Source organism: Aspergillus brunneoviolaceus (genome assembly GCF_003184695.1).
Source record: "Aspergillus brunneoviolaceus CBS 621.78 unplaced genomic scaffold BO95scaffold_15, whole genome shotgun sequence".
Taxonomy (NCBI): domain Eukaryota; kingdom Fungi; phylum Ascomycota; class Eurotiomycetes; order Eurotiales; family Aspergillaceae; genus Aspergillus; species Aspergillus brunneoviolaceus.
Window position 1 is genome coordinate 304,459 of NW_020290745.1, and position 72,089 is coordinate 376,547.

The following is a 72,089-nucleotide window of genomic DNA, read 5'->3' on the forward strand; positions in this document are numbered from 1 at the left end:
GACTTCCGAGAATATTAGCCTTAAAGAGTAGTATCTATAGTAAATATTAAGTATACTAAAATTTTGTTGTTTTGTTCGAATACTGTTTTTATTACCGCCTCCAGCGGCAGAACTTTGGTTAGCCGAATCTCTGGTTCTTTGTTCTTAGTAACAATCTACTTATTAATAAAATTGTCTATTCTACTACACAGATAATATCTATACTACTAAATAATAAATAGTTAGATAAATATATAAATAAACTACCAAACAAATATATTTAACTATTCTGAATTAATAGAATTTTCGATTATAATATAGAATTGAAGATATATAATAAAATGACGTATATAAATAGTAAAAATATAAAAAAAATAATCAGAATATTAATTAATACAGAGATTGAAATCATAAAAAAATTAAATATTAATTTGATAAAAACAATGTATATATAGATTAGAATAAATAAATTAGAATATAAAACTATAATAAAATAGAGTAGATAATTTATACAGACGAATATAGAAATAAATAGTAGAATATAGAAATATAACTAAAAAGGCTTTATGATATAAGATTTAAAAACTGTAGAAATTAACGCGGAGAAACCTATAATTAATAAAATAAAAATATAAGAAAATAAAGAATAATATATTTTTAGAGATAATACTATAGACTGTTTATAGCTATAGATATACTACCAGATAATATAGTGCTAATGAATATATTAAAGATTAATATAATTAATATTACTAAGAAAAAAGAAAGTTTAGAAGATTAAAACTACCAAAGAATATTTATTAGACAGTAATATACAGCAGAATATTAACAACCACAAAGTCCACCACAAAGACGGTTTCAATCTTACATAAAAATAAACTATTATAAAAGAATTAACTGATATTAATAATAGCAATATACTTATATTTCTTGATTATATATAAAATATCTTTTATATCAATATAAAATAAAAATCAGACTAAACTTTATAATTAGTAGTATATAAATTAATAATAAAATAATTTTTTATTTAATTATTTATTTCCTTCTTATCATAAATACAGAATATATAAATAATATATATATAATAGTATATACTATCTTATTAAAAAAATAAAAATAAAATTGTTTAATTTTTATAATCTTATTTAAAAAGTTAATAGATATAAGATTTTTAAACAGTAGTATATTCTTACTAACTATTTTTAAAGAAAAGTTTATATTCATTAGTATTTAGAAATATTAACTATATTAATATTAGAGCTATTAGAATTAGCCTATATATTATGAAATATAACTAATAATACTAGAAAGATTATATAACTATTTTAGTAAATAATTATACTATTATAAAAAATAAAGATTATATTTTTATTAGTATATTTTATTCTTGGTGGAAACATATGTTCGGTTGATAGTTTAAAGCCAGACTTAAACAGATATTTAGCTTTAGACTTATATATAGAAGTAGATAAGAATAAAATATCTTGATATTTAGAGATATTAATTAGAGTAGTTCTATAGACAGTATATTTAGTATATTTAGAACAGGCTATAGTAAGAATTTCTGCAGTATATAAACTATTAGTAATATACTAATAATAGCTGTAAAAAAGATTATAAAATATAAAAATTTAAATAACTAAGTTTAGTGATATACTATTCTATTTTATTTATAATAATTTACTTATTACTACTTCATATTCTAATTCTTAAATAATAATTAATTGTTATTAAAAACAAAAACTTATTAACAGTCTGAACAAAAAAATCAGTATTAATAACATAATTATATATTAATAATCCTATACCTTTCTTAGGATTAAAGATATAGTCGGTATTATATAAACTAATAATTTTTTAATCAGTAAATTAATATAAAAATAAAAAGATATAAATATATATCTAGTACTAGAAATAAAAATATTTATAAAATGATTTAGAATAATAAGAAATTAAATAAAATATAAAATTACTATAAAAATATAAAAACATAACCTATCTCTTATAATCTAGAGGTTTATAGAGTGCCTGGTCTTCTATTAGCTGGGCAGCTTACTGTCTTAGCCGGTAGTTTAGATAGATACTTAAATAGCTAAAATCTATTTTTTTATACTTTTCTTAGCTTATAAGTTCTTTTTTATTTATTATATTTTCTTTTTTAGAAGTATTAACTTTATTAATATTTTATTAAAAGACTTTATATCTATTAAATTTATACTATTTATAATATCTTTTTTAGTTCTTCTAATTCTTAGATTCTTATATATATTAAAAGAGTACTACAGCCAGCTGATTAATAACTAAAATTTTTTTATATATACTAAATACAAAAAACTAGAAAACTAAAAATAAAAATACTAGATAATATTATACTTGTTATTGAAAAAGATATGAAGTCTTTTTTAATAAGTTTTTAAACTTTTTATTAGTTTTATTAATACTTTTTATAAATACATAAAAATAAAATATTTAAATATATACTATTAAAATAAGTCTTTATTTTATTATATAAATATTTTATTAATATAATTTTCCTATAGTTAGCTTTAGGTAAGAAATACTTTAGTATATAAAAATAAGAATTAATTTTAATTAATAGATAGTTTATGAACCTATTATCAAAAAATATACTTAAAAATTATTTAAATTAAGTTTTGAAACTTTTAAATATATAAACAAGATTTTTATTATTATTTATAAAATTATTTATAAAAAAAATACTTAAAAAATAAGCTATAATTATAAGTTTTTTAATTATAAAGTTTTTATAGTATATAAAGCTGTTATAATTTATTAATATATTTTAATATAAATATTTAGATGCCCGGGTTTTTAGTTATAAAATTAATATTTATATTACTACTTTTTTTATACTATTTAAAAAATAATTTCTTATTCTAAATAATTATATATAAGAATAATATTAATAGAGATAATAAGAGTTTTTATAATAATATTAAGTTTTTTAATTTAATAATATATTTTAAAAATATTATTAAAAATTAAAAAATAAATCTTATATACCATACGAAAATACAGTTTTTTCAGATTTAAACTTTAAAAACTAATAACTCAGCCAAATCTTAATATTTTCAAAACTGTGTTTCAGAAGTATGAATCTAAGTATTTACCAGATTTTCTGACCTATCTTTAGAATATACTAGGCCTTATTAAGAAAGTTATTTCGAAAAAACGGTTTTGCTTACAAAATTAAATAGCAGGCTAATCTCGCGGCCGTTTTTTTTTAAAATTAAATAGATTATAAAAGAATTCTTATACTATAAAAAGTTATTCCCGGTCTTTTACAGTTGTTTTCAAAATTTTTCTGATTTTTTTAATTATTTTATATTGTTTTTTTATGAAATAAACAGGCCCATATCTCTCCCACAGTTAGCATAGTATACCATATATGCAGATTAAGCAGTCATGTGATTATATAGTCCTATTATAATAGCCCTAGCCCACAAACCTTCCTGCAAACCACCCTGCCAACCACCCTGCGAACGGCCCTGCCATCGGCCCTGCGAACGGCCCTGCGAGGAAGCCTGCGAGGCAGCCCACCCTTTAGCAATCCGAGCGAAGCGAGGATCACCAAGGCTTGTATTAATATATTAACTTTTCTAGTAGCTATAATAAAACTAAAAAAAATAAAAAAAATAAAAAAAATAAAAAAAATAAATTATATTTTAATATTAGAAACAGTAACATTATTAAATTAATTATATAATTAAAATATAATTTTAATATTTTATATAGCCTACTATCAGCCGAAAAAATATTTAATAATTATAATATTATTTAATATATTAAAAGCTAAAAGATTAACAGTCTTAACATTAATTATATTATTAAATATATATAAAACAGTAAAATATTTATTATTAAAATATATAATAATAATAAACTTGTTATATATTTTAACTTTATTATTATTAATTTATATTTTTTATATTATTATTCAAACTATATAAACAAGCTAAAATTGATTATTAGAATAATAAATGTTAATAATAAAATAGTCGGCACGCCGGAATTTAAGTATAAGACTTGAAAAAAAATATATGAAAACCTATTATGAAAGGTAATAATTAAAAAGCATAATCTATAAAATATTTAAAATTATATTATATAATATTTAAAACTAGTAGATATCAATGATAAAAAATATTATTGAATTTCTATTAATTTATTTACTAGCTATATAAAGATCTGCCTATTAAATAGTTTTAAAAATAAAACTAATAATATATTAATTATATTTGATAAATAATATAAAAATACTACAAGCTGGTATATTACTAAATAATATTTAATAATAGTTAAAAGTTTATAAAATTTAAAAAATAATTTAAAATTAAAAATATTATATACTTTATATTATTTACAAAATAAATAATAACTTTTTACTGAAAAAATTAAATAATTAGAATGATACTAATTAATATTAGATTATCGGAATATTTTTAGCTAGAGATAGTTAAAATGATAGTATATATTATTGATTATTTATTTTTTTAAACAAAAAATATTATTTATTTTAAAATAATATAATTATTTTGATATTAAGTCTAATATTATATTAATTAAATATCTTTATATATATAGTTATAAAATCTATATTTTAATTCATCTAGGTAATTTTTAATATATTGAAAAATATAAACTTAAACTATAAATATAAATCGGTTATTTTATTAATTATAAAAATAATTATAATTAAATATTCTATATTTATAAGTAAAAAACCGGAAAAATTATATATTTCAATAATATTAAATTTCTTAAATAATATATATAATAATAAGTATAATATTAAGTATAATAATAATATTAAAAATATTTTTATATATTTTTTAATGAGTTTTTTCTTACTGCTAGAAAATTAAGAACCCGTTTAAAATAAACTGTTAAAAAATAATAATAATCTAATATTAATATAGCTAATTATATATAAACAGTAAATAGATTTATTAAATATAACTAAGTTATTAGTTGATAAATAAGTTTAAGCTTAGATTCTGTTTTCTTTTTATTTTTTAAAATGTTTAATATACATAATCATTAGATAAACTATTATAAATGCTTTTTAAGATCTGTAAAAAAATAACAAAAAAATTATTTTAAATTATAAATAAGATAAATACTCTTTAAGTTTTAATATAAAAAGTTTATTCGAAAATATTATTAATAATATTAAATATTAAAATAATATGCTTTAAATAAAAAAATCTGGTTGGTCTTTTAAATAAGAATTGTGTCTGCTTTTATTATATACAGGAGAAAATAAATATAAGAATTAATACTAGTTTCTAGATAATAAGTGATTTTATTATACTTATAAATAAATGATAATAATCTTAATATTATAAATTATTATTATCTAATATTATTATAAATAAATATCGCAGTATATACTTCGATAATAATAGATAATGCTAATTTATAGATTTAACTATATAATCTAATATGAATATATTCTAATATTAAAACTAATATATTAACTGTTTATATATAATACCCTTATATATTTAAGTTAAATAATAACTCTTAGAAAATATTTAAAAGATATTATAAGACTAAAAACTAATACAATTAATAATATATTTATAATAAATATAATTATAAATATAAAAAAATATTCTAAAACTATATGGGAAAAAAAGTTTTATAATTTTGTAAAATATATTATCATTATATTATTAGAAAATCTACAGACGGAGTTATTATATATATTTATAATAAATATAAAATTATATAATATTAATATCTTATTAATATTATATTAAATAATAATATTAAAAATATTTTAAAAATTATAATAAACAGCAGCTGATATAGCTACTAAAATCCTATAATATATAATATTTATAGATTTGAGTTTATGAATTAATTAGAATCTTTAGCTAATAGTATTTATTATTTTAAAAATATATAAATAATTAATGTTAAATCTAAAATTAGATACTATTTTTATAAGAACTATAAAGTTAAATTATTTTAGATGTTAGATTATTTAAATAAGAATATATTATATAAATAGTCTGGTTTCAAGAATATATTTTAATTATATAATATACCTTTGATATATATTAATAAAATTTTAATTTTAAAAATATATAATATTACTAAAGTCTCTTTTTAATCATAAATTAGCGAAAAATAATAAAAACTAAGTAAAATAATTAATAAAAAAAATATATGTAATAATTTATAAAAACTGCTAATAATTTAATTTTAGTTTGAAAAATAATTATACTTTAATTTAGAATAATATTATTTTAAAGCTTATGATTACTATTATTATACTTTTATAATTATAATATATTTAGTATAATATTATTATAATATATTTTAATATTAAATTAAAGAACTAGTTTATATATATATATATATTAATTAATAGATTTCTATAAATTATTTAGTAAGATTTAATCTTTAAGAAATATTATATAATTTCCGGCAAGTAGTATTTTTTAAAAATAAAATAATTAATCAAATATTATATATACTTAGATTTAAGCTGTTAAAACATAATTTTATTTTTATATATAAATAATCTTTCTTTATTATATTTAGTATAACAGAAATTAAAGCTGTATTATATAAGTTTAAAAAAACTATATAATTAAAATATTTTAGTAAATTAGTATAGTTTTTACATAGTTTTATATATTAAGATTATAAAATTAAAATAATAATTATTAATTAATAGGTCTATATCAACAAACCTCTTCTAAACTATGATATAATTAATTATTATATAAAAGGAATTTATGAATTATAGTATAAAGATCTTAATTTTATTAACTTAAACTAATATAAAAAATACTAAAAAATCAACTTAATTAATAATAAAGATATATATCAATATTAAGTATATTATATAAATAATTTTAATATTAAATAACCTCTTTGTAGTTAATTAATAAGAATATTATTAAATATATTTTGTATAATTTTAAAAGTTTTATATCTAATAATATATATATCTAAGACTTTAGTAAATAATTTAAAATTTATATTAATATTTTATATATAAATAATAATAATATAAAGTTTATAGAAGCTTAGATTATTATATATATAAGATTTTTAATATTATAGTTTATATATAAATAGATAGTTTTAATAATTTTATTCATATTATCTAAATATATAATATTTTATAAAATATTTTATAAGACTATCTTTTATATAAATCTATTATAAAACTAGATTTATTTATAAATAAAAAGATAATTATATATATAAATTTAATAATATAATTAATCTTATTTATACGCCTATAGTTCCCAAGTTAATATAATAAATTAATATTAGATTATTTTGTATAAAAAATATATATTAGACTAATAAAATAGTTTTTAATATATTAATAAAGAATTTATAAATAGTTTTATTGAGCTGCTTTCTACAGCAAACTTTATATTATTTAAATATTTATTTTAAATGAATAATTTAAATATTATTTATATTATTTTTTAATTTTAATAATATTATTATATTAAAAATTATTTATATTTTCTATAATTATTTTATTAGTAGTATTTATTAATTCTATTTTATATAACTACTCTAGTATTTGAATACTAAGAAAATAATCTGTTTTTTTATTATAATATTTTATATAGTTTAAATAGCTTTAAAATACTTAGATCTTATAGTAAGCTGAGAAGGTATATAGAATATCTGGTCTTTTATTAGCTCGACAGTTTACGGCCTTAGCCGGTAGTTTAAATAGATACTTAAATAGCTAAAATCCATCTTTCTTTATGCTTTCCTCCGAGAGGAAGCATATGTAGATTAATTAAAATAACTATAGCTATATAACTGGTTTTCTAAAAAATAATAAGATCTAAGATTATATAATTCTAGATATCTATTATACTTTTCATAAAGAAGAAGATCGCTACTAAATTATGTATAAAAAATATAAGGCTGTTTATATTTCTAAAATAAGAAATGGATAAAATATAGATATAAGCATATTAGATAAAATCTACTATACTAAGCTATTTAATAAAATAAAAATAAATAAAATATTTAAAAGATTTAATAAAACTGTCGGTTGCTTAATTTATTATATTAATCTAAATAAATTTAATACTCTTGGATTATATTTTATACTATATAGAATATTATTTAATAGAATATATTTAGTTCTTATATAAAATTTAGACTTTTTAGCTAGAATAATAATATATTGGTCATTAATAAATTATAATAAACTTAATTATTAATATAAATATAGTTTTAAAATATTAAATATTTAATTTAGTAAATAAAAATTAAAACTAAAAATCTTTTAGATTAGAACAGCTTAAATAATATATTTATTTCTAATAAAAAACAGTATAATAACAGTTTATTTTTTTATATTTTGGAAAACAGGTCTGTTAGTAAGCTAAAAATATAACTAAAAATAAATATAATATTAAAAATATGAGAACCGGTTTAATTAATATTATAATAGCGAATAAAATTAAAAGTTTTATATTTATAAAAAAAATAATAGTTTAATAAATCTATAAAATAATATTAAATAAAATCTACTATTTAAATATAAAATTTATTAAAATTAATTACAAAAAATAATAACTTACTAATTATATATATAATATTAGAATATATATTAAATATAATTTATATTAAAATATTATTATATTTTTGATATAATTTAATATTTTCCGGCTAAACAGTTTTTATATATTTAAACAAAGAATTTATATAATTAAATAATATAAAAAAAGTTTTAAATATATTTATATACTAAAATATTTTAAATATTTTTTAATATATAATTTCTATAAGAGATATATACTATTATTAGTTTTTATAATATTAATATTAAAAAAATATATAAAGATTTTTTTAATAAACTTAATAAAAGTATTCAGCAGATTTTTAAAGATATTAATTATAAAAATATTTAATACTAAAAATAAAATATTATTAATATAAATAAATATATAAAAAGTTTTGTAAATAAATATAAAATATTTAATATAAAGATACTTAAAAATATTTATAATAAAAAAATTATAAAATATGATATATTATTTTTATAATATTTACTTTAATTTATATAATAATTTAATAAATATATTATATATACTATTCTTTTAAAAGTTCTCCGGCAGTTCAATATATATTCATTTATATAATTTCATATTAAAAAAACTATAATAATATTAAGACTATATAATATCTGATTAAATATAATAATAAAAATAATAAAAATCTTAAAATTAATATTTTTATAATAGTAATAAAAATCTTATTTATTTAATAATTCTTACCGGTATATTAGCAGAATCTTTTAAAAATAAAATAGATTTTATATATACTATTATATTTAATTTTTTATACTTATTTAAAAAGCAGAAGTTAGAATTTAGACAAATATAAAATAATATAAAAAATATTTTATTTAATCTATTAGTATATTTTATAGTAAATAGTATTATATTATTTAAAGATTTTAATATAAATTATAATATTAGTATACCTGATAGAAATATAACTAATATTTTGTAATATTAATTTTTCTATAATAAAAAACTTTTTATAATTTAAAAACAAATCTATAGTCAGCCGCGTAGCTGTGATATTAAAAAACAAAATATAAATAAAATAATTAATAATTAAAAAATTAAATAAAATATTAATATAAAGATCCAGATTATTATTAATATTATTATTCTTAATAATAAAAAACAGTATATTAAAAGTATCGGATAGTATATTATCTATAATATTATTTATAATGTTTAATAAAAATAATATTCTAGTTTATTTATATTTAACGAGCCAGTTAGAATCCAAGTTGCTAATAAATATTTTGGTTTAAAATTAAAATATTAAAAACTTTTATCTATACCAGCCTCTAGTATTAAAAAAATATATTAAATAAAACCTAATAATACATATTTTTTTAAATAGTTTTTTAAGTTGAAAGTACCGCTGTATATAAAATTAAAATTATATAAAAAGGTTATTATAAATATCTAATAAATTAGTTTTTTATTAAAATAATATTATATATATATATAATTTAACAGATCGTAATATTATATATTTTAGAAGTTAATTTAAAGTAGCTTATAAAATAGTTTTTTATATATAATTCTTTAATTTATTATAAGCTTTTTTAAAAATAAGATATAAGCAGCAGCAGCTAAAAGTTTTTCAATAAATAATCTTAGATTATATATTATATAAAGTTTTATATAATATTTTCTTAATAAAATTATATATAAACTGGTTCTGAATATAATTTATAGTAAGAATAATATAGTTCTAAAAATAATAAAATAGTTAATTATTAGCTATAATAAAAAAATAAAATCTAATAAAATATCTATTTTCCATTTTAATCATTAAATTAAGATTAAAATAATAATACAAAGCTCGATTTTAAATAATATTCTATTTTCAGTAGTAAGTTATAAATAGTTAATATCCTAATATATTATTATTATAAATATATTTAATATTAATGTTTAATTAATATTTAAAATAGTTTTATATAATAATAAATTTGTTATAAATCTTACTACAGTTTTTAAAAAAAAGTCTTAATAATAATAAAAAGTATAATACATAAAAATAATAAAATAATAAATACTAGTCTAATTATATATAAACAGTACACTATAAATATTAATATATATAAGATTTTTAATTTAAAATCTAAAATTATATAGTTCAGTATATAATATTAAAAATATTTAATTTTTTTATATAAATATATTTTATAAAATACCGGTAAAACACTTTTTTTAATATTTAAACTAAGAATATATTTTAAGAAATTATATATTCGAAGGTATAAACTGTACAATAATATACTAAATATATTAAAATTAATAAAATAACTAACTTCTTGATGATATTATTAGTAAATTAATAAGAAATAAATAAATTAAAATATTATAATTATTTTCACTATATAGAATCTTAGAGCTTATAATATTAATAATATTTATAAAATATTATTTTTTATTTATAATAATATAAAAGTAATTTATTTATTATTTTCAATAAAAAATATATTCTTTTATTATTATATATAATCAAATATTTAAGCAAGCGAGTTATTTATATAATAGAATATTATTCAAAAAAGTTAAAATAAACTAGTAATAAACAATATTAAATATATTAATTAGATTATTATTTTTATTTATAAACTTAATAAAAATAGTATTATAGCTAATAATATAAAAAGTTTTATTCATAATAGTTTTAGTTTAGTATATACAGAATATAAAGATTTAAAAATAATATTTAAAATCATTTATACTTTTTATAGTTTTAGAATTAAATATTTATTTATTTATATAATTTAAATAAATAATTATAAAAATTGTTATACAATACCTACTGATACAGCAGTCTATATCTACTACTATAGCAGCCTACCTTAGGGTCGATACAGATTTGTTGGACTTTTAATCCGAATACTTATATTATTATATTATTTATTTCTTTTTTTTATATAATATATTATTCTAGGATTTTTTAGAGAAGAAGATTTCTTAAAAATTAGTTTTAAAATTAATATAAGACTATTTTTAACTATTTTACTTATTTTATCTAATCAGTATATTTACTACATTAAGTAGTTTCTAATAATTTCTAATTCTTCTTACTTTTAGTTATCCAAAAAAGTAATATATTATCTAATAAACTTTTGTTAGAATTACTATAAGATACTTTATTTATTTCTAAGTTATATTATCTAATTTAGATAGATATTTAAGAAGTATAAACTACTATTTACTAATTAAAATAATTAAAATAATTAAAATAATTAAAAAAATAAGTTTCTATATTACAAATAAAATATAAAATTATTAAATTCTTAATGAAATTATAATAATACTGTACCAGTTTAACCTTATCTTTTAAATATAAAAAAAATTTAAATTTAAAAAAGTCTTTATTTTTTTTGGTTCAGTTTACAATAGAAAACAAAATAAATTTATAATTTATAATATATTTTTAAAAAAGCTTTTTAAGAATATTAAATGAAAAATTAAAAAATTCTAACTATATTTAGTTATTTAGACTCTATTTATTAGCAAAAATAGTATTAATATATTAATAAAAAATTTCTGGAAAACCGCCGAAATACAAAAAAATTATAAAATTATTTTATCTAATAAATCTTTTTTTTTAAAATATAGTTATTTTATAATCTAATATTATAAAACAGCTTAAATAGATCTATTAGTAAATTAATTAGAATCTAAAAAAGTTTTATTCTTATTTAAATATCTTAAAATATTATTTTAAATATAAATAAAATAATAAATATATATTAATCTTTTTTTTAAAGCTGATATTAGAATTTAATTAATATATTTATAAATATATACTAAAACTACCGGACTTCCGAAAAAAAATAGTATTTATTATTATTTATTATTAAAATATATTAAACCGAAAGAAAAAACAAGATCTAAAAAAGTAAAAAATATTATTTAAATAAGATTTATAGAAAATCCGGACTCTTATAGTCTAATAATAAGTTTTTTTATTAAAATTTCTTCGAAATAAAAGAACTTAGAAAAAAAAAGTTTTTTATTATTATAAATATAATAGTAGATATTATTTAGCTAACTAATATTTTTATAAAAATAAAACTAGAATTAAACTAAAATTAATAAAAAAAATAATAGTTAAAGAAGTTTTTATATTTTTAATAAACTAGTCTAAAATAGAAACTATTATTTATTTTAATATATTTATTTACTTTAAAAATATACTCGAAATCTATACAGACTTAAACTTATATATTAAAATTAATTTTATTAACTATTAATTTATTTAATAATTTTGTTTAAATATAGTCTATCTTACAGTTCTACTAGTTACTATATTTAATTATTTTATTATAATTATTTATAATATATAAAAAATTCTTATTACTATTACAAATTTAAGAAAAATTATATAATTATTTATAAAATATTATATAACTATTAATTATAATCCAGATCTTTCCAAAAGTTTTATTTTATTTTTAATAATTATTTTAAAAAATCTATATATTTATTTATTTATATAAAATCGACAGTAGTAGTATAAAATCTAAATATTAAAAATTTTATTTTTTTATAAATTTATAAAAGCTTACTGAAATCTTGTTTATATTTATATTATAATAAAACTTTTAGAAAATATCTAATTATTAGAAAATAAAATCTTCTTAAATTACTTATAAATTAAATCTAATAAAATTATATTATTTTTTAAGCTTTAAGATTTTATAAATATATTCTTTTTAGTTATTTTTAATAACTTTTTTTATAGACCTTCGGACTATATTATTAATTTAAAAAATAATAAAATTCTACTATATAAATCTATTTATTTTTTATTTTAAATTAAGCTTTAATCCTTCTGTTATTATATTAATAAAAATATTTTTAGTTAAAATAAATTTAATTTTTTAAAAGTTCTATAAAAGCTTTTATTTTTTTTATATTAAAAAAAAATAAAAATCTCCGATTATCTATAGATTATAAAAAACTTAATAAAAACTTTAGTTAAATATTACTATTTTTTATTTTTAATTTTAAAAATTTTAAATGAAATTACAGAAGCTAAATATTTCTTAAAACTAAATATTTGAAATATATATTACTAAATTTATATTAAACAGAAAAATAAATAAAAAATAGTTTTTTAAATTTATTATAAATATTTTAAATATCTAATTATATTTTTTAATTAAACAACGCTCCGGCTATATTTTAAAACTATATTTATTTAAATTTTTTTAATATATTAGACGTTTCCTATATTATTTATTTAAATAATATTTTTATTTTCTTAAAAAACCGCCCTTCTTATACTTTTTATTTATATTAAATATTAGAATACTTATAAAAAGCAGATTTCTATATTAAACTATTAAAATATACTTTTTACTAAAATTATATTAAACTTTTAGAATATATTATATTTTTATATAGTATATTAATAGATTTTTAATAAATATCTAATATTTTTATATAGCTGATACTAATTATATACTATAAGATCTAAATATTCTTAAAATTCTATAATTTTTATTAGTATTTTATTAAGAATTATTTTTTAATTATATTGCTACTAATCCTTCTTTTAAAAAATAGTAAGAATGGAAAAAAGTCTAGAAGAATAATATTAACTAGTAAAAAAATAATAGTATTCTAATAATTTTTTTATAATTTTAAGACTATATTTTTATTAAAATATTTTAATTTTTAAATAAAAAATCCTGGTAGAAACAGATACTTCTTAATAAAATTTAATAGAAATATTATTCTAGCCAGATAATTATAAAATATACTATTCTATTATATTTTAATAAAAAAAGTTTAATAATATTAAAACTTATTCTTTAATTCTAGATTAAAAGCTTTTTAATATTATTTATTTATTTAAATATTAATATTAATATCTTAAAAAACTATTATATACTATTAAAGTTTTTTTAAATTATTAAAATCTTTAGATTTTTATAAAGCAGCCGAAGCTGAACAGCTGTTAGATTTAGTAATATATATTTTTTAATAGTTATAATTTTATTATTTAATATTAGTTTAGTAGATATAATTCTATTAATTCTTATTAAAAATAAAAAAAACTTGAAAATTATGTTTAATTCGAAGATTCTAAAGTTAATATAATATTAAATAACTAGTAAATATTTTATAAAATTACAGCTAGTCTCTAAAAAGGTTTAGTTGAAATATAATAAAATATTTTTATAAAAAAGCCCTAAATTCTATATCTACTAATATGTATTAAATTTATTAAATTTTAAATATAATTAAACCGGTATAAAAATAGTTGACTAGACTATTAAAATAATAATATTTTATAATTTATATATTAATATATTAGCAGTATTATAAATATATAAATATAAAAACTTATTATATTTTAAAGCTGTTAAAATAAGCTTGTTCTATAATAAATATATTAATATATTAATAATATTCTAAGTATATAAAAATAAAGATTTATTTTATTTTAAAATTGATAAGAAATTATATTCGTTAATCGAAAAAATTTAAAATAAAGATATAAAAATATATTATGAAAAACTTACTATTTTAAAAAATAATTCTAAATCTAAATATTAGAAATTTAATAAGAATAATCTTATTATATATAAATACTACTTATATATTTCTATAGAAGAAAATTTTTAGTAATATTTATTAAGTCTTTATTATAATAATTAGCTAGTAGATTATTTTAGATAATTAAAAATAAAAACTTTTTTTAAAAAAAAGTTCTATTAGATAGGTTTTTATAAAAATATAATTATTTATATCAGAAAGTATTTTATATATTAAAAAACTATATTTATTAAATATAAATTATATAATAAGCTTGAATTATTGCCGATTGCTAACTAATTTTTTATTAAATTATTTATAAATTTTATTATAAATCTGCCTTATATTATAATAAACAATAATATTTTAGATTTAATTTTTATTATTATTAATAGATTTATAAAGTAGTATTAATTTTTATTTATTTTATATATTATAACTGCTTCAGAACTTGTTGAACTTTTTTATAAAAAGATTAAACTTTAGTTTAAATTATCTCAGAATATAGTTTGTATAAAGATTTTTTTTATTAGTAAATTTTAGTTTTAAATTATTTATTATATTTAGATTAAATTTCTTTTGACAGTGTTTCGACTCTAGATTAATAATTAAACTAAAAAAATAAATTAGACTTTTAAATAATATCTTTAATATTTTATTAATAAAGATTAACTAAATTAATCTATTTTATTATTTTCTATTTGATTTATTTATAATAATACTCTAAATTTAACTACTCATTAATTTTTTTTAAGATTTTTTTAGATTATTTATCGGACTTTTACTTTTATACCGAGATCGGTACTTTTTAAAAAAAGATTTTTATAACTAAAAATTAAATTAGTAAACTAGCTGTATTATAAAAAAATCTATAAAACTACTAATAAAAAAATAATAAAATAAAAAGAAAATATTATAATAAAAAGTACTAGCTAATAACTTTTAAAAAAAAGATCTTATAAAACTATCTATTAAGAATTTAAAAATTAAGATTTTATTTTAGAAGCTAGCTTTTTAATATATTAAATTTCTAAAGATTCTAACAGTTATAAAAAAATAGATATATTAAATTTTTTTATTTGATTACTACAGTCGAATCTATAATATTTCATATATATTATTATTAGAATAATAAAAATCTAATATAGATATATAAGACCAACTCTATTTTTTAGATTTAGAAAAAAAAAAGTTTAAAATCATTTTTAATAATAAGCAGTATTTTCTAATTAAATAAATAAACTAGCTAAATAAATATAATAAACAAATCCCGAAAGAATTTATAGATAATATTCAGTAAGCTATTTAAAACTATAAAAAATTAAAATAGAAATTAGAATAATAAAAAATATCTTATTTCTAAATATAAAAAAAATAATCGAATCTATATTAAATTATTATATTAGATATATCTAAAAATTAATATTAAAATATATAATTAAAATAAAAAATCTCTATAAACAAGCTGGATTTTTCTTAAAAAACTATTAGACTAATCTGGCTAATTAGTACTATTCTTATAAAAAATAAATAATATAATATTAGAACTGCTTTATCTTCTAAATATAGAAATTCTAGAAAAAAATCTTATTATTATATATAATATATATTTTATAGTAAATCTTCTTGAAAAATATCCACTCAACCTTAGTTAATAAAAGAAACTTATTATTTCTGGATATTAAGCAAAGTATAGTCGGATTATTTATAATAAAATAATAGCCTATAATAAAAAAATAATAAAAAATTAAATTAAACTAATAAATTAGTTTATAAATTAATAAAAAATTAATAAAGAAATATATAGTAATTTTAAATTTATTAATACTAGTTAATTTATATTTATAATAGTAGACTAACTTAGCTGTTTTAAAACTAATAATAAAAGCTAAAATTAAATAATTGATCTAAATATAAAATATTAGATTTTAATTCAGATTCTTATTAAAGATAGTATAGTTAATAAAAAACTTTTAACTTTAGTTTAAAATTTATAAAAATTTTAAAATATTTTTTAATATATTAATCAAAGTCTAGTTTTTATTAATTTAATAAATCTACTAAAAAGCTGTTAAAATATATTTAATAATAAATCTAATTTCTATTAGAATATTACTTGTATATTATAAATATTATAATATTAAAAATACAGCCAGATACAAAATTTTTTATATTAATAATATTAAATTTTTTGATACTAGTTCTTAAATAATATGAATAAAAAAAGATTTTAGATATAATATGTATGTCGGCTAAATAACAGTAAATAATTATTAATATTATATTAAAAAATAATAAAAATAAAAGTTTTAAAAAAATAAATCAACAACTAAATACTAAATAAATAATAAAAATAAGAGCGAAAACAATAAGAAAAAAAATAAAAAAAAATTTAATAAAAAGTTAAAATATAAAAATAAATCAAAATATATTAATCTTTTTTATTTATATATATATTTTACGTCGGATTTTAATTAGATTATTAATAAAATATATATTTTATTTATTATTCTAGAATTATTTATTTATATAATATATAGTTTATTAAATAATTCTTCTACTATTATAGTACCGAACTTTACTATTTAAAAAATACTACTAGCAGAAATATCTAATTAGAATAAATAATAAAGTTATTTATAATTATATTATTATACTAAATAATCTAGCTTGGCGGAGAAGTATAATTATTATATAATATTTATTATTATAATAGTTTATATCTACTATTATAGCAGCCCGCTTCGGGCTTAATATAGATTTATTAGATTTTTAATTTAAATATTTATATTATTATATTATTTACTTTTTTTTATATAATATATTGTTCTGAGATTTTTGAAAGAAAAAGATTTCTTAAGAATTAGTTTTAAAATTAATAGAAGACTGTTTTTAACTATTTTACTTGTCTTGTCTAACCAGCGTGTCTACTGCATCAAGTAGTTCCGAACATTAGAATAAAATATTTTTTGCTAAAAACCATACTTTAATAGTATATTATATTTTTATAATCTAAAAAAACAGTAATTAATCCGATTATAAATATAAAAATAGTAAAAAAATATATAATAATAGATCTATAAAAAATAAATAAAAAAATTATTTTAAACTTTTATTTAATTTCATTATAAAATAGTATTATCCAGCTAGTAGCCAGCTATATTTATATTATAATAATTAATATTCATAAATACTTTTATTAAATGCTCATTAAATATATATATTATAATTATCTTATAGTTATAATATATCGGAGCCAGAAAGTCTTTTATATTATAATTATAATTATAAGATTTATTAATTTAGTTCTATATATCCAGAAATAGATAAATCTTAATTTTAAGAAATTTTAAATATTTTATAAAGTATATATTAATAATCTAGTAATTATATCAGTCGGTCTTAATATATATATTATATATTTATATTAAATATTTAAATATTTTAAAATAATAAATATCAAGCTTACGTCTACTAAAGTTTTTATAGTTTTTTTATTTATACAGCTACTAAGCTAATAAATTAATAATTTTAGTTTATCTACTTTTTAAAAAAAACCAATAGTAATATAATTTCTTCTATTTTTTAATATACTGTCAGCTTTAAAGTACTATTTTAATATTATAATATACTATCTGTATATAGCTACTTTAAAATAAAAAAATAATATTTTTAAAAACTTGCTAAGCTAAAAAAATTAAAGCTAAAAAATATACTTTAATAATACTATATAAATCCTAATATTTAATAAGCTTACTATATTTAATAATCTATAAATATAGTTTAATAGAAATATAAATAAAATACTAGTATATTTTTAATCTAAATATTAATTGTATATTAATCTAAATATCTTATATAAGAAATATAATATTATTTTATATTATATTAATCAAAATAAGTTATATAATCTGTTAAAATTATTTTTATATATTTAAATAAAACTAGTTCTATCTCTTAATAGATTCTTTATAGTTTATAAATATATTTGTAAGCTAACAGAGCTCGAAGTATTCTATTTTTGTTAAATAATTTAAAAAATAAAATATTACTTTAAAACTATATATATATTAATAATAGTTTATATAAATTATATGAATACTATTAGACTCGCCTAAAAATAATATTGAATATAATAATTTTAGAGTATTTAAATCTTTATTATAATTATATATTTTAGTTGATATAAAAATATTACTTATAAATATACTATAGATTAAAAGAAAATAAATAGTTTTATAAATATACTATTTTATCTTTTAGTTAAAAATATATTATACATACTTTTTGACCTCGATGATCTTTTCGAAGCAGAATTAGTAATTATATAAAAAAATATTATGTTATTTTGTTTTAATATTAACCAACCGATATATTATTATAAAACAGTAGAATATAATATTTTATTGATTTTATTATTAAAAATTTTTAAAATATATATTTATATAGTTTATTTAAAAGATGTTACAATATCCCGTATTATTTAAATACTATAAAATAATCCTAAGATATTTTTTTATATATATTTAAAAACAGCCTGCTTTATATATTTAAAAATATAATAAGTCCTGCGGGTAAAATATACTAAAAATTCTAATTATATATATTTTATTATCTTATAAAACAGCTTTTCTGTATAATATATAATAATTATAGATATTAAAAAACTAATAAATATTTTACTATATTAGAAGATTTTATACTAGATTAAAACCGTGCTATACTTGTTAAATATATATATTATTATTCTAAATAACTATATAATTATATAAAAATATAAATTTTTTAATATTTTTTAACTAATTATTTTATTAGCTATTTTATTTTATATAATAATAATTAACTTTATTATTAGCCTACCGGCTGTTAAATATCTGCTAATATATAAATTTAAAAATACTATAAATATAAATATTCTAAATAAATATAATCAGCTTATAATTTTTGTCGATAAGTTTATAAAACAAATAAATCTAATATCTAAATATATATAATAGTCTCTATTTCTTGAAAAATATTAACTAGTATTATATTTTTAAAAATATAATTAAAACTTATTTTATATCTTTATATCTAACTATAACACCCGATTTTTTAGCAACTTTTAATTCGGAATATTTAAAAAACTAAATATAAAATAATATTCTTTTATTATATATTATCTACAGACAGACAAACAGATAGAAAAAATAAGTTAAATAGTTAAAATTTTATTTTAATATATATATATATATAAGATTACTAAATTTATTTAATATAATTTCTATCTTAAACTATTAATTAGATTAATAGTTTTATTAGTTTAGCTATAAAAGCAAGCCCGTATAATCTTATATATAAAATATTTTTAGGTAATTTATAAATATAGACTAAATATTTGTTTACAGAATAATATTTTAAACTATACTTAAATACTAAAAAAATATATAAGTTTGTAGCTATATAAATAAAATATATTTTAAATTTTATAAAGACTATAACCTTCTAATTAGCAAAATAAAAATTATTAAGAATAAATTTAGTTATTAATATACTAATTTATTTTATGTTCTAAAAAAGATTAAAAGACTTGCTTATTATCTTAATATTCTATTAAATTAATAAATATATTTAGTAATCTTAATAATACAGCTAGAATTGGTGTTTAAAATCAAAAATCTATATAACTAATAATATATTTAACTACTTATAATATAAAAAAATAAAAAAACAGAATATAAATATAAAATTAAATATATTTTTATAAACAAACTAATACGTAGTCGACTAAAAAAAATATTTTTAAAATAATTAAATATTTTATTTAATTTATAAAATATAGTTGTAAAGAAAATAAATAAATAAATAAGAAAAATATTAATATAGTAGATCTAATTAGAAAATTTAAGATAAGTTATATTTAACACCCCCAGCTACTTCTTATTTATTAAATTATACTATATTTAATATTCTAACTATTTTTTTCTATTCACCGAATTATACTAACTATTTAATATTCTTTTATTTATACTTTTTTTCTTTCTATTCTCTTTTTCTTTATTTTCTTTTTTTTTATTCTTTTTCTTTTTATTTTCTTTCTTTCTACTAAGTCCTATACTCTTCTATTTATATTTTTTTCTTTTTTATTATATTCTTATCTTCCAAGCTTTACTATATATACTTTTGCTATTTTTTATTAAGATATTTTATACTCCGAATATATCCTAATTCTTTCTATTCTAATATATTCTATTATTCAATATATCAGACTTTTTATTTATTTTTAAAACTATTATATTTTTAAATGATACGCTCCCGGCGCTATAAAAATAATATACTATAGTAAATAAAAAAATATCTACTCCAGAACTTAAAAGCTCGGTAATAAAAATCTAGTTATATCTATTTTTAAAAAAATAAAAAATAATAAAATAAAGTAAATAGAATATATTTAAGCTACTTAGACCCAAAACCCTTTAATAATAAGATACTAAAATCTAATTCTTAAAAAATAGCTATTCTATAATATATATCTGTCTGATTAGTTTATTTATATAATATACAAACCTTTACCAGCAGCTGAATAAATTAAATATAATATAGATTTTATTTGTAAAAACCTACTCCAAGTAGAAAAAATATTAATAAATAAAATTATAATAAATTATACTTATAGGCTCTAATAGTATCTAATTATATATAAAGAATATATTTTTTATAATAAAACCGGCTGTTTATAATAATTATTATTTTTTATAAAATAATAAAATATAAAAACTAATAGTCTTTCTAAAAATAGTATATAAATCGGATATTATATTATAAGATCTAAGAATATTCGAAATATCCAAAATAAATATAAATATAAATAATTATGATAGATTATAATACTATAAATTATAATAACTAAAAAAGTCTAATTAGATAACTTAAAATAAAATAAATATCTAATATTCTTATAATAATAATCCTATTATAATTTATAATTATAATAAGAATAAAAAAACAGTTCTTCTATTTTTTTTTAAATTAAATCCTATTTAAGCTGTTAGTTAGTATACTAAATAATAATATATATAAAAATAGAAATAATTAGTTATATAGTATTTAATTAAGCACAGATCCTAACAGTAAAAAAAATTTATTTAATCTATTTCTAAACTATTTATTAATTATATATTATATTCCTTCAGTATAAACAAGCCTACAGATACTACTAATATAAATAAATTTGAAATATTAGTAAAAACCGCAGATATTAGTATAACTAAAATACTATTATCTAATCAAATAAAAAAAATAATTAAAGCCGGAGTCCAGTAGTTTTTTAAAATAATTATATAAAAATTTTATATATCTAGCTGCGACAGCTTAGATAATATCTAGCTGCGACAGCTTAGATAATATATTTTATAAAATAAATATTAAACTCGGACTATTTAAGCCAGAAAACAAATTTTAAATAAATATATTTAAAATAGATATATCTAAGACTACTAAATCAAAACTTATTATATTTTGTACTATATCTAAAAAAATACTAATATTTTTAGCTATAAATAAATATATAAGATTACTCCAGCAGAAAGCTAATAAAATTATATTTTAAAAACATATTAAATACTAGAAGCTAGATAATAAAATATAGAACAAAATTAATAAATTTTAAAATTTAAATAAATTTATAATAAAAGAATATATTATATTAGTACTCAGACTATAAAATAGTTAAAATTAAAACTATTTCTACTGCTATATTAATTAGAAATAGTTTAATATAAAAATCATTAATTAAATTTTTAATATAAACTAAAAAAATAAAAAATAGTAAAATATTATTTTTATAAATAACTAATATTTTTTTATTCTAAATCTAACTGCGGTGGTTATAGTACTGGGTTAAATAAATAAAATAGCTATAAGCTGCTAAATAGTACTCTAAAAGTTTATTTTATTTATTAATTTTTTAAAAATATTATTAAAAACATCGCAGACAAGAAATAAAAGAAAGCTGATATAAAAAAAATATATTATATTACTTCTTAAAAAATATAAAATATTAATTATACTAGGCAAAGATAAAAATTCAGATAATAAAAAAAACAGTAATAATAATATCTTATACTATTTTGATAAAAATATAAGAAAGTAATAAAAATATTACTAGTATAAAAAAAATTACTTATTAATTTCATTTTAATATCTTATTTCTTCCGGCTTCTTTTTTATTTATTTCTTTTGTCTTTTAACTATATCTGTATTTAATACTTTATACTTTGTATATAAAAGAAAAGACAATTTTATATTGTTATATTATTTTAACATCTTCTTATCTTAGGGCTTCCAGCCCAGCATACCAATAAATATATTATTATAATTATTATAATTATAATTATATTTATTAGTTATATAGATAAGATCTTCTATTCTTACTATTAATTATTAAGATTTTTTAAAAATTAACTAATAAATACTATTTCTGTCGGCTTAATTAAAATAATAAAAAAATGAATATCGATATAATTTTATAAATAAAATATTTAATTACAGAAATCTTTTATATATATAATACAGATGGGGTATATAATATCTTAAATAAATTAGTTAATTAGTTTAATATTTATATTAGTATAATTATAATACATACAGTCAACTTCTAATAAAATAGTAGATGAACTAAAATAAAATTAATTTCAAAAATCTTTAATCTAACCATTTTTGTAAAGGGAAAAGGTTAGTTAGATATAGAATAGTAGCAGTCTATTGATTTCAAGACTAATCCTTGCTATTCTAAAGGTTTAGCAAGATCCAGAAGTTAAATACTAAAGGAGGTCTGAGTTATTAATATTATAACTATTATACAGAGAATATATAGATAGATTATTAATAATTTATTATAGCTATAGGAATTATTTATAATAATTAGGCTTCCCCTTATATACAGCTGTTTTTAGTAGTATAATAATAATATAATACTACTACTTCGGCGCGGGAGCTAACTGTTTTTAGAAATATAGTAGTAAATAGTAGAAAATTATAGGCTAGTCCCGTTCGGAATATATATTATAAACAATACTATTCTGCTTTAGAAATACTATGGTTTTTTAATAATAATATTAATAATACAAACATGCTTTTATATATTTTTCTTAATATTCTCGACATTATCAGTATTGTTTGTTTTATATTAAAAAGTTTGTGTTTTTCTGCCGTTTCTATATTTATTCGTTTATTTTAATATATATATATAATATTTATATTTTATATTTTTTTTAATATTGCTAAGATATTAATAAATAGCTGTAGTATTTATATTATAATACTATACTTTCTGCAGCAAATTATTATCTTTTAGTTAAGACTTTATTTTTTTTCAGCGTCTTCTTTTATCTAAAATATTTTTAAACTAGTATAAAAAACTATAAGTATAGTTCTAGTAAAAAATTTAAGCCCGAATATATTTTTAATACAGTTTTGTTAATAAAATATTAATAGTATACCAGTCGAAAAATAAATTGTACTTTAATAAGTTTTTTTTTTTTTTTTTTAAACTTTAACTTTAGCTAAACATATATCAGACGGCATCGGGAATATTAAATAATATTAGTAATTTATTACTAATTTTCTACTAGTTAAGCTTCTTTTAGACAGTAAAGATAGAAAAGAAATATAATTCTATTTTTTATATTTTTTTTAGTTTTTTAACTGCCAATCTTGCTGCTTAGTTTTTTAACACGGAAAAGATCTACTATATTAAACACGGTATAGCAGCTGCTACTAAAAAAGCTATAATTATAAATAATATTAATTATTTATAAAAATTATATTAACTTTTTAACAGAAAAACCTGGTTGTCTATTATAGTTTTATCGCGGAGTATTATATTCTTACTATTTAAATTAAAAATTTATATAAATATTTCTATTTTTTATCTAATAATACTAGCTATTTATTTTAATACTATATAGCTGCTTTCTGCCTGGACAATATAATCCGCAAGATTATATATTTTTATACCGACGGAAATAGTAATAAAAACTAGTATATTACTAATACTAAAAATATTTTTTTTATTAGTATTATCTGTAGTTTATAATTTTCTTAGTATTTTGTATTTATTTTTTATGCGGCGATACCCTCTACTAATAATTTTTATTTAATTATTTTTTAGTTTTAATAGTCCTGCTGAATATATATAATCCGGGCTTTTCTTAATATTATTCTTGCTGTAGTTTATACGCGTAGATATAAATAAAACAGATATATAATATAATAAACTTGTATTTCTTTATTATAAATTGTATATACGTCGTGTATATTTTATAGTTATTTTATTATTATTTCTACTGTGTGTTGATCTTAATTTATATATTATAAAATAAAAAGCTATAATCTAATTATTAAATTTACAGACTTTCTGTTAAGTATTTATTAAATTTTCTACCGGTAATTATTAATTATATTTAGAAAACTATTTCTACTATTTTACTAGATAGAATTAATTTTTTTAATAATATAGGCTATTTAGTATCTACTCTATCTTCTACTTCTTATTATCGTCTAGATCTGGTATTAGTAAAATTTCGGGGATATTTTTTCTAACTTTTTAAGATTTTAGTAGAGCGATATAAAAGATATTATATAATTAAGTATATTTATTAAAAAGATATAAACAAAACATTTATTTTTTTATAGTTTTTAAAATTCTAAAAAGCCTTACAAATTTTAAGACTAATTTTTAAGAGGTTTTTTTAAATTTAATATTTGTAGTAGATAGCTTGACCAAATCTTTTTATTTAAAAGTATAAATTATTTTATTATTTTATTTGAAAGATAGAGTACTGTAACAACTATTATAATAAGTTAATTAGTTTTTACTTATTTTTTGCCAGTTTCTTTTTAGTTTTTTTTATAAAGTATTCAGCTTTTCTAGTCTTTCTGATATTAACAGTATTTTTATTTTTATAGAATTATTCTCGATCCGAAGCCTAAACTTAGAAAAATAATCTATTAGAACTTTAAAAAAAATTATTTTTATAGAAATATTCGGATAACTATTGTATATAAATTCTACTTTATTTAATAAATTTATCTAATAGTTTTAATACTCGGTTATAAAGTAGTATAGATAATATTTAAGAACTTAATTAGCTCTTTTTATTTAGCTATTAGTTTACAGATAAAATACAGTCGATAATTATTTTTTAATCTTAATTTAGTAGTAAAAATCGGACTAAAATTAACTTATAAATACAAAATCTCTGTTTGTAACTATATTATAAAGGGCTTTATATTTTAGTTTAATTTCTTAATAAAATAATTCGGCCAGTTCTTCTGCTCGAATTATATATAATACTACTATAAAATAGTTTATTTTTATAAAATAATCGATAATTACTAATATCGAATTTATCTAATAATCCTGGTAGTATAATTCGGATAGTTCTGTAATAAAATTTATAGTAATTTCGGCCTATAGTCTTAATAGAATCGGTAGATTTTCGAGTTCTCTATATAATTAATATCTAGCTGGGGTTTAGTATTGGCAGATAGGATATATTATTATATAGTTTTTTATATTATTTTAGAGGCCAATCTAATAAAACTTTTTATAAAAAAGTTGTTTAGTTTTATTTTATCTAAAGTAACCTGCTAATAGATTATTATAATATTACTATAGTAGCTTTTAATATAGGTCTTTTATCTCTAGTATATAGAATTTATTTTTAAAATATAATAATCTATCCGTTGTAATTCTTTAATATTTAAATAATTTATTTTTTTTTCTGGAATTTAGAATCTTAATTCTGAAGAGTTTTAATTAAATTTTTTAGATTATTATTATAAATAGATTTATAAATCTTTTCGGCTTTGCTTATACTTTTTATAGCCGTAATACTGGCGGATTATTTATAATTTATTATATAAACTATAGTTTAGTTAACTAATTTTATACCGGCAGCGCCCGTAGGCCTGCTTAATATTATATAAATATTAGATCTAGGTTTTTTTTATAAAAATATCTTGCTATATTTAAACTAAGATTTTCCAATTTTAGTTACTGCCGAGATTTTAGATACTACTAAAATAAATATTAATTAGTTATAGAGCATCCGCGTAATATTATTATTATAAAAGCTTTTTACTAGCTTAAATAGTCTAGATAGAATATCAGCAGAATTACTCTTATTTAATTAATATTTTATTATAAAATCAAAAAAAGTTAAAATCATATACTAACATACTTAACGTCTATTAAACCGGGATTAATTTATAAATAATCTAAGATTTATATAGTTAGATAAAATTTTAATAAAATACTAAGCCCTATTAAGATATTAATATTAATATTTAAAAAAATAAATAATAGTAAAAAGTTTTTAATCCGAAGTATTCTAGTTAAGTTCTATACCCAAGAATTTTCTTAATTAAATAACAACTATATAATATTATTCTGTTGGTCCCGATTAGATTAAAATATCTATTATTTTTTTATTACAGGCGTCGGTTTTAATCCGAATAAGTTAAATTAGATTAAAAAAATAAAAAAAAAATAGTTTAAAATATATTAATAAGTCGGCAAAACGCCAGTTTTTTGTCTAAAAATAAATAATATATTCCCGGTTTCTTACTATTTTAACTTTTTTTCAGAAGATTTATTAAAAGTAGTACTAGTAAAAAAAAGTTACAAATAAATCTGCAGTAGAAGTTGCAAAATCCTAAAAAAATCTAAATATTATAGTAAATAGCAGATAACGGCTATAAAATAATAATTTTAATTCGGTCAGAATCTATTATAATATTTATAAAAAAAATAATATATTTAAGAAATTCAACTTATTACTAAAAGAAGAAGTATTTAGATAATTTAGTATATAGATTAACTTTTTATAGTTGTATTAGTACTTTCTTAATATATTTAATATATTTATATCTTATTATTAAAAAAATAAGAATATTATCTAAATATATAATATAAACAATATCGAGAATATTATATAATACAGAGTATATACAGTTTTAAAAAAAAATAGATGCGTTAATTAAGCTAAACAGTATTACTATATATTTAAAATAATTATAATATATATAAAATATAGTCTTCTATTTGTTTTCTTTCTTAATATAAATATAATAATAGATGTTCTAAATATTAATTTTACTAAAGTATTTATATCCAGCTAATTAGTCGAGAATTTTAAAGATTAAAAACAATAAATATTAATTTTTTACTATAATTTTATTAAGTTTATAATAATCTATATATAGCTGTAAACTTCTATTTTTTTTAAATATAAAAAGAATAGAGGCCCCTGCAGAGCTTTTAAATAAATATATTCTTCTATTAATAATATTTTTATTAATATAATCTTTAAGTACTGAAAGTTCTTTTTTTAAAAAGAAATAAATAGGTCTAAACAGAAATAATTTATCTTTAAGAAGATTAATAGTATAATTTTTATTATAATATTTAAAAAAAATTTTAGATTAATTAAAAAAGAAGATATCGGTAAATTCGACTAGTTCTAGTAAAATAAAATTATTTTAATAATATTCTAATTTCTTATTATTATTTAAAAGCCATAATTTCTCTAGGGCTTTAATAATTATATAAATATAGATATAATTTCGGCAAGTCTTAGTAAATTTCTAAGAACTTAATTTCTAGATTTAATTAAATTTAAACTACTATTACTTGTTCTAGAAAGATAAATAAATTTTATAATTAAATAGAATAATTATAGAAAGTAAGATTAAAATATTTTAAATAATAGTAATATATAGTCTAGTAAAATACCGTCGTATTTCTTTTAAATTAGTAATATCTAAAGAAATATTCTATATTCTATAGCTGGTAATAAAGGTATAGTTAATAACTTTAAGCTATAATAAAAATTTCTAGAATTTTAAAAAAAAGTATTATTATATAAATTTAATACTAACTAGATCGCACGCCGTATAACTATTAATATTTGTATAGATTTTCCTAATATTAGATATTTATATTAATATTGATATTTTATCAGCTGTTTCTACTTTATAATATAAAACCGAGATAGAAAAATTGGTTTTAGTTTATTTTATTTTTTTATATTACTTTTTCTAGCTTGCAGTTTTTAAATTCGAGCTGATTTTTTTTTTTAAAAATATTGGTTAGCAAGATACTTAGTATTATTATATAAAAAGTATTATAAAACTTTTCTGACTAAATCAGAATAATTAGTTTTAGAATTAAAAGATTAAGTATTCTTATAGAATTATAACTATTTTTATAATATATTAGACCTGTCAGATTTCTGTTTATATTTTTGTTTCTATATATATAGATTTTAATAATAAATAATAAAAGATATTATCTTGTCTTGTTCCTCAGACAGTTGGTATATATATTTTTTAATATAATAACTAAAATCAGAAAATAATTTTATAAAAAAAATATAGCTGTATTTCTTTTCAGTAGCTTTAAGAAAATATTATTTTAAAGTATTAAAATAGATATAAAATTTATAAGAATCTTAATTATTTTGCTGCCGAGCTTGCTTTAGCTGGCTTATTATATTAGGCTTAAAAATAGCAGTATTTCGAATAAAAAAGAGTATTTATTTAGTAAAAACAGACTATAAATAATTAATATTTTTCTTTTATTCTGGTAGTAATTTTTTAAAATAATAGTATTATTTCTACTAATAAGTCGCGCTTATATAGCTTACAGCCTTAAGAATTTTATAATAATTATTATAAAACTTAGATAATATTTTTTAAAAATTATAATCTAAATTATAGAACTATTCCTGGCGTTTTTAAATATTAAAAAAAAGTTCGAATTGCGGAATATCTTTAATTTTAATATTTATTTTAGATTTATTTAAAGAAGAGAAAGTTTTCTGTTGCCGAGTTAGTACTAATTTGATATTATTATATTAGATTTTTTATTATAGTTCGGCAACTTGTCTTTTTAACTACTAATAATTTTATAACCGATTAATAATATTTTTAACTACAGTAAGGTCCTTTACTAAAAAATCTAATAGTAAAAATAATAAACTATTAATAATAGAAAAAATTTCCGACTCGGAACTACTATCGGAATATAAGAATTACAGTAATATACTATATTCTATAGATAATTAAAGAAGAAAAATTAGAATTATAAAAAAAAAAGATTAGTTAGATATAGAATAGTAGCAGTTTATTAATTTTAAGACTAATTCTTACTATTTTAAAGGTTTAGTAAGGTCCTAGAAGTTAAATACTAAAGAAGATCTGAGTTATTAATATCATGACTATTATACAGAGGATGCGTAGGTAGATTATTAATAATCCGCCATAACTACAGGGGTTATCTATGACAATTTTTAAAAATAGTCTAGTAATTATTACCTTTTCGAATTTCAATATCCTAAAAATAAACTGTATTAAAATAATATTACAAAAATATATTTATAAATTATTTTTAATCAATATATTTATTGAAATTTTGATTCTTCAGATAAGGTTCAATTAACTTTCACTTTTCTATATAAATTGTATATAAAGGTAAGGTGAAAATAAGATTATAATAAAAGATTATAAAATTAGAAGAATTAAAAATGAAATAAACAGAAAATAAACAGAACAGCAAGTTTACTATATAAATATCGAATTAACAAAACTGAATAAACTTATTTAAAAAAATAATAAAATATATTAGATTATTCAAGCCAAATTATTTTTTTACTAATTTTCTTGATAGAAAATTAGAAATATTTAATAAAAATAAAAGTAAGAATACAGAAGTAGAAAGAATAGAACAGACTAGAGTAATTATTTTTATTTAGATTATTAAATGAGAAAGACTAGAATCTAGAGCTTTTATATTTAGATAATCTTTTAGTCTGACATAGTCCTACAGTTTTAAAGGAATTAAATAGTTTATATTAAATTTATAGTAAATATATTCATAAATAAAAAAATAAATAAAGGACTAAAATAGAAAAAAGTAAATATTTAGATATTTATTATATTAACTTATTAAATAAACTGCTGATATTTCTAATTATTAAATTATTTAGTTAGACTATCTGCTTTTATTTTATTAGTTAAAGTCTAGTAAATATTAATAGTCTTATTTAGAGCTTTTTATCTAGGCTAGTAATTAATTATATTGATATATTTTAAACTAGTCAAAAAAGAAAAAATAAAACTAATTAATACTTAAGTTATTTAAATATTATTATATAATATTATTATATAATATTAAAAACCAGTATTCAGAATTAAATTTTATTTATATAAAAACTTGTCTCTACTAAGAAAATTGTTTGGCTAAGATAGTTAGAACTAATAATTCTATTTTAATTATTAAAAACATTATATAATATTTCTTTTTACTAAACTAATTAATTGTGTATTAAATAAGTAAATAAAATACTTTATTAAACTAGTATAACTTAAATTATTACCATAACTAGAATTATTAGTTATATAAGAAACTATTTATTTAAAATTAAGATTATATTTAATAACCAAATTTTTTATATTTTTTAAATAAAAGATTAGATACTCTATTATTCTAAGATATTTAGAATTTAAATTAGTTAGATATTCTATAAACAGCTAGTATAATTTAGCTATATTAGATTTAGTCTAGACTATAGAATATAAAACTAATTTTATTTTCTATTAAAACTTATAATTTAATTAGCTAAGACTTTAAAAAATAGGTTTTTAATTAATTTTGTCTTTAAAAATAGAGACGTAGAACTTCGAAAATATTTTAAATTAAACTTATTAATAATTCTATTAATATAATTTAATTATTTAATCTAAAGTTTCCTGTTTGGGTTATTATATAATATCTAAATATTTAAAAGATAATATAAACTTACTAAGATTCTTTATTTTAAATAATATTATTGATTCTTATTTAAATTCATTAAATTTCTTGCAATTTAATTAGTAAAATATATAAATTATACTGTCTATAAAAATTAATAAAATTAAATATTTATTAATATAAACATATTAATTCTTTTTAATAAAACTAGGTCTTGGAACTTTAAATTTTACTCTAAATATTTTTTATTATAAAAGTAAAGATTATTTTAATTTATATAGAACCTTTTATAAACAATAAACTGTTTATTTTCTTTGATCCGGATAATAGACCTATATAGATTAATTTTTAATGAAACTCTTTAAAAAGACAGTAATTATATCTAACTAGTATATTTTTAAATTAAATATAATAATTAAAACTAAAATAATTCTTAGAGATCTAGCTATAAGTATATTAATATATATGTTTAATTAATTCAATATTTATAAATTATTATTATATATATATTTTAAAACTAGTTAGATAACTTTTATTAGTACATTTCTCGGTGTATATCTATTTTAGTAAAAGAATTTCTTTATTTTTAATATTATATATTAAATTTATAATCCAGATGCCTAAAATATTTAATTAATTAAGTTCTATGTTTAAAGCCTAAATAAACTGAAATAAATAAAAATAATTTATTAATTCTTTCTAGTTAGTAGAAGATAATAGAAATTCATTTCTATTAATATATAAAGATTTTTTTAATGTAATTAATTATTATCTAAATTGTTTGTAAGACTAGTTTTTTTTACTATAGTTATTTTAATAAAATAATTTAAAGCAGTAGTGTTCTAGATTTTTAATTAGATTAATATTAAAAAGTCAATTTTTTAATACATCTTTGTTAATAAAAGCATTATTAATCAGAGCTTTTAGCGGTAAGACATGCAGTTAATAATTTACAATAACTAACAGATTTCTAAAAATTAAATTTCTTTAAAAATTCTATAAGATTTTATAATAAAGATTTATTTTTTTTTGGAATCATTTTTTCGGATTATATAACTCGTCTGGATTATATAATCTTAGTTTAAAGAATTTCTTAATATCTAAGTGATTTAATTAAAATAGCTTCTGATTAATTAGTTTAATACTTAGTTATTTTATCTAAATAGTTTTAATTAAGTAGGTTATTAATTTATTAATATATTTTTTAATTTAAAAATCTATTAATAATTAGATTTTTTATTGAATATCATATTATATACTGATATTATACGTTTTAAAATTAGAATTTAAATTCATGAAATATTTACAATTTTATATTTAATTAGAAAACTAATTAGGACTCTAGGCCCTAGCTTGTCTTTTTTTGGAAGATTACTAATTTAGATATAGATATATAATTTATATTTTTTTAATAAAAAAAGATTTTTTAAATAGTTAAGAAAGCTATTATAAAAGGTTTTTTTATGTAATTTTATGTAATATTTTTTATTAAGCTGTTCATTTAGTATTTTATTTAGAAATAGCTATTTTTATCATTTCAGACTAAATAAATAAAAAACCTAAATTAATTAATAAATTTTTTTTTTAAAAATAATTAGAGTTTTAGCTCTTTCTATAAATTAATTTTATCTAGATTAATAAATAAAAAAATTAATACTAATTTTTTTAGCTAGTTTAATTCAAGAATATATGTTGTTAATACGCTGGGCTGAAAGCCCTTAAGACATAAAAATATTAAGATAATATAATAATATAAAGTTGTTATTTCTTCTAATCATAGAATATAAAGTATTAAGTATAGATATAAAAGATAAAAAAATAAAAAAAATAAAACAGAAGAAGCAAAACAGAAGAAATAAAATAAAAAAAGTAGAATTAATAAATAGTTTTCTTATTCTAGTAATATTTTTATTACTTTCTTATATCTTTACTAAAATAGTATCAAATATTATTATTATTACTATTTTAATGAAGAGTATATATCCTATTATTTAAATTACTAGCTTTATTCTTATCTAGTACTGTTAATATTTTCTATTTTTTTAAAAAGTAATATCATATATTTTTTTTAATTCCGTTTTTTTCATTTTTTTTATTTATAATATTTTTAATAGTATTTTTAAAAAAGTTAATAAATAAAATAAATTTTTAAAGTACTATTTAGTAGTTTATAATTATTTTATTTATTTAATCTAATATTATAACTACTATAGGTAGACTTAAAATAAAAAAATATTAATTATTTATAAAAAATAATATCTTATTATTTCTTGTCTTTCTAGTCCGTATTAAAAATTTAATTAATAATTTTTATATTAAACTAATTCTGATTAATATAATAATAGAAATAATCTTAATTTTAACTATTTTATAATCCCAGTACTAATATAATATATTCTTTTATTATAAATCTATTTAAATTCTAAGATTTATTAATTCTATTTTAAATTTCGTTATTTAGATTTTGATATCTAGTATTTTTCTAAAATATAATTTCGTTGGCTTTCTGCTGGGGAAACTTTATATATTTATTTATATCTAAAAGTATTAATATTTTTTTAGTATATAGTATAAAGTATAGTACGTTTTATTTTAGCAGTTTTAAATATATCTATTAAAAATTTATTTTCTAGCTTAAATAATTCAAATCTAATATCTTTTTTATAAAATATATTATTTAACTTAGTTCGGATATAAATATTTAAAATTTATATATAATTGTTTTAAGAAACTGCTAAACTCCAGTTTTAATTATACTAATATCTATAGTTTTTACTAGTATTTTAGACTTATTTATATTATTATTATCTATAGATTTAACTGTTTATCTTGGTTTATATCTATATTAAAAAATATAATATATAATTAATAAATAATTTAAAAATAGATTAGATAAACGTTTTCTTATTAGTAGAATCTATCTTTGGTCGGGTATTATATAGCTAATTATATTTATTTTTTATATATTTTATTATTCAGTATACTAATCAACAGCTTAATAGAATTTAATTTAAAAAAAACTAGAAGAATTATTCTTTTATTATTCTTATTATTAATATAAATTATAATAAGAATATTATTATAAAAGCATTAGATATTTATTTTATTTTGATCTATTTAATTTAGTTTTTGCTAGTTACTTCAGTTTATTATAGTATATTATAACTATATATATTTATATCTTATTTTCAATATTCCGAATTTCTTTAGATCGTATGATATAATATTCGATTTATATATTATTATTTTTTAAAAATTATTAGTTTTTATATCTTGCAGTTTAACCAAAGTTATAACTATTAAAAATAACCAGTTTTACTGCAAAGAATATATTTTCTATATATAATTAAATACTATTAAAGCCTGTAAATGTAGATTATTATAATCTTATTTATTAGTATTTCTTTTACTCGGAGTAGGTTTTTATAGATAAAATTTTTAGCTGTTAGTAAAAGCTTATATATTATATAAATCTACTAGTTAAACAGATATATATTATAAAATAAGTATTTTTTAATAAGTAAAGTTTAATATTCTATGGAGTCTTTAGATTTAAGTAGCTTCAATATATTTTATTTATTTTATCTTATTATTTATTATTTTTTTAAGAATAGATATAATCAGATTTTTATTATCAAATTTTTAAGTTCTGGTATAAGTATTCTTTTTGTCTATTAGAATATATTATTTTTATAGCACCGGAGGCATGCTGTTAGGAAATATAATAATCTTAGAAATAAACAAACAATCTAGTATATTAAATATATTTACTAGAATATATAAAATAAAAAGAATTAGAATATATTTGAAGTATAAAATATTTTTATAATAAAACTAGTAAAAGTATATATTACAAAGCTTAAAAAATAAGAATATAATAGAAAAAAAGAATATATAAAATAAGAATATAATAGAAGAATATAGAATCCAGTAGAAGAAAATATATATATAAAATAAGAATATAATAGAAGAATATAGAATTCAGTAGAAGAAAATATATATATAAAATAAAAATATAATAAACAAATATTAGATAGTTTAATATAATTCAATAAATAAAAAAAATTAGAAATATTATATATAGCGTATTTTAAATTTTCTAGTTAGATTTATTATGTTAATATTTTTCTTATTTATTTATTTATCTTTGTCAGAACTGTATTTTATAACTTAAATATAATATTTAATTATTCTAAAATTATTTTTTTAATTAACTGTGTACTAATCTATTTATAAGAATATATTTAATTTTATATTTATTTTCTGTTTTTCTGTTTTTTTATATTATAAATAATTAAATACACTATTAGTTATATGGACTTTTAATTTTAAATATCAGTTTTAACTATATTATTAAGATTACTAAATATATTTACTAGTTTAATGAAATATTTAAATAATAGATAAGTTTTTTAATCTATTTTAATATATAAAAAAAACAAGTATATTAATAACTAAATTTATTTTTAATAATTTTTAATTCTATTAATTAGAAGACTATAATTTTTATAAATTCTAAATCTATTTTATTTTTAATATTAAATTCTGTAGGTTAGTAATTCTTATTATAAATATATTTTATTTATATAATTAGTAATTTATATATTTATTAGTATCTAAATATAGCTTAAAATATTATTTTATAAATAAATATCTAATTTATGTTTATAAATTATCTAAAAATATTCTATATATAAAATTATATAAACTTATTTTTATAGCTGTATTAATAAAATTATTAATTTAATTAATAATTTAAAATAAAAATCAAATTTAACAAGCTTAATAGTTTTATATACATATATATATATATATATATTAAAATATAATTTTAATTATTTAATTTATTCTTTCTATCTGTTTATTTATCTGTAAATATGATATAATTAAATAATATTATTTTATATTTAATCTTTTAAAGTTTTTGACCAAAGGTTGTTAAAAAATTATATATTATAATTAAATATAAAAATATAAAATAAGTCTTAATCATGTTTTTAAAAATATAATATTAGCTAGTATTTCTAGAGATATATAACCTATTATATATATCTAAATATTAGATTTATTTATTTATAAACTTATTAATAAAGATTATAAATTAATTATATTTATTTAAAATATTTATATTTATAATACTTTTAAACTTATATACTAGTAGATATTTAACAACCGGCAGACTAATAATAAAGTTAATTATTATTACATGAAATAAAATACCTAAAAATTAATTAGTTAAAAAATAAAAAGATTTATATCTTTATATATAATTATATAAATATTAAAAATAGAAATATATATATATATATATTTATTAAATATAATATAGTTTTAATATAGTATAAGATCTTTTAATATAATTAAATATTTATTAATATCTTAATATTTATATTTATTATATATAATATAAAAAAGATTATTTATAAGGAAAGAAGAATATATATAATTAAGATTTTTAGTATAATTAGACTAAATATTAAGATCTAAAAAAATATAATATTTTTTCAGTATATAAACAAACTATTCATATATGTATATAAAAGAGCCGTCTTAGAATTATTTCATAACATTTAAATAATATAGAATATTATATTATTTTTTTAATAAAATATATATATATATATATTTTTAAAATTATTTAATAATATAATAAAATATTATATTCTGCTGTTTTATAATAATAGATCAGTTCATAAATATTTAGAAAAAAAATTAAAATAATATTTATATTTTTTTAAATTCTTATTAATTCTATTTTAAGAAGATTATCAAGATAAATAAATATATATAATATATCTTTAGCTCAATAATAAAATAGTATATTTAGAAAATTATATATTTTTTCTAATTTATAATATATTTATTAATAATATTTTTTATATAAATTAAAATATATATAAAATAAAATAAAGATTTAGATATTTCAAAACTATTATATTAAATATTATTTCTTAAATAAGTTTTATAATATTTATATAATTAATATATATAATTATTAATATATATATAGCTTTAGAATAATAATAAGTTTTACAGATTATTTATTTAAAATAAAATATCTTAAGTTTTATTAGCTAATAATTATATTTATAAACTATAAAAAATCTATTAAAAAATAGAACTAATTATATTTAAATATATTTTTTAGTTTTAACCTTTTTAATTTAATAAGTTTTTAAAAAATATTATTTTCTTATTTTAAAATAATTATATACCGGTAATATACTATATATTTAATATTCTAAATAGCTTATAAAATTAGAATAATATTTTAAAGCTAATAGTATATTAAAAAATAAAAGAGAATATATTACCGCCAGCTTTTTTTTAAAATAAATAAGTTAAAACTATTAACTTATTAGCTTGATAGCTATATAAATAAAAGAATATAAAAATCTTAATAGGCTTAAGCTTAATATTTATTATTTTAAATATCTAAATATTTAATATGAATATCTGATATATATATATTAAAATTAATTGATATAATTATTCGATTATTAATATATACTCTGTAAAATACTTAAAACCTTTTAAAATTAAAATCTATCTATCTTTAAATATATAAAACTAAATTAATTAATTATATAATTACAATATAAAAGGCTTTCTAGTCCCGATATATTACAAGTATAAAATAATTATAATATATATCTTTAATAAACTAATAATAAAAATATTTATAAATATTAATTATTATGATATAAATACAGGAGGCTACCAGCTAGAGAATATTATTTTATAATAAAATTTAATAAAAGTCTAATACAACTTTTTTATTTATTTCTTGCACATCTATTATTATATTTTTTTTATTATTTTTATATTTATAATCAGATTAATTACTATTTTTTAGACTAGAAAAATAGAGTATACTATTAAAATATAGGTCTTTGTAAAAAGATCTTCTTTTAAATATATAAAAAATTAAATATTTTTTTAATTACTTCCCAACTTTACTTATTAATATAATATATATATAATTTAAAGAGCTTAATATATTCTTTTTTATTAGTATTTTTAGTTATTAATCTTTAGATATATTTATTATTTTAATATTAGATTTATCCCGTTTTTGGTAAATATTATATTTATCAATTATTTTTGCAAGATAATAAATAATTTTAAAATCTTTATTATAAATAATAAAGTCTGTTTGTAGTATAATAGAATTTCTTTATTTTTTTGATCAAAATCTTTTTATTATAACTGTTTCTAAAATCAATAGTATATACTCATTATTTTTTAATATATATTCGGTGAATATAATTTTAGAAAGAAAATAGAATATTACTACTCATATTTATTAAAACTAATTATATTAATTTATGTTAACTTATTTATATAATATAATAACTATTTTAGATTGTTTTAATTTAAGTAGCAAGCCAGTTCTGCTGTATAATTATTTATTTAATATATAATAATATATTTATTATCTAAAACTGCTTTTAATCTAGTATATCTAACTATTATTATATTATATAATTTGATTTATAATCTATATAAAAATAAAATCTAAATTAAATATATATATATATATATATACTATAAGACTTTTTTATAATAAAAATTTAAATTTATACTTTATATCTTTTAATAGTTCTATCTTTATATAAACAGATATATATATTATATTATATGCTAATATTATAATATATTTAACTAAATAAATTAATATACTTCTTTATTTTTTAATTTATTTTTTAATATTAATTAATATATTATAAGCCTTCTAAATATATTTTCTGGCAGTAATGATTAAGCAGAATATTTTCATAACTAATTATATTAATATCTATAAATATATTTATTTTAAATTTAGAATTATCTATAATAAATATTTTTATAGTAATATATTTATTTTAAATTTAGAATTATCTATAATAAATATTTTTATAGTAATATAACTATATTAATATTTAATATTAGACATTTTAATTAAAAAACTAATATTTTTTACTTTGTTGTTATTTTTAAAAAATATATTTAAATAATAATATATTTGATAATAGTATATTTAATCTAATATTTATAATATAAATATATTTGCTAATAAAACAAAACTGAATGTTTTTTATATTTAAAATAAATATTTTATTAATAAAAATCGAGCTGTATTTTATATTCAAATATATAAATTAAAAATTAGTTTTTTTATTAAGATTTATCATTATAGTTGCTGCTTATTATATATAAAGTATATTAATATTAATTTTCTTTCTATATTTTATAAGAATAAATATATTATGAAGAAAGTTTCTATAGTTTAATATCATATCTTTTCTTATTACTAATATAATATTAAAAGATTTTAGTAGCATATTTTTAGATCTTATTATATCGATATTTTTATATTTCTAGTTATAGATTTTTTAATTTTATAATATATTAAATTTTTATTACCAAGCAGAAGCTTTATTATGATTTTATAGTCTTAGTCTTAGGCTTTATTAACTATAATATATTTAGTATTATTAGTATTAAGATTTTAGAAAAAGTTTTTATTTTTATTTTTTTAGTTATTATATACAGAATATATTAATACACTTTATTATAAAATATAAGAAAAGTATAATAACAATTACAACTTACCATAAATTTATTAGATTTATTAATATAAAATAAAAAAATAAAATATATATAATTATATATTTTTATAATTATAATATTATATACTATACTTATTATTATAGTAGTTACTATAATAGATATTAGTCTGGTTTTTATAACAATTATATTTCTTAATTTAATTATAGTATATATTATCAAACTTGTTAGTTATAATAAGATTAATTAGAACTAAATATAACTAAAACTAAAACTAAAATTATTTATTATTTTAAATAAAGATCTAATATATATCTGCTGTATTTTATTTATATAATTCTAAAACTACTACTACTTATTATTTTTATATTAGTATTTTTAGTTTTTATTTTAATTTAAAAATAGTTTATTAAAAGTAGTTTATTAAAAATAGTTTATTAAAAATAGTTTATTAAAAATAGTTTATTAAAAATAGTTTATTAAAAATAGTTTATTAAAAATAGTTTATTAAAAATAGTTTATTCAAAATAATTATTCAAAATATAAGAACTACTGCTGCAGCTGTATTTACAGCTTATTTTATTTTTATATATTTTATATATTTTATATATTTTATATATTTTATTTATTTTAAAAAAGATATCTATTATTATTCTAGTTATTAATATTAATATTTATATTAAGAAGCGAAGACTTTCTAAAAATAAAACTATTATTACAACAATACTGAAATATACAAAAACTTCTAAAAAACATTTATTATAATTAATTTATTATAATTATTTTTATATTAGTTTCCTTAATAATTCTAATAGTTATTCTAATTTTAATAAATATTATTAAAGCAATCTTCCTATATATTATAAAAATATTATCTTAATAGTTATTATTATAATAATTATTATTTTTATATTAATATCTTTATTAGATATTCTATTTATTATTTAAATATTTTTATTAAAAAAATATTTTACTTTTTAAACAGCCCAAAAAATCAACTATTATAGTAGTTTATATAAATAGATTAATACTAGCTATAAGACTAAAATAAAACTATACTTATATTAATATTAACTAATTATAGATATTATTGATATAGAAAGTCTTATAATTAAATATAATATTTTAAGTAAATATTTAAATAAACTTATTTTAATATATATTTATTTATTTATAGTCTGTAGTAGCTTATTTATGAATAAATACTTGAATAATATTAGACTTACATCTAATATAAAGATTTTTAAATATTCTGTTTTTGAAAAATATATATACATATATATTCTTTTATATTTATTTAATATAAGATATTAATTAAGAGCTATTTTTTAAAAATAATTAATAATACTTATTTACACTGCAGATTCTTAATATATATAAATCATATTTTTAATACAGTTAATAAAAAGATTAATATTTTTAAGATATATAATATATTCTTATTATTTAAAATACCAGTTTATTTTTATATTTAAAAAGAATAACTAATATTATTAGATTTTAAAGCTTAAATATATTATACTCATTATTTTTTTCTTTTCTTTTATTCTTATATTAGTTTTAATTTTTATAATTTATATATTCTCTAATTATATTGATTATAGTTCTATTAAAAATTCTAAAAATATTAGTTTATATCTTTTTAGCTCTGCTATAATATCGGCGAGCTATGATTAAAACTAAATTATATTATTTTATTTATTTTTTACCGAGCTGTTTTTCTATATTCTAAACATTCTAATTTTACTATTTTAATAATAATTATATTATTATTCTCTATATTAACAGCTTTTATATTAATATTTTAAAAATTTATTTTTGTAAAAACTAGTATAGATATAATTAAATTAAAAGATATAAATAAGTTAAGTAATAGAAATCTAAAAGAAAAAAATAAACAAAAAAAGATAATAAACTTTCTGCAGATATTAGTCTGAAAGTAATTAAATAAATTTATAAATAAATATAAATAAAAAGAATTTTCTAATACAAAAAGCATAGAGTTATTAGATAGTACTCTAACTATAATTAATAAAATAAAGAAAAGATATTTTATAGAAATAATATAGCTTAGGCTTAGTAGAAGTATATGAAACTTATATAAATAATATAAATATTTTTAATATTTATTTTAATTTTTATAATCTTAGATATTTTAATATCTTATTAAAATCCTTTTATAAAGAATTTATAAAAAAATATTAAATCTTTTTTTAGTATTTAGAATCTTAATATAGAAATATTTGTAGTTATTATTCTCGGAAGTTCTAATACTATAATACTAATTAATTTTAATTTTATATTTGAAAGATTTATTTAAATTAATACTAAAAACTGGCTGTTTAATTAGCTAGGATATATATACTACTTTTATAAAAAGAAATTTTGCAAAATATTTAAATACTTTAAATAGTTTTATTAGATACTAAGTAGTTAATATTCCAGTTTAATACATAGAATATTAAATCCATTAATTTAAATGATTTTAAAATTCTAATAATATAGATTATGTAGTATACTATATTTCTATCCAGCTGTTAAATATATTAGCTGTTTAATATATTATAAAATACTATAATTTAATATTCTAGTTCTATATATCTTAGTATTTTTATATTTATATTATTTTAAATAAAAAGAATAGTAATATTATAAGACAAAAATGCAGAGGCATATAATAGAATAATTAAAATTCTAGTTTTTATATTATTAGAATACAATATAAGCTCGATAAAGAAAAAAAAGTATATTAATATTTAAAAAAATAATTTCTAATATTCTATAAAAATGTATTTCGAAGAGCCTAGAACTATACTAAACATATTATTAATTTATTATTAATATACTAGATTAAAAGCCCTTAAGATATAAAAATATTAAAATAATATAATAATATAAAATTGTTATTCTTTTTATATATAAAGTATAGAATATTAAGTACAAATATAGAAAATAAAAAAAGACGGAAGAAATAAATAAGAAAAAAGCCAGTCAAAGAAGCAAGACGGGAGAAGTAAGATGTTGAGATATTAAGACAGAGTTAATAATAAATATATTATACTAATTGTTTTTTTTCTTTATTTCTATATTAGTTTTATTTTTTATATCTTGTATAATTTTTATATTGATTATATTTTTATGTAAAGTTTTAAAAATATTAATTTATATTTTTTAGTCTTATTATAATATTAGTAAGCTGTAATTATACCTAAAATATATTTTTCTATTTATTTTCTAGTCAATTATTTTTTATATTTTAGAAAGTTTTAATTTTAATATTTTAATAGTAATAAAATTAATATTTTTTATATTAATAGTTTTTAATTTCATATCTTAGAATTCTTTTTTTATAAAAGTTAATACAGATATAATTAGATTAGAAAATATAAATAAGTTAAATAATAAAAATAATAGAAAAGAAAAAATAAATAGAAAAATCTAATAAAATATCTTTTTAGATTACTGTTTTTTAGATTATTTACTGCTGTCTAAAAATATAAAAAATAAATATTTATGAAATAAAAAAATAGTAGACTCTCTATAGATATTATTAGTTCAAGAATAATTAAAAGAAATATAAATAAAAAAGATCTCTAATATAAAAGACGCAGAATTGTTAGATACTATTCTAGGTATAATTAATAAAATAAGAGAAAAATCTTTTATAAAATAATATAACTTAAATTTAGTAAAAATATATAGTATTTTTATAAATATTATAAATACTTTTAAGATAAACTATTATAATATTTTTAATACCGAATATTTTAATATTTTATTAAATTCTTTATAGAGGATTTGTAAAGAGAGAAAATATCAAATCTTCTAGTATTTAAGATCTTGATATAGAAAAATTTAAAGCTATAATTTTTAGAAGCTTTAATGGTATACTAATTAATTTAGATCAGATCTTATTAAAAATAATAACATAATGATAGGTAATCTAAATCTTGTATAATTAAATAGTTTATTTGAATTAATATTAAATACTAGCTGTTTAATTAATCAAGATATATATATTACTTTTAAAAAAAATCTTATAAAGTATTTAAATTTTTGAACAGCTGTATTAAATACTAAAAATTTAATATTCTAGTCTAATAGATAAAAAAACTATATCTATTAATTTAAATAATCTTAAAGTTCTGATTAAATAAATTATATAATATATTTTATTTTTATTTAACTATCAAATATATTAGCTGTCTAATATATTATAAAATATTATTATTTAATATTCTAGTTTTATATATTTTAATACTGTTATTCTTATATTATTTTATATAAGTAAATAGCAATATTATAAAATAAAAATATGAAAATATATAAAACAAAGAAGAATAAAATAGTTAGGATTCTAATTTTTATATTATGATAGTAAGATGTAAGCTTGATAAAGAAAAGAAAATGTTAATATTTAAAAAATATATCTAGAGAAATCTAGGATTATATTAGATATACTACTAATTTATTATTAATATACTAGACTAAAAGCTCTTAAAATACAAAAATATTAAGATAACATAATAATATAAAGTTACTTTTTTAAGTACAGAATATAGAGTATTAAGTACGAATATAAAAAATAGAAAAAGACAGAAGAAATAAGACGGAAGGAATAAGATAGAAGAAACAGAGTTAATAATATATGAAGATTATAATCCTAGTCTAAATAAGATTACTTAGATATTATTTTCTATTAATTAATTATATAAATAGTTATGTTAATAATTAATTATAAAATATTTTTTAGAAGGTAGAGCTTGCTTTAAATAAAGTTGTAAATAAAAATAATAAAAATAATTGATATATTTCTTTTTATTTATACCAGGTGTTAAATAAATCAAGTTTTAATAAATAGTCTTAAAGAGTTTAGTTGTAAACGTTGATATGGACTAGAATTAACTTCATAATATTGATTAATATTAATATTGTTAATAAAAGAAAGAAATCTATACAACTGTTAAGAAACCGAAAGTTCTACTGCTAAAACAGTTAGAAAGACAGAGATATAGGACAAATAGTAGAATATTAATATACTATACTTCGAGACAGACGTTCTTATTGTTATAAAAGATAAATATATTAAGATACTAGATATATAAATATATAGAAATAAAAAAATAATAAAATATATTATGGCGTAGAACAAGATACAGAAAAAAGATATTATAGAATATAAAAAATATAAAAAAAAGAAATAAAAAAAATAAATATATTAATATAATAACTATTTAAAACATCGACATTTAAATATTTAAATAAGATCTAAAGTATTAATATTAAAAGAATAAATCTATATATTGTTTTTAGAACCATAGCCATATTAATAAATAAGATATTAAAAAACCAGCGTGTAATACCGGCTGTAATAAAAAATATAAAATTTTAAAATATAATTAATTTTCTAATAATTATTATTATTAAAAAAGCTTTATCGACTGTTTTAAATAGCTTAAAATAAATATAACCGAAAAATATTAAAATTATTAATATAATAGACTAGTTCTAACTGCGTAATAAAAATAATAGGGTAGATTTTCTAAAAATTAAAAAAGTCTAATTAATATATATATTAACTAATAATTTTAAGAATATAAGATAGTTTAATATACTAAAACAATACTTTCTTCTTTATAACAGATAATATAATATATTTATGATAAAGATAAAAGTATACTATATTATTTTTAGTAACAAATAATAGTTTATAATAATAGTTATATAAGTATATATATATATAAATAGTAAATTTAAAAGCTTTGTTAATGTTAAATCAAGAGAAAAAGCTTTAGATATTTTGTATATTAGTTTTTTAAATAATATATTTTTAGAACGATTAAACCATTTTTTGAATATAATATTTTTAAATAGAATATCTTAAGTATTAGATACAGAAAAAACAGCTATTTTGACTTATAAATGAAAATAAATAAATATCTTAATATATTTAGAGGCGACAGGCTAACTATCTTCGGCTCTAATATCTAATGTAATAGAAATATTTAGTATAAAATTAGTTAGAATTATAGATGTAAATAAATTGTTTAAAATAGATAAAAATATAGTATCTAGAGTAGAAACAGAAATAAAAATATTAGGTATAATATAATTAGAAATAGTTTTATATAAGATTATTTTAATTAAATATTAGAATTAATATAAAAATATTCTAAATATAAAACACTATAGCATACTTTTTATAATATTAAAAAAAAGTTTATTATAAAAATAAGAGATAAGAAGATTAATATTTATAAAATATATCTTTATACCATTTTATAGTACAATATAATTTAACAGTTTAGATTATATCTTTATTTTAACTATTGGTTTACGGATAAGCGTTAGTAGAATAAAACTATTTTATATTTAAATAAAAAAATAGATTTTTTTAAAAAGTATTTATAAATTCAGAAATATAATCTAATATAAAATAGTATAATATACTTTAATTATAAGACTTTATATACTTAATAAATATAATATCTTATTATTTTATTTTTTAAATAGATTTAGCTGAAAGAATATTAATATATTTAGTAAATTTATTAATAATAATAAGTAAGAAGTTGTAGATATTAAAACTATTTAAAAATAAAAATATCAAAAAGTCTAGAATAATAGTATAAAGAAATAATTAGAATAATCGGTAAAAAAACTATATATTTTATAGTATCGATCATTATTATCTAAATATATTAGATATTTGTAAATATATTTAGATAGTTAATATTTTTTAGTATATAAAAAGATTATCTAGCTCGAAAGTATACTTCTTATAGTCTTAATATTAATTATTATCTTTATTAATTTTGAAAATTTTATAAATAAATATATACAAAATACATAGTTATACTTTTTTGTAATAAGAAGATTACTATCTACAGCGTGTTTATATATTGAAAATATATTATTTAAATAATTATTCTTAAGCTTAATAATAGTTTTACTAGTTTTGAAATTATAAGTAATGTTTCTAACTATATAAAACAAATTATTATTATTAAAATATAAAAAATAAAAATCTGGGTCGAACTTAAAAATAAATATGTTTTTTATATAAGAATCTTTGATATAGCTGTTTATAATATAATATTTAAACTTATTATTAATTTTAAGTGTATAAATAGAATATATATTAATTAATTATATAAATATATTAACCGAAATATTTTTAAAGTCTTAAAATTATGTCTAAAAAATATAAAGTATATTTCTTATTTAAGATAATTAAAATAATATATTAGCTATTATATTCAACTCTCCAGAATAGTAAAAAATATAGATTTCGATATTTAACTAAAATAGTATTAAATAGAATCTATTTAAGAATTCCGATAATAAATATATAGTCGGTATAAATAATTATATCTAATCTAAATACTTTAATTATATATTTAGTTTTTTATAATATTCACATAGGATAAAATATTTTAAGTTTAATAAACTAATAATTTTTTTAGTACTAGTAAGTATTTTAAATAAAAATATAACAAATAAAATAATAATATACAAGAAGAATTTGAATAAATTATTATAAAGAAAATTAGATTTTAGATAATAGATTATAACTTCTATGTTTTTATAGCTTATATTAATATTAATACAAAAATAATTATTAGTTTAGAAGTAAGTTAGATATTTTATATCTATAAACTTATTTTAAAATAAATAAAATTATTATAATTGTTTGGGAATCAGATTAATAATTATAGTCTTTAATATATATTTCTATTTCTTATTTTTATTTCCATATAGTTTTAATAGCTGTCTTTTATAATTTTATAAAAATATTATTTTTTAGATATAATAATTTATAAAATAATATAGCCAACTAGTAAGACTAGAAAAATATTTTAATTTAGTAAGGTTTAATAAAAATTAAAAGATTTAAATAGTTTTATCTTTCGACTCCAGCGTAGAAAAACTGAATATATTAATATATTAATTAAATAATATTATAAACAGAAATTTTATATAGATTATTTTTAATCTAAAGTTCAAGTTCAAGGCCTCGAAATAAGTAAATATAATAAATAAATATTTAAAATAGTTATTAAATATATTAGAGCAGATAATTGGATTATTAATAGAAATCTAAATAAATATATAACACTTTTATAATATAGTATTTATTTATTTTCATATAAAAGAAATAGAATTAATAAAATCTATAATTATTATATAAAACATCTTTTAATCTTATATATAACAATAGCAAGATATATACTAAAGATTTTTTTAATAAATTATTAATAAAAATAAATCATAAGATTAAAGATATTTATATAGTAATATCTATAAATTATTTATAATATATCTTCTCATATAGAAACTAAATATAAATTAGATTTAGTTTTTTTATGAACTCCGCAGATATTAATAATAATATATCTTTTTAATTAACTATTAGTAACTTTTTATATTATAAAAACAAAATATAGTAAAAATATATAACTAATTATATAAAATATCTTACCTGTAGTATAAAAAAAGTTAAATATTTTATTAATAATATTTTAATTTGTTTTAGAGACATAATATATATAGTTTAATAATATAATCTTTCTATTCTTTTTAAAAAAATATAGGTTTAATATTTTTCAAAATTTAGATTATACCGATATTTGAACTATTAGGTAGAGTCTATATATTATATAATATAAATATCTTTTCTGAAGTTTTCTTTATATTAAAATGCTTAATATAAATAACAATATTATTTACTAATAAATTTATAAAATATTCAAATTAATTAGTAATATTTAAAAATAGTTAAATTAACTTTAATTATACTAAAACTAGTAGAATAAACAGTAGTAGAATTCACTATTTATTAATAAATAGTATAGTATAAAATACTATATCTATAAATAACTTATATTGATTAAAAAATAATATAAATAATATACTAAAAAAACATATTAGTTAGAATATTGAGGATGTATATTCCTAGCTTAAAGCGGAAACTCAACATCTAAAGAATTATTATGATACTAAAAAACTAATAGATAGAACTTTTCTAAAATTAAAGACAGTTTATTTAAAGGATGTTTTTATTAATTCTTACAGCGTATACTAAAATATTAATAATATAAAAATAGTAGTTTAAATTAAGAGTATTAAAATATAAATTTTCAAATACAGTTTCTTAAATATACTAAAATATAATGAAAAGTATAAAAAATAAATATATTAACTTAGCAGTATTATCACAGATATAATATATAATAATATAATTATTATTATTAATAATAATATAAATATAATATTTTAAAGTAACAGATTCGGAGGTCTTATTAATAGTTTTAATAAAGACAATTAATATTATCTAAATAAATAACTAAAAATATACTAGTACTATACTTAAGCTTAAAATAAAATCAGATTTAAAATTGTTTTTATAAATCTTAATTAAAACTTGTAGTCTAGAATATGCCGATATTATAATTAATTAAAATATATATAAATATATAAATTCAGTCTATCTTAATAATAATTTATATAAGATAATAAATTTTTATTAAGTTTAAATAACAGTAGCCTGATTCTTATAATTAAAAATAATATCTTTATATCTAATTATATTAATTCTAATAAAACAGTTAGAATAAAGATTTTTAACTAAATATATTTTAAATACAATAAATATAAATATAGAGATATTTCAGACGTTAAATATAAAGACTAATATTAATAAAATAATAAATCTAATAATTATAGTTAATAAAATAGATTAATTAAGATTATTTACTGCTTAAATAATCGACTAAATTATAAATAATAGATTAATATAATAAAAGCAATATTTTAAAAATAATATACTTTTTAGCTTAGTATATAAAACTAATATTAATAATATTAAAAAATTTCCAATAAAAATTATTAAAATATTAACTAACTGGATTAGTTTAATATTTATCATAGTAAATAAGTATTCTATATCTAAATATATAAAAATATATTTATAAGTATTATTTAAACAAACTTATATGATAGTAGATTATTATATATATACAAATAATCCAGATATTAAATTTTAGATATAATAATCAGACTTAAATATATAATTATTTTTAATATAATATACAGTTGGAATTATATCTAGAGTCTTAGTATTATATATTTTAATATATTTATAATAAGTATTTTTAAAGAAAAAAACACAGTATAGTTAGTATAAAAAACAGAAAAAATATTTTATTTAAATATAAATATTTTAAAAAACAGGGTTTCTATAACTTTCGTATTCTTAATAAATTAAATATATATCTTATCTTTAGTATTAATATCTTTAATAGATTAGATGTTAAAAATATATATTTATTAGAATAATTATAAATATTATTTTATTTATTATACAAGTTAACAGAGTCTTTAGAAAGTTCTTTAATAAAACTAATTAATAGTTAAAAAAGATATAATATATAGTATTTTTTATATATTATATAATATTATTTGTATATACAAACCTATACAAGAGAATATAATTAAATTAAGAATTATTATATTAACATTAGATATTAGAATAATTCCATAATTTGAATAAAACAGAATTAATAAATATTATATATATATTACAGTTTCTAATATAATTATAATTTAAATTAATATAATTATTATAATTATTATAGTAATAAAACTGCTGGCTATATTATTCTTAAAACTGATTCTAATATTAGTATAACTAATTCTAGGACTGGTAATTACTCTAACCTTAATTTTAAGCTATATTCTAAGATTAGTTCTAATTCTAAATATATTATTAATAAAAACAATTATATTATTATTTTTAATTTTTTTTATCAATATAATTAATATAATTGATAGTTTTACTAATATTGCTAGTAGCTGGACTTTTAAAATTATTAAAAAATATATAATCGTTATTTTATTCTAATAAATTTAACTAATTATTTAAGTATTTTATTCCGAGCGTTTTGGGATTAATAATCTTTTTAGAATTAAAATTATTTTTAACCGCAGGATATAAAATAAGAATTAACATAAGAATTATTTTTTTGTAATACAGAATTAATTTTTCTAGTTATAATACTATTAATTAAATTATTTGAGAAAAATATTTATAATTATATTTTTAGTAGATTACAATCTATTACTTTTTAAATATAAATTGAAATAATCCTAGATATAAGTTTTTTAATTAAATATATTATTTATTTAGACTGCTTAAATATAATATATTATATTTTAAATAAATTAACTAATATATCTACTAGTTTAAATCTTAAATAAACTATAATATATTATATTCAATTTATTAAAAAAAATATTTAGCTTAAATTATTTTTTTATTTTTTTAAACTAGCCGTCAGTAAGAATAGTCTAAAATATAAAATATTTCTTAGATTAAATAATTTGATAATATATTATATTGATATTATCTTATAAAAATATATTTAAAGATTTGTCTTAAGCGGAACGTTTTTATAATATTTAATAATATCTATAAAACAGTAAATAAATATGTATATATATTTATAATATTTAATAATATCTATAAAACAGTAAATAAATATGTATATATATTTATAATACATATTATAACTAATTTACTTTATAACATTATTATTAAATATATTAAAATAAAAAAAATAATTATCTGGGATCTCATCTTCTTTAGATATATTATATAAAAAATAATATTCGGATTATTAGAATAAAAAAGTTAGAAATTTTTTTAAATAAACTATTAAATAAGTCGCCAGAATTATCTTAATTAAAAAAGTCGTAAGATAGAAGACTACTACTATTACTATTAAAAAATAAATTATTTAGATTAATCTAAAAATCTTAAGTATAATTATTTATATTATTTTTAAGTATAGTAAAATATTTTAAAATATACTATAGAATTATACTAATATTGGCTTATTTTTAATTATATATCTGTATTTATTAGAGTTAATAAAATATTTATATTTAAGATAGATTAATATTCATATTCAAATAATTTATATTCAAAGAATTTTTATTTAGAAACTTTATCTAATATATTTTAATTCTATAAATTTTGGATTAGTAGTTATAAGATTATATTTAATAAAGTATAAAAATACCGGAATTTATAAACAGTTTATTTATATAAAATAGGCTTTATGTATCTTAATAAATACTAAATATTTTATATATTAAATTACCATTATTAAAATTAATATATATATAGCCGAACTGAAGACTACTTAATCCGGATTATTTTAAATAAAAATATATTTTAGAAAATAAAATAATAAAAACTAAAAAGTTTACTAAAAATATAAAAAGAAATAAAAAAATACTTCAGAAATCGGTCTATTTAATAAATAAAAAGATATTCTAAGTATAAAATCTTAAAATATAGAATAAGATAGTTTAAATATATTTATAATATAAACAGAATTTTTTAATAATAATACTTCTAAATTAATCTTGAATATCTTAGATAAATTATTAATATTCTTAGTAAGTAGACTAGAAATTAGAGATTCTTAAAACTGTATTCTAAATATAAAAAATATTTAAAAATATTCTAACCAGTGTATATAAAACAGAGAATATAAAAAAAATAAATATATTATTAAATATAAGTATATTTAACCAAGCAGTTTATTAGACTTAATAGAATTATTTAAAAAATACTAAAAATAAGAATTATAATTCTAATCTGCATAGAATTAATTAGTAGTAATATAATTAGTTTAAACTAAAAAATAAATAAACTTTTTCTAAAAAATAAATTAATTAATATTCTAAGCCTGTAGATATAGTTAATATCTTAAGAATAAAAATAGTTATATTAAAAATATAATATATTTATATATAATATAATATATCTCTATTAAAATATCTTTTAAATATACTAAATAAATCCTTATAAGACCAGACAATTTAATAGACTAGTTCTAATATTAGATACTATAGAGACGAGAATATAATTAGTTTGGAATCTATAAATATAATATATATAACATCGAAAATATAAAAAACAAATAAAATAATTAAAAAATAATAAAAGATAAAATACTAAGAGAAATAAATAAATAAAAAAATTAATATAATAAGAATAAAGTAGTCTAAAATATAATTAAACAGTATATACCAAAATAGTAGACATAATAAAAGACAAATTCGGTGAAAATAAATATATATATAGATTCGGCTGCTTAACTAGTGTAGGACTTAGCAGATATTATGAATAATATATAAATAAAAATAAAGTAAGAAATTTTGAAAAATAAAAAATACGGCGACCGGCAGAATCTACAGATATAAGGTATAAAAAAATAATATTAAAATAAAGTACCTGTAACAACCAGAATAAAATATAGAAAAAATAAATACGCTGGTATTTCTTGAAAATACATAAAATATATATCTAGATAATCAGAAAAGATGCTATTATATATAAATATTAATATAAACAAGAATCAACTTTATAATATTAATTAATATTGTTATTATTAATAAAAAAAAGAAATCTATGGAACTGTTGAGAAACCGGAAGTTCTACCGCTAAGGCAGTCAGAAAGATGAAGACACAAGACAAATGGCAGAATATTGCTATTATCAAATTTCCGAATATTATATTAGTATTTTAATTAATTTTTAATTTTAAAATCTACTGGTTTAATTAGCTAATTTAATCAATAAAACATTTTTAAATCGGATTTAGCTTAAAATTAATAATTTAAATTTTTTAAGTTTTTTAATTCAAATATTTTAGAACTTTTTTTTAAATACTTTGATTTATTATACTATTTTTTTATGATTCCAGAGGTTATATAGAATTTTTTAAAGAGTCTTAATTAGCTACTTGATTATTAAATTAAATATTATTGAAAATATAGTTAATTATTTTTATTAAATAAAATAAAGTATATAAACTAGCTTAATCTAATAGACTAGTGTGACGGTTGCAGCCGATGAGTCTAAATATGGTAGAATTCGATAATATTAAGTTAGTTGTTCCTTCGATGGATCAAGGCGGGAATCCCTATATACAAGAAGCCGCCAAGGCGGAAAGACAGGGCAGAATCGACGTCACCGAAAACACCACTAACCGGTCCGCTACAACTAGTATTTTATTAGTTATTTTTAAAAAAAGATTTATTTAGAATTAGTTTGTTTTTTTGGTTTTTTATTTTAATATAATATTATAGTAGAACCTAGGAATAAAAATAATATTTTCTAATTTAAAGATTATATTATTTTTTAAGATAAATAAAATTAAATATAATTATTTTATAACTTCCAATAATATTAGACGTATTTTGAATATATATCTAATTATTTTTAAATATATTATATTTAGTAAATAATTTTAATAAATTAGATATATAACTATTAAAAGCAGTATTAAATATCTATTATTTTAATAAATTTATTAATAAGTTGTTTAATTCGGAAGTTTACTAATATATTAAGAAAATAAATTTAGATAAAATCTCTTTAGTTTATTAATTTTCGGAGGTTTTTAAAATAATTAAAATTATTTAATATATTAACGGATCTGTTTATAAATATATTTAAGTTATAGATTATTATAGACTTATAAAAAGTAATTAAGTATAATTAGATTATATATTTATATAAGTTCTTAGAATTTTTTATTTATATATTTATAGTCTTAAAAATCATAATATTTATTATTTCTTTTGGTTTTATATAGATATATTCAACTATATAATCTTTTTCTTTGGATCTGTGTTTATTAATTTCTTCTTTTAAAAATTTGTTTGTTTTGGTTATTCTAATCTTAAAAGATAATATAGTTTATTTTGGTTAATTTATTAATAAATTATTTATTTAGAAGATTTAGCCAACTCTAGTTATACACTTCTTATATTAGTTTAAAAAATTTAGAAATTCTTTTCTGATTATTCTTACTTTTAATAAGCTTGGATTACTATATTAACATAAAAATATTTATTATTTTATAAACGAATTTAAGAAAGCCAAAAAGTATTTTAATTAGATTTTTTATTTTACTAATTTAAAGTTTTATTACTTTAGAAAATATTAACTTTTATTATTTCATACAAATCTTAATATAACTCTTTATTAAAGTTTTTTAATAATAATACCAATTAATGAAATCTTTTTTTAATTAATTAGTAGATACTAACTGGTTTTATAAAGCTTAAAAGATTTAGTAGAATTTTTTTAAATTAACTATAATATATTAGTTTAGCTTGCTTAATATAAAGTTAATGAATAAACTTAAAAAAACTAGTTTTAATATCGTTTTATTAAATTTTAAAAATTTTAATAGTAATTCTGCTTTGTTTTATAATAGAGAAAACAGTCTAATTTATTAAAATTAATTATTAAATTTACTAATTATATAATTTATTTAATATTAATTATACTAGGCTGAATTAGATAAATAAACTTGGTTAGTAATTTTGGGTTTATTAAATTTTATATTTTCTATTAATTATAAATAACCGAATTTATTTATATATAGAATCCAGTTATCTGACTAATTTAACTATATTATTTTATTAGATTATTGAATAATCCGATTATTTATATTTAATAAATCTAATTATAGTTAGTTTAATAGTTTGATTATTTCTTTAATAAAAAAGTATTAAATAAATTAAAATAAAAGATTTTCCGGCCTTATAAGTATTAGAATTTTTGTTTTTGAATTTAATTAACTTTTACTTTTCTATACAAATATATATAAAAATAATACAAAAGTAAGATCAAAGTGTAGTGACAACGAAGCTTATAAATATGTTGATTATTAAAGATAAAGAGATAGAAGATCGGTTAAGCTGAAGTTCAGCTGCCAGAGGTAGTAAGCAAAGCGGCTTTAGACAAACAGCAGAATATCAATAAGATTAATAAATACTATAATCACCGGTTTTTAAGACTAATGTTCTTGGAGGTATATATATAAATAAATTAATATAGTTAATAAATAAGAATATATTATAATTTAAAATATAGAAAAATATTTTAATAAAAGTCGCTAAGTATAAAACACCAGATATAAAAAAATATAAAGATATAAAAACATAAAGTTATAACAATATAAAATACAAAATATAGATGTTTAAAAAATATAAATATAGAAGAACAGAAAAACAAAATATAAAGATATTTAGTACATTAAATATAATAAGTATAAAGAAAAAACAATAAGACAGAAGAAGACAATAGATTATATAAAATAGCTACTAAAAATTCTTAAATTCTTTGATTAAATTACTTATAGTAATATCAGAAGTATAAATCTATATATTATTTATAAATTTATATTTAAGCCAGTAAATAAGATATTATATAATAAGAATATAATATTAACTATAGTAGATAGTATATTTATTAAAAATCTTAGATACTTTCTAATAATTATTATTAAAGAAATATTTATTAATAATATAAGATAGTTTAATAAAAAATTTAATTATATAGATTAATATTAATAAAAGCAGATTCAAGTTATATTATAAATATAATAAAATAAATATACTATAAGTTAGATAAATAGAGATAATATATATAGTAACTAACAACTTTAATAATAAAAGATTTTTTATACTATTATAAAAACTTCTTCTTAGTTTAGCCGGGTATTATAAATGAAATATATTTTTTATAGAAATATAAATATATATTATTACTAAAAATAAAGTATATAGATTTATAATTAATATTATATATCTTTTTGTATAAATAAACATATATTTTAATATTTTTTCGGTGTTAAACTAATATATAAAGTTTTAGATATTTTTATAAAGATAAGTATAGATATCTTTTAATAAACCGGAAAAAAAGATTTAAAATAGGTTTATAAGAAATAATAACTTTAATATTTTTTGAATATAATATTTTTCAAGATAGCGTTGGAGTTTTTTGGAATAGATATAATATTTTTGAAAATAATCAGATTACAATAAAAAATATCAGAATATTTAACTTAATATAGTATACTTTGTTAAATATAGTATACTTTTAATAAAAGATTAGAGATATTTTAGAAACATACTATATATAAAATAATAAGATAACTAACCGGTAATTACAAATAAAAAAAATAAATGATAATAATAATACTAAAATATATAAAGATCTAATTTTAGATATTCTAGATAGTTTTATAATATATTATAGTTCTTATAATTTAGATTATATATTTGGACTAACTATTAGTTTCTGAATAAGCTGTAGTAAAATAAAACTAATAATATTTTGTATATATAAATAATTTCTTTCAAAATTCTAATACAAAATAAGAATTGCAGTTGGATATAAAGTAATAGGATATACTCTAATTATAAGATTATATATAATTAAAAACTATTTTCTACTACTAGAATATTTAGATTAATATTTTGGATAATAAACTAAGATATTTTATAAATTTATTAACTATAATAAGAAGCTGGTTATATTTATTTAATAAAAAAATAATAATAATAAAATTTATTATTATAGTTTAAAACAGTAAAACAGATATAAAAAGCGGTTATAATTAACTATAGGATTAATACTTATAAAAATAGTCATTTAAATAGATAAAATATTTAGCAATATAATTATTTAGAAGCCTGCAGACTTAATAAATAATAAAATTATTTAACTTAGCTATATACTTAATAAAATCTTAATAATTACATTTATCATAAACAGCGCAAAAAACTTCACATATAATTAAATAAAAAAAATATAATTAGGGCTTTTCAGAAATAATAATATCATTTTTAGAGATATTTAAAGTAGTAGATCTATTAAAATTATAAATAACATACTTTATTATAAATAAAAGACTGTTGTTTATAAAATATAGTAATAATTTATCAGGACTAAATTAAACTAAATTAAATATATCATATATATATACGTTAGTTCTAATAGCTTAGTAGCAGCAGGTTCTAGTCTTATAAATAAATAATCTTTAGAAGTATTAAAATTATATATAAATAAAAATCTTAGCTAGTTAACTGTTTTTTTTAAGATTTTAATTTTTATGAAAGTTTTTATGAAAGTTTTATATAATTTCTTTTTTTATATAGTGAACTAGCAGTATTTAATAGTCTCTAAGTATATCTATTTTTATATTTATTATATTAGTTAGTTTTTTAATTATTAATCAGTAGTTATTATAGTCTCCAGCTGCTATATAATCTAAAGTCTAAATTTATTATTAATTTTTTTATTAATTAGTTTAAAGATCTCTAACTCTTATAATTTTGATATAATAAATAAAAACCTGTTTTTAAAGAAAGCTAGTTAGCTATAAATTAAATAAATAGTTAAATAGTACATAAATTAACTAGCAGTTAGTAGTCTTTTTATATATAAAATAATTATATTTTAATAAATATAATACTAAAAACAATATCGGTTAGGCTTTAAAATTAATTTAGAAGTCTTATATATAGTATAAAACAGATTATTTTTTTTATTATTATTTTTAAAGAAATACTAAAAGTTAGTAAGTCTTTTTATAATCTAAAAGATATTTTAATAAAAGAAATTATACTTTAAATATTTAATAAATCATATTTAACTAATTAGAGTTTTTACTTATAAAAATATATAGTTAATTTAACAGTTATAATAATTTTTAAATATATATTTAAAATAAATTTACTAGTTAGTATTTATATTAGTATTTAAAAATATACTTAGTATAAGTCTATATATAAATTAGTATTTAAAACTATACTTAGTATAAGTCTATATATAAATTAAAACTATACTTATTCTTTACTATATTAATAAAAATATAATAGATATAAAAACTGTATAAAATATTAGTTTAGTTATTTTTTTATTATTAATTTATTAAAATTTAAAATTATTAATATATAATAAAAATTAATATTATAAATACTAATTAGCCGGTAATTCGAACAGCTGCTATTTTAATATTTTAGTTTACTAGTTTATTATTTAATATATTTTTATAGTTCAAAAATTATTAGATATATATTTATTAACCAGTTTTTTATATATAGAAACAGGTTAACTATTTATTTAATAACTTTCTATTTTAATTAATATTAGGATTTAATATAAGTTACTATAACTATTTAATTAGTAATAAAAATTACTATTAATTTAAATTTAAAAATATTTAGAATTATTATTATTTTGTTACATTATACATCTAATATATCTTTCCTACCTGTATTATCTGTTCTATCTATTTAATCTGTTTAATGTATTTAATCTGTTTAATGTATTTAATCTGTTTAATGTATTTAATCTGTTTAATGTATTTAATCTGTTTAATGTATTTAATCTGTTTTATTTTAATAACCTAATTATTTTTTAATTAGTTTATACATAATCTATAATCTTTTTAATTAATTATTTATTTTTAATTCTGTTTATAGTTCTTCGAGCTATATCTTATCTATAAAATTAAAAATAATCTAATCTAATAGCTAGTAAAAAATTTAGAAGATTAATTATAAAGAATTATCTAGCTAGAACTATTATTTCCATTATCTAATTAAATTAAAAATTAGATACTAGTCTGCTTCTTAATATTACATAATTTCTCTTTTCAAAAATATAGTTTTAATAAAATATTAATAATTTTATAATTTCCAGCTATACTGAACAACCTAGAAGAATTTATTTAATATATTAATAAATATTTTAATGAATAGTATAATTATTATAATAAACTATATTAATATATTATAAATACCGAAGCTATATTTATTAATATTTAATATATTATTATTATAAAAGATATACTACTTGTTTATCAGATAGAATAGATTTAAAAAAAATTAATTTAAACTATTAATTTATAAAAATGAATACCGCTTAAAATTATTTCTAGAAAAAGAAACTTAGTCTAAACTAAATATATTAAAACTATTTAGATTACTATTTTTATAATAAATATTCTAATATAAATTTTAAAATTTATATTTATTATTAAAAATACTACAGCTGCTTTAATAAAAGTAATTATATTAATTAATTTTAAATCTTTTATTTTTTTGAATTTTTATTTAATTTTAATAAATTTAAAAATAACTATTCTAACCTCTGCCGATTTATTTTTTAGATTAAAAAAATAAATATAAATATTAACTAATATGTTATTATTATTATTTAAAAGTTATATATAACCAGCTGCTTAAATAAAATATTATATATTTAAATATAATCTTATATTAAAAATAAAAAATATGATCTAAATAATTTTATTAATATTTTATATCTACTCGAATAATTTTTTAATAATTCTAATATAATTAGAATTATGTATAATAAATTATATTAATTAAAATAAGAATTCTATAACTTTATAGTATTCTTTACTAAATTTAAATAATTAGTCTGAGATATATATATATATATATATTTAAATATTTTTTTATACTCAAAAACTATATTAGCTGAAATCTTAAAAATATATTTTTAACTAATATTTTCTTTAAAAAAGATTATTATAATTTAGTTTATTTTTTTAATTTTAAAAAACTACTATTTATGGTATAATACCAAAGCCTATAATTATTTTTAAAGATTTTTCTTTAATCTTATATTTCATAATCTTAAAAACTAGTATAAATCTCAGAATAATAATTATATAAAAAAATCTGTTATTTTGAAATATAATTTTATAAATCTATTTATAATATAGTACTAGTCTTTCTATCAAAGAACTAACTATTATAATTATAAAAAATATTTTTATTATAAATTCAATTATTATTTTATTAAAAACTATTCTAAGTCTAGTATTGAAATGTTATAAATAATATTTATATATTTCTTACTTTTATATTTTTATATTTATTTATGATATTTATTATTTCTAAATTTTTGTATTTATTTACCCCCGAGATATGATTCATTTTTCTATTATCTTATAAAATTTATTTTTAATAACCAATTTATTTATAAATTTTGTAGATTTTTTAATCTATTTTTTATTATAATTTAAATATTTATATTTATCTAATTTTAATAAATAGCTAAAATAATAAGTTTATTTTAAGCCGCTAATAAGCTGATTTTTTCATATAATTATATATTTTTTTAAAAATTATATTTAAAAAAATTTCTGTTAAAAAAAACTTTAAAAAACTAATTTAATAATTATTTTTATTACTTAAATTCTAAAAATATAAGAATTCTAATCTATATTATAATTAATATTAGATGTTTTGTATTAAAAATAATAGATTAAAGCTAAATAAAAATCTATTAATTATTATTATATTTTTTAAAAATTTCTAAAATTATTATAAAACTTAATAGCTAATAAAAAATGGGACTATATTATCTATTATATATAAATAATTTTAAAAATCTAGAATTATATTAAAAAAATGTATTTTTTTTAATTATCTGTTTTGTTTATTATCCGATTATTTTTAATTTTTTATAACTAAAAATTTATAATTTTGATATTAATTAGTTTATATATATAGTCTAGTTTATTAACTAATACTACTAAAATTATTATAATATTTTATTAAAATCCTAAAAACTAAAGTATTATAGAATATATTAATAGAAGTCTATTCTGAGAATATTATATTTCTAAAAAAAAGATATTTATTTAATTTTATTAATTATATATATTGCTTATTTATATATACTATAACTATTTAATATTGATAATAATAATAAATTAAATTAATAAAATATTATAGTCTACTAGCAAGCCAGAAAAACTAATTTTATTTAAAAATTTTAAAAATTTTAAAAATATTTTTTTTAGATTAAAAGGCTATTCATATACTAAAAATATAATTATATTATTATTTTAAAAAATAACAAAAGCCTGCTGTTTAATTTTCTATATAAAATATTTTAAAATAAATTATAAATCCTAAAAAAAATAGCTTTTAAAAAATTTAAAAAAAATTTATTTATTTAAGTTTATTACCAGTTATCTTTTTAATATTATTTATAAAAAAATCTAAACAATCTAAGATTTTATATTAATTATCATATTTTAAATATGATTTTTATAAAAAATAGATACCTGCTTCCGCTTATAAAAAGATTTCTAAATAATCTAATAAAAATAAAATACTTTATAAAAATTGATATTATTAGTACTTTTGATAATATTAAAATTAAAAGAAATTAAAAATATTTGATTATATTTTAAATTTATTTAAAATTATATAAAATATTTATAATATTATTTAAACTTACTAAAGTCTTTATTCTACTTTAATAATATATTAATAATATCTTAAAGAATTATTTTAATATATTTTATACTATTTATTTAAATAATATCTTAATTTATAATTATAATTATAAAACATATTCTAAATATATCTACTATATTTTATAAAGATTAAAAAAAACAGAACTATATATTAAACTATTTAAATATAAATTTATTATATTTAAAATCAAGTTTTTAAGGTTAATTATAAATTATAATAAATTTTATATAAATTTAAAAAAAATAAGATTATATGCGAGTAGTTCATTTTAATTTATATAATTAATATATAAGTTTCTTTAAGTTTTAGTAACTTTTATTATTAATTTATTTATAATCTTTTAAGATTAACTACTCTATTTATATATTTAATAAAAAAATATTTTATTTATTTAGTTTCTAGACTGCTAGAAGATATTTAATATATTAAAAAATATTTTTATTAAAATATTAGTTTTATAACTATTTAATTAAATTTATAATATTATTTTAAAAAATTAATATTTTTAATTGTATTTTAAATATTATGTTAGTATAAAGATAATAATATTCTATATTTAATTATATATTTTTTTAAAAAAATATTTACCCGCTTGATATAATTAGAAGATTTATAATAAAAAAATATTTATTATTATTTATTATTTTAAAAAAAATAATTTAAATTAAAAAAAATCTTATTTTCAATTTAAGTTATTATTACCTATTATAATTTAAAATATTTTATATTTATTAAGCTAATAAACTGTTAATAAATTTAATAATCTAAATTTTTATTATATTTCAATTTTAAGATTATTTATAAATTTAAAAAAATATAATATTAAGTTTAATTGTCTAATTAAAAGATTAAATAAAATAAAATATTTATTATATTAAAATTGAACAATTTTAAAATAAAAAAATATTAGTTTTATTTATTTATTAATATTCCCCCCAACCCTACCAAAAAATAAAAATAATAAAAAGAAATAATTTTAAAAAATATTGAAAATATATTTTAAATAAAGCTAGTATTTATTATATATATTTAAAAAAATGATATTTTTAAAAATAAATAAGATTTATAACTTTTATTTAAAATACAAAAACCTTTTATATAATCTATAAAAAAAGTAAATAAATTAAAAAAATATTAAAAATTTTAACTATTAATAAAAACTATTATTTCGATATATTATTAATATTATAAAAAAACCTTTTATTTTATAAAAACTAATTATAAATATTAAATAATAAATAGATAAAAGTCGAGTTAATACAGCTGATTTATAATAAATTGATTTTTAAAAATTTTAAAAAAGTTTATATTTATAAGGTATTAATTTAAAAATATTATTAATTTAATATTTACTAATATATAAAATAATAAATAAAAAACTACTATATTTACCGAAGAGTAATTCTATTTAAAAAAATAAAATAAAAAATGTTTAAAACTTTTATTAGTATTTAAATATTAACTCCGTGTGTTGTTCTGTTTAGATATACTGTCTAGCAGGATCATCTTCTTCTTCTTTCTTCTTATATCTAGTCTAGTTAGTTTTTTTAATAATAGGAATAAATTAACTATAAGAGAGAGAGCAGCTTCTATAATAATAATATATTTTAAATTATATTTTTAAATATTAATTTTTTTGCTTTTAGATTTTTCGGTAAAGTTTAATAGTATAAAAATTACTTTTATTATTAGTAATATTTTTCTTTCTCCAGCACCCGCTATATATAATATTAAATATTAAAAGTTAAATATTAAATATTAAATATTAAATAATAAGTATCAAGCTGATTATTTATTTTTTATTTTATATTTTTTATTTTACTTTTTCTTATATTTATAATAGATTTTATATTTTAGGTTTTTAGATTAAATATCTGCTTATATATATTAAGATATATAGTATATTAAGCTAGATTATAAGATTATTTTTTTATATATATTTTTTTAAGTAACTTTATTTTATAGTTTAATTATAATACTATTAATTGTACTATTTATATTTTATATATAATTATACTAATATTAAATATTTTTAAATATTTATATTTTTTAGATTGGGACATCGACCGGTTAGTTTTAAATAAAATACTTTAGAAATTTTATTATATTACAGATTATTTATTAAATATATTATATTTTTAGTAATAGCTATAAGACTAAGTATCTGACTGAATATAACTAAAAAAACCAGAGAAACTACTTAAATATACTATTTTTAGATTAATAAGCAGAATATTTAGTATTATAAATATATTATTTAAACTATCTAAATAAGAATAATAAATCTTATAAACTTTTATTATATATAAATCTGAATTATTATTAACCAGAGTATACCGACTGTATACTATTAATATAAAAAATATAAATACTTTTAAATATATTCTTTTTTTTAAATATTTATACTATGTAAAGTAGATTTTACTTATTAATCTTTTATTATTTTTATTATAAAATTAGAAGCAGTACTGCCGGTAGTTGTTATTATATTTATTTTAGTATTTATATTCATATTTTTAATTTTAATATTTATATCTTTTTCAGATATAAAAGCTAATTTATTAAATCTATTATTAATTAAAGTCTTCTTAATTTTGTTTATTATATTACTAGCCGGATAATTTACTGTTGAAAAGTCCCGGACTTTTAATCTATTAATTAATAGATTTTATACTTTAGGTATATTCAATCTACTAGATATCTACTTATATATTTCTATTACTTTAGACTTTTTTTATTTAAGAATAAAATAAAAAATATTTTATTTATTACTTTTTTTTTATTTCTTCTAAAAATAGTCTCTTGAATATTTTTAAAATATTATTTTTTATTTTTATATTATTAAATTATATGCTTATATCTATTTCCACTATTTTTATATTATAATACAAACTGTTTTATAAAGTTGATCCGAATAAATAAACTATAGCTATTTAGAAATTAGATTTTTAGCAGCTGCTGCTTATAATTAATAATTTAACTAAATAAATAGCTAGTATTATAGAATAAATAATAGATATTAAGTAATATATTAATATTTCTTTATTATATAAAAACTTTTTTTTATTTATTAATCTATCTATTAATCTACCGGCTGTTAATCAGATTGTTTATAGCTAAGTACTAAAATTAAAAAAGATTAGATTTTTTTATTCAAATATAAAAAAAGAATTAAATTTAAAATAAATAAAAAATACTATATAATATAAGAATATTAATATATTTATTAATAAAGTTTATAATATTATATATTATTATAAAAAGACTGTAATTAAAGCTAATATTTAAAAATATTTATATAAAGCTATATTTAATTAGTATCTATTTTTATTTAATTATTAGAAGAATATATATATACAATTTTTCGTTCCTATCGGAATTCTTAAAAAATTAAAATTTTATTTTAAATCAGACTTTATTTAAGTTTTAAACTGTTTTTAAAATAGTAGCTAGTATAATTAGACTAAAATTTAAAATAGTAAGTCTATTTAGACTTTTATTTATAATATTATTTATAATTATTAAATATTTTTAATTATTAAGCTGTATAATTAAATATCTACTATATAGATTTATTTATATTCTAATTTTATTTTTAATATTAACTAGCCTATTTCAGCAACTAATATAATTAATTTTTTAAATAAACTAGATATTAAAATAATATTTTAATAATATAAATTAGATCTTAAATAAAAGCCTTATAAAAGATACTAGAAAACTAATTTTAGTAAAAATTAATACTCTAATAGTTAGAACTTTAATTTTATTTTTAATATTAATTTTAATTTTAATTATAGATTTAGTTTTCGTCGCGAATACAAATATGGACGTAGATTTAAATATAACTAAAACTATAATTAAAATAATAATTAGAATAATAATTCTAACTAGAATAATTCTAATTATAAAAGTAATATTAATGATAATTATAATAGTAATACTAATAAGTATTTTTTTTAGAACCGCTAGAATCTTTAAATATAGTAGTTATATCCGGGCTAATTACTACTAGCAAACTACCCGTAGAATAAAATAAAAAATAGTAATAGTAATAAAAATAAAAATAAATAGTTTTAGAAATATTAATTTTAACAAGCTTATTAGATATCAGTTCAAAATAAAATATTTATTAATATCTAGTAATATACTAAATATACTGCTATTATTAATTCTATTCTACCGAATAATAGATATAATAAATAATATAAAAATAATAAAAAATATAATAAATATAATAAATATAATAAATATAATAAATATAATAAATATAATTATAATAGCTATAATAATTATAATAATAATAACGGGTATAAAATATATAAAGATATTTAGTATAAAAATTATAATTAGTATAATTATACTGCTTATAAAAATAAAAATAATTATATATATTTTATTTTTTTATATATTAAGAAAAAGAAAATAATTATATTATATATTAAGTATTTTATAATCTTTATATTATAAAACTAGTTATATAAATATATACTATATAATATAAAGATATATACAGCAGAAAAAGATCTTTCTAAAATATTAATATTAATACTTAAATTATAAAAGATATTTTATTTTTATATATCGTTTATTCTTCTTATATTTTCTATATTTTCTATATTTTATATATCTTTTATATTCTTTATATTCTTTATCTTAAATATATTTTTTATATTTTCTGTTTCGAGTATATTTAATTATTTATAAATATTTTTTAGATTATGTTGCGTTGTAAAGCTTAATATTAAAAAAAATCAAATTATTAATAAAAATAAAATTAATTAAAGACTTTATATTTATAAATATTCCGGGAACTATATAAGACCTAGTATTTATAAATATTTTAGAAACTTTACTTTTAGAATTATTATTTTTAATACCGGCTAAGATATTTCTATTTTTATCTTCTATATAAAAAATTAAGTTAAAAGATATTTTAATCTCTATATAATATAAAAAAAAATCCAGATATTAATATACTATATATATAGCAAAGTACTACTATACTTACTAATATAAATAAGACTGGTAATCTATATAAAATATATCTTAATATAAATTATAGTTTTATATTAATTAATAAAATATTTATATCTAATATAAAAAATATAATATTTAGATCTATTAATAAATTTATATATTAATAATATTAGATCTTATTATATAGTAAAAAAGTATATTATTTTTAATATCTATTTTTTCTGTTTCTAATAAATTATTTTAGTATTATTTTAATATTTTATTAAGTATATAGTTAGATGTATTACTGTACAGGTATTTATAGTAAATAATCTAAAATTTATTATAAATCTATTAATAAATATAAATATTATAAAATAAAAAGAAATCTTACTCGACTGTAATCGCTAGAAAATATATTTTAAAAAATATAAAAATCTGCTGATAGATATAAAAATTTAAGTAAAAAAGTATATTAATACTTTTATCTACTCGACTAAGTATATAATAATTTTATATAATTTAACTATAAGTATATCTATTAAAACTAAAGTAGATTTAGTCAATAAATATAATTATTTATTTAAACTAATAATTTTTAATAATAATCTTGCAGGTTATATCTATTTAGTTAATATAAATTCTTTTTATTTAAGTTATAAATAAAAATACTAAAAATCTTATAATATTTTAATATACTAGATTAAGTAGTATTTATAATAATAATTATAATAGCTACTATTAGACCAAGAACTATATATAAGATTTTATATAGTTTCTGATTAAAGTTTACTATATATATTAAAAAACTTAGAATAATTTTAGAGTATTAAATAATCTGTTTTTTTAATAAATAATAATATTATTACTTATATCGAGCTTTAAAACGCGACTTTTATTATATATACATTAAAAACCAGCTTAATACTACTAGTATAAATATATTTAATTCAAAAAACGAAGTTCTATTAAATATAAATAATAAGACTAGTAAGCTATTTAATAATATTATTATTTATATAAATATTTCTAATACTATAAGATATTTTAAAAAAATTCTTACTTAATATAATATATAAATAGATCCTAACGGCTTTAATATTAGATTTATTAATATTTTTAAAAATTAGTAGCTTAATATTCTGATATAAAAAAAATAAAATTAAAATCAACTAAATCCACGCGTCTATAGAATCTTTAAAAAAAATAAAATATTATAAATAAAATATTTGATAATTTTTATATATAAGAAAAAATATTATATACAACTAGCTATACCTTAATAATATATTTTATATTTATTATATAAAGAACAGTTATTAATCTGCAGATCAACTAACAAATAATAAAAAAAATAATAGTTAATTTTAGAAATATAAACAGACTTATAATTTCCGACTTATATCTAGTATTTATATCTAAGAATATTATCTAAATATTTATAAAATATATATATATTACTGTTGTTAATATATATATATACTTCTATTAATAGCTAATTAAAAGAAATAAATATAACTATCTAGTAGTTATTATTTACTGCGGTTAAGAAATTGTTTATATAGTTATTATAGAATTTATTAATATAGTATTCTACATATAATATTAAATAAATCTTAATTTATAAAAGTATAAAATATTTTATTATATATATATAAATAATCTAATTATTATATCTCTTAGTTTAGATCAGTATATTAAATATTTTTATTTTATTTTCTAATATCTACAGTATCTAAATATAAAGTTAAAATTATATAAAATATTTATCGGTTTTCTTTTTATTTAGCTATTTAATTAAAAAATTAATAATTTAAAACTTGTAATATTAGAAGACAAGCTTATTATTATATATAATTTTAAATTTCTAAAAATATTTACTTTTTTTAAATACTATCTAGAACTTACTAGCTATTTAAAATATTATATTTCTTACTATACAGAATATATATAATTATTCTAAAAATATAAGATATAATTATTTAAATAATTTTTAGTAATAAAAGCTGCAGTCGTAATATTTATATAATTATTATTATTTAGAATATTATATAGTAGAAATTAAACTTGTTTACTAATCTATAAAATAAGTTTAGCAAAAATATTATATTAGTATACTATTATTCCGAATATTAATTATATATCAATTTTAATAAATTTAGAAAAGAATATAATATAATATTATATTATATATATATAAATAATATCTATAAAAATCTTTTTAAACTATCTTCTTAAATATAAATATTGCTAATTATATTTTTAAGCCGGATTTTAACTTTTATACAGTATAATTACTAACTAATTAAACTTAAAGTTTTCTATTTAATATAAATAATTAAGAAGATATATATTATAATTAAAATTATCTATATATTCTTTTTATTTATACTAACTATACTAGTACTATTAGTTTTATATAGAAAACTATATTTAATATAATAATATTTAAATAGTTGAATTTATATTTAGCGCGTGTTTTTTAGTTTATTTAGTAATATTATCTAGTAATATATTATTATTTAGATAAAATAAATAATCTTACTTATATTTTAAGCTGTTTACTATCTAAAAATATTTTTTATATATTTTTTAATTTTAATAAATTAATTAACTTAAATTATATTATAATTAATATTATAAATATATCTAATATTTTAAATATACTATTTATTATATAAGATATATTATCTTATATCAGACTAATATATATTTATAAAACCTAGATATTCGAAATATTTGGTTTTAAGATTCTAAAAAAATTTAAAAATAAGTTATACCGAAAGTATTCTAATAATAATTATATTATATAAATTATTTAGATTTTATAAACTAATCCTGATACAGAGCTATTATATTTTATAAAAAATAATATTTTTTATATACTTAAATATATTATATAAGTAAGACTTAAAAATATTAAAAATCTACTAAATTTAATTATAACTAAAAACAGATAGATCTATATATTTAGATTTAATATTTTTATTATAATTTATAATAATTAAAGCTATTAAAGATTAGATAAATATCTTTAAGTACTAGACAGACTAGCTATTTATTAAAATAAATATTTATTTAAATAGTATATTAAATACTATTCTTTTTATTTAATAAATAAAATATATTAATACAAGTTTTATAAAATCTCTAACTAATTATTTTTTCTACTATTTTTTTATACTATTATTATAGATTTTATTGTCGGCCTACTATCTGTTTGAAATATATTTACTAAAAAAATAATAAATATTAATATAAATAAATATAATTAGTTAATAATATTTATTAATAAATTTATTAAATATATTAGTTTAGTATTAGATAATATTAAATAGTCTGTAGAATAATAAATATAATATCTAGTACTATATTTATAAGAATATAACTAAAAAATATTTTAAATATTTATTTTAGATTGTAATATATGCTTTATAAATATATTCTAAAAAATATTTTTATAAAACTTAATATCTTATAATTATATTTGACTATATAATATTCTTAAATTAATAAATAAATAGAATATATAAACCAAATAATTAAAGTTATACTCTAATATATATATATATTCTATATTTATATATTAATTAGATTAATTATCTTTTTATATTTATTAGTATAATAAAGAATTTATCTAATATAGTAATTAAAGTATTTTTCTATAAATTCATATTTAAAATAAAGCTTTTAAACTTCTAGAATCTTATAAAACAGCTGCTTTAAAATTAAGACTTTTTAATTTATTTTAAAACTATAAAGATATACAACTTTATTATAATTAATATAAAAAAAATCTATAATTAAAACTATAAGTCTATATAATTTAATAAAGATAATAAAATCTATCTCTATCTTTATAAAAAATATATAATTCCAATTAGTTATATAAAGATTTTTAAAAATAAATTAAACTATTAATATATTAGTTTTTTAATTATATTTAATAAAATTAATTACTTAGTCTACTGTCTAGATCTTCTACTATTTTAGTCTATTTATTCTATAATATTAATTGTCTAACTAAAATTAGTTTTTAATAAACTTAATTTATATAACTACTAATACAGCTAGTTCTTTTTAATTAAAAAAGATATTTAGCCAGATATAAACAGAAAATATAAAATTAATTATATTCTTATATCTAGACCCGCACGCGGACGCCTATATAAAAATAATATCTAATTAACTAAGTATTTAGTATAATATACTGGCTATAAACTAGAATATAATAAATAAATATATAAAAAGTATTTTAATACCGAAGATCTTTTCTGTAATTTTAAAATAATTATATAATATTTTATACTTCTACTTTTTATCTTTTTTTTTATTTTTTTTTATTTTATATTTTTCTGCTTTTACTCTTTTATATTTTCTTATATTTCTATTTTTTATTATTTTATCTTATCCTTTTATATGCTAATTTTACTGTTTTACTTCTTCTATAGTATTTTAGTTTATTTTATATTTTTATTACTTATATTGCTAGACTGTTTT